We start from the raw sequence: 55,854 nt of genomic DNA, 5'->3' as shown, positions 1-55,854 counted from the left end.
AAAACACATGGATGGATGCGCCCCCTGCCCCCAGTTCGGCAAAGTCGGCCCGCCCTCCTCCGTCTCCTCCCACCTGAGGGGCTTTGGGAGATGGAGATACGAGGTGGGGGGGGGGAGGACCAGAAAGTCCACAAGTCCAAGGACAGACACACAGTTTCCACAGACCAGATATTTAATCAGGTAAACAAAACTATTCTAAACACACTTTTGTTTATAAATACTGACTTACAGTAATCCTAAACATTTTTCTTAGCTCCAAAAACTCCAAAAACTCAGGTGAAATGTGTTTCAGGATTAGCTTGTCATTGTTTTGTTCGAAGGTGGGTTTGTAACTGCTTTCGTCTCTGGGGTCCCATCGCCAGAGCACAGCGGGGACTGTCCCTGGCGCAGGACCAGGGTCCCGGGGACGCCCTGTGATTGGTGACGGTTGAAACGGTGGTGTCCAAAGGAAAAACAAGTGGCCTCTGACTCCCAAACTGCTGATACCAGGAACCTGCTCCCTGGGGGGACCGACCCACCCTTGTGTCCCATGTCCCCAGAACGGCGCCCTTGCAGGTGAAACGCCCGCGGCCCGTGCCTGGGATTCTCCCCAGGGCGTCCGACCACGCTCCCTGGGCCTGCGGGTTCCGTGGGGCCGGCAGGCAGGCACCCCAGCCTCCCAGGCGCTTCAGTGTATGACGCAGTAGCGCCCCCTACCTGCTGACGCCCAGCTGGCCCCGCCTCCGACAGTGAGGACCTTTCACCCATCCTCGTCCTCAGCCGCAGAGCGGGCTCCTTCCTGCTGTCACGTGGCAGAGACAGGGTGTTTGGCCTGGACGCTGGCTTCCTGCACTTGGGGACCTCGGACAACCCCCTCGCTTCCGAGGCTCCCTGGAGTCTGTCTGTCCCCGACCCAGAGGAATGCGGGCTCCGCCCCCTCTCATGGTCGGAGCCCCGCTGAGCTGCAGGCCAGCCCCTTCCCTTGGCTCCCGGGGAACGTGGGGCTTCGTTCCTCCTGTCCCCACGGTTCACCTGAGGTTCCACGCACACTGGGGACAGCGGCCTGGACTCCGGTCCCCACACTGCCTGTCCCTCAGGGCAGAGGGTTGGAGAATCTGCAGTCCCTGTCCCCGCAGGACCCGGGCTGCGTCTCAGGAGCCCATCTCTTCTGGGCTGGGGGGCCGGGCGTCTGTGGCAGACCCCCTGCACCCCTTCAGTGCTCGGAGCTCCCGATGCCAGGCCGCCCTCCCCTCCTCTCTCTCACCTTCCCCATCCTCCCCACACCTCCTCGTTCCCATCAGCCTTCATCCCACACCTGTCCCCTAGAATAACAGCGTCTCAGGTCCCGGGACACAAGGAGGAGACACCCGCCTACACTCTCAGGTGAGCCCGCCGGGGCCTGGCACCACTGCGTCCATGGGCAGTGCTGGGCATGTGAACCCACGGCACCTCCCCAGGGGAGGCCCTGCGTCCTGAGTCCCCACATGGAAACGGGACAAAGCCTCATCTTACAAGCGTGAAAACCACTTCAGGGAGACACAGGGACCCCAGAACACCTAGCCCAGCAGTGGCGGCGGCAGCGTGGGTGCGAACCCGGAACTCAGCCCAGCAGAGCCCACCCTGCCCCCGGGAATCCCGCATAAACCTGAAACGAGCACATAGCAGGCACACGGGTGTCTCAGCAGTCGGGCACACAGTAGGCGCTCAGACATGCTGGTCCCTGCCGTACCCTCTCGTAGCCACCTCGCCCTCAGTCCCTTCCAGCAGGGCGGGGGCCCCGGGGGCGGTGTATCCTGGGCCCGTCCAGACACACGTCTCCAGCGTGCAGGAACACGCTGGGTGGGAAAATACCCCGCGGGTCCTCAGAAGGGGCTGAGACCTCTGGCTGCACCCGCCCCCCTCCGGTCGCCCCTCCCCCACTCCCCGGGCCGACTGCAAACGCCAGTTAGTTCCGCCGGCCGCTCAGACCACACTGCAGGCCCTCCCTCCAACAATGTTGGCAGCTGGTGGCCCTGGTCCGGGTCCTGAGCCCCACCTCCCGGTAGTCACCAAGCATCTCAATAGCTGAGCAGGGGCAGAGCCCGCCTCCCCAGTGAGGTTTCCGGGGTAAGCCCACCGGTGGGGTGGCCCTTCCAAAGCCGAGGACCTAAGTGGAGGCAAGTGCAGAGCAAGAACTTCAAGTGCCTCTTTAAGTGCTTCCCACTGCTGCCACCTAGTGTCCAAAGTGCTGAACTGCAGCCTCCCCAGGCCGGGGAGAAGGCCTCGCTGGGTGTTGTGGGGTTTCCAGGCCTCTGGGTCACACCAGCCCCCGGCCCTGGTACGGGGGGCCCAGCACAGGGACCTGTCAGGTGCCAATCTCAGTCAAAGAAGCCGAGGTGGGCAACAGTCCTAAACGTGGTCCTGTCAAAACCAGGAGGCACAGGAAGGTTTCTAAGTGGACAACTGGCCAAATGCCCCCCCGGCCCCCACCACGGTGCGTGCAGTCCCTCAGGGAGGCGTCAGCAGTGTACACAGGCCTGGGTTTCGTGGGGACAGTGCGGTTTCACCTGCACCACAGGCAGGTGTCCTCAAAAACGCCTCTCAGACGCTCCAGAACGTGTGTGATTGGCCCCACTCCTCCTCCCATGCACCTGCTGCTGCCTCCCTCCCTCTCCCCGCCTCCCAGCCAGAACTGGCAACTCTGAGTTCCCAGTTATGCAAACGTGGTTCTCGCTGCCAAACACCCTCCCAGGCTTGGCTCGGACCGCCACCTCCGTGGAGCCACCCCTCTCACCGCGCCCCCAGCTGGAGGCGGCCCCCTCCCCCGCAGCCCACAGTCCTGTGTGTCCTCGGTACTCGACCTGGCCATTCACAGCATCGGTGTCCCCGGTCTCCCCTGAATGGAGTGGAGACACGTCCGGTCATGGCTCACAGGCCGGCCTGGCGCTCTGCACGGCGCAGGCGCAGGGGCTGACGGGCGAGTGAGTGGACGGACCTCAGCGGGAGGAAGGGAGACAGTGAGTCCTCGGGCAGGTGCGGCCCTTCTAGATAAGCTCGGATCTGATCTAGTGAGTCCCAGCCCGTCTGGGCCACACCTGTGGGGACCTGGGGTCTCAGGACCCTTCGAGAATTCAGCCCAGCCTGGCCCGGGGGACGCCCTCTCCCTCCCTGGGCTCCCAGCCCCCTGGCCGCCCTCAGGAAGGCCTCCCTGGTGCCCTGGGTCACTCCCACCTGCAGGCGGAGGCCTCCCCCGGCCCCACCCCACACGGGCCAGCTGAGCGGGAATAGGGTCCCTCCGTGACCTACACAGGTGCTGGGGACACGCACACAGAGACAGTGTGCAACGCCCCCGACGGAGCAGCCCCTGCCAGGGAAGCCACCTCTGCCCCTCCCCCCCCCCCCCCCCCCCCCGGAGCCTACCCAGCGCCTGGCGCCTGGCTGGCCCCGAGACGTCAGGGAGCCTGACCACTGTGAAGGTGGCAAGCCCCCAGGTCTCAGACAAGGTCTTTGCACACTGCAGACCCGGGCCCGGCCAGCCGCTGTGCTTACTCGGCAAAAAAGCCGCCGCCTCTCCGGACGTGCATGCCACGCTAGGGAGCAGCTGCCGGGCACACACAGCCGGTGCCCTCTGCTGACCAGCCTGGGCCTCTGGGGCCGGGCAGGTGCTCCCTGGGCTCACTCGGTTGCCCAGGCCGTGAGGCCAGTGCAGGCGGTTTCCCCGCGTCACCTGGCCAGCGGCCCAGGCCCCACCCACTGCCGTCCCGGCTCCGAGGGCAGGGGGCAGAGGTCTAAGCCCTCGAATGCACTCCACCTGCGAGGGGGCGTCTCTTCCTACACGGTTGCGTGCTGGAGGGCGGCGTCTGAACAGACCAGCCGGGCAGTCCGCGCAGCTGGGCCCGTGGCTGCTAAACACACCTTAGAAGCCACACTCGGAAGCCGTGCAATGTTGGTCTGCGGGTCCCCACCCCCCACCCCGATCTCTACCTGACAAAGGACGCCAAAGGTCGCAGTCGAAAATGCCCTTGGAGACCATTCAATCTGATGCCCCGCTCCCACGTCCCATCTTCCCGCCCAGAGAGGCGACAGGAAGGCCCAGGTGACCGGCAGTAAGAAGGGGCGGAGCCGGCCGGGAGCACAGGTGGTGGCTCCAGGCCCAGCAGGGCTGCTATTCTGCCTTCTCTCCTGTCAATCACGCATCACGTGGATGAGGTTTTCTGAGGAAAAGGGGGCTCCTCTGTAAGACAACGGTGTCTCCACCTTCCACCTCCTGGCCGGCTGGGACCGCAGCCGTGTCCAGGTGTGATAAGTCCGTGGCGTGTCCTAGCCAAATACCTTTTCTTCTTTAAATTCTGGAAAGGAAGCGCCTGGTACCTGCTCCTTCCTCCCGTCTTTGATAGTGGTTTCTCCCTTCTTTTGAAAGAGCCAAGAATCAGTGAGTGGGGAGGAGCCTGTGACTGCCCGGGACCACCAGCAGGTGGCTCCACCGAGGCGAGGTCACAACCAGCGCTGAGGTGTGGGAACTGGACGCGGGGGTCTCTCCGGCTGGGTTCTCCTCTAGGGACCCCGCAGAAGCCCGGGTGCCCTGGGAAGGGCCCGCCTCCCGAGCTTCTGTCCCCGGGTCAGTGCGTGGGCGTCCGGATGCAGGCCGAGACCGAGAGAACAGGACCCACCTGGTGCTTCCTCCCCACTCCCAGCCCGGTCTCCAGCCCCCCTCCACGCCCCACCGCCCAGAAAGGCACGGCCACACCTCCGTCTGCTTTTCCTTGTGCTTTTGCTGCTTTTGGTCCCATCATGGGGTCTGCAGGAAGCTCACGTGGGGGCTCCCACTGACCCCAAAGTCTCTGGCCATGGACACCGTTCTCCTGTTTTCAGGCGCCTGCCTGTGCTCCCGGGCCCCGGCTCGGTGGGTCGGCCACGGGCGTCCGTCTCGGGGGACAGGCCACCTCAAGGCCCTCACTTCTGTTTCGAGGTGAGAATGTTCCCTTCCTCGATGCTCTGCAGCTGGTGCCGCTGACTCACGGGCACTCGGCTGCCCTGGCGGCCCCCGAAGCCGGCCCCGGGGACAGTCCTGGCCACCAGCAAGACCCCGGGCAGAGCCTCCTCTCCGAACAGGTTGACCTTGGCTTCGGCCTCTATGGCTTTGGCCAGGCTGTCTGCGTAGCTGTCCAGGGACTTGTGCACGTCGGCTTTCACGTGGAGGACGGGGTTCCGGGCGGCTTCTAGGGAGGAGCAGGGGAGAGGGTGAGCGGGGGACCGGCGGCATGTGCGTGCCCGCCCTGGGACCAGCCCGCTGCCGCCTCCCTGCCCAGGAGGGGAGGCGGGCCCAGCGGAGGGGCGAGGGCTTGGGAGTCCGAGCTCCTCGGCCAGCATCCTTGACTGCCCTCCTCACTGCCCGCGAGATCTCAGCGGGACTGCACCCGGCCTCAGTTTCTCCGCTGGGAGGTGGCCCCAGCGCACACCCCTCCCTGCCCAGGTTCCCCGTGACCATCAGACCGTTCCCCCCAAGGGGCCCAGGTCTGGCTCACGGCGAAGGGCAGGAGACACCCGCTACCGACGACACCCAAACGCTGCGTCTTGGGGGGAGTTCTCTGGTGCTCGGGCTCCCTGCCCCGGCCACAAACTGCCTCAGGCCCCGGGGCTCTCTGTCCACTCAGCAACGGCTCAGGCCCCCAAGGTCCCGGACGGCCTCAGGGTCGGAAGTAACTGAAGGCTCGGGTGGGCCCCCCACCCCCGCCTCACGCCCAGGACAAGGGTCAGACGACCACCCCGACAAGAAGACGGGAGGGGCGTGGCCTGTCCCCGCCCTGCCACTCACTCTGGGGCGGATGGAGCCGGTCTGAGGACACGTGTGCCTGCGTGGAGTCCGGAGGCCCCGGCCCGCCCCGTCTGGCGGCTGCCTGGTCGGTCGGCTGGGAGGCCGAGGACTCGAGGGAGGAAGACCCTGCGGGTGGGCGGAGGCGCGGCCCTGGTGTGCTGGGGCCGGACGGGGAGCAGCCAGGGATCGGGCTGAGACCCTTCCCTTCCCCCCACCCAGACTGACCTTTGATCTGCTCCACTTCGTCCTCGAAGGTCACGGAGCTCCTCCTCTTGGGGGGGCACGAGCAGTGGGCGGGGGGCTGGTCCTCAGACACGCAGTCCTCCAGCAGCATCACGTCCGTCCCTGGAGCCAAGGTCGGCGTGGGCACGGAGGGCCAGCGGCCGTGTCCTCGCACCCACCCGGGACCGCGCTCTCCCACGGGTGCCCGCCCACGGCCAAGTGCACCGAGCTGCCCGCAGCAGGTGCCCGGGAAACCAACACTGTGTCGTCGTCCTCCGAGGAGGGTGCAGCCAGCGTCGGGGCTGCTTCAGACACGCAAAGAGGCGGCCGTGTTGTTAGGCACGCAGAGGGGTGGGCTCTGAGCCACCAAGGGCATCCGCGGAGTGTCCGGTGGGCCAGACCTGGACCGGGGGAGGGGAGGAGGGCTGCGTGGAGGAGGGGGCCCAGAGAAAGAGCTGTGCGTTTTGAGGGATTCCTCTTACAGTTTAAATTTCTGTCATGGTGGTGAAAATGCGTGGCACTGAGTAAACACTAAACATTTTTTTCCATTACAGTTGACATTCAATAAAATGTATCAGTTTGTCGTGTACAGCATCGTGGTTACACGCATGTGGACCTCACGGAGTGGTCCCCCGGTAAGTCTGGTGCCCACCTGACATCGCACGGCTGTTACAACATTACCGACTGTACTCCCCACGCTGCCCGCCGCGGCCCCTCGATGGTAACCGCCGGTTTGTGCTGCTCAATCCCTTCCCTGTTTTCACCCAGCCCAGCCCCGTGCCCCGTCCGGCGGCCTCCAGTGTGACCTCCGTCTGCGTGAGTCTGTGTGTGTGTGTGTGTGTGTGTGTGCGGTGTTTTAGATTCCACACACAGACGGAATCCAATGGTACGTGTCCTCCTCTGTCTGACCCTATTCCACTTAGCATAACGCCCTCCGGGTCCGTGCGTGTCGTTGCAAACAGTACGATTTCACTCTTTTTTGTGGCTGAGTCACATGCGTGGCACAGACGTACCACACGTTTCCCCGATCGGCCGTGGGGGGGCACTCGAGCTGCTTCCACGCCCTGGCCGTCGTACACGCCGCCGCAGGGAGCATGGGGGTGCAGGTATCTTGTCCAGTCAGTGTTTCTGTTTTGGCGTTTGTCTGCGTGTGTTTTGGAGACATACCCAGAAGTGGGATCGCTGGGTCATACGGCGGCTCCACCTTTAACTTCCGAGAACTCTCCACACTGGTTTTCCACGGCGGCTGCACCAACTTATAGCCCCACCAACGTGCACAAGCCTTCCCTTTCCTCCACGTCCTCACCAGCACTTGTTGTTTGTTGGTTTACTGACGGCCATTCTGACAGGTGCGGGGGGTTAGCTCCTCGTGGTTTGGTTTGCATCCCACTGATTAGTGATGCCGAACGTCTTTTCGCGTGTCTGTGGGCCAGCCGCAGCTCCTCTTCGGAGAAGCGTCTACTCAGGTCCTCTGCCCATTTTTCAATTAAATTTTTTTTGTGGGGGGTGTTTTTGGTTATATAAGTTCCTCACATACTTTGCATAGTAACCCTCCGCCATGTGTATTAGGGGTGAATATCTTCTTCCATGTGCCCGGTTGTCTTTTCATTGTGTGAATAGTTCCCTTTGCTGTGCAAGCACTTCTTAGTTTAACATAGTCCCGTTTGTTTACTTTTTCTTTTGTTTCCCTTGCTCGAGGAGATAGATCCAGAAAATATTATTATGCGCATATCACAGCATTTGCTGCCTATTTTTTTTTTCTTCTAGGAGTTTTTTGGTTTCAGGCCTTACATTGAGACTTTAATCCGCCCTGGCTGGCGTAGCTCAGTGGATTGAGCGTGGGCTGCGAACCAAAGTGTCACAGGTTCAATTCCCAGTCAGGGCACATGCTTGGGTTGCAGGCCACGGCCCCCAGCAACCACACATTGATGTTTCTCTCTCTCTCTCTCTAAAAGTGAATAAATAAAAAAAATTTATCCTAAAAAAAAAGACTTTAATCCATTTTGCGTTTGTTACTGTATGTGGTGTAATCCATTTACATTTAAAGTAATTATTGATAACTAATGTAATTATTGCCAGTTTATTATTCATATTTTATTTTTTTAAATTTTCATCTATTTTTAGAGAGAGGGGAAGGGAGGGAGCAAGAGAGGGAGAGAAACATCAATATTTAGTTGTCTCTCATGCGCCCCCTACTGGGACCTGGCCTGAAATGCAGGTGTGTGCCCTGACGGGGAATCAAACCTTTTGGTTCGCAGACCAGTGTTCAATCCACTGAGCCACACCAGCCAGGGCTTATTATTCATATTTTAGATATGTTTTTTTCTTTTTTTGCTTAGAGGGGTCCCTTTAACATGTCTTTTAATATTGGTTTGATGGTGATGAAATAAATCCTTTAGCCTTTTCTTGTCTGGGAAGGTCTTTATCTGCCCTTCCATTCCAAACGACAGCTTCGCTGGGTGGAGCAGCCTTGGTGGTAGGTCCCTGCTTTTCATCACTGTGAGTATTTCTCACACCAGTCCCTCTGGCCGGAAACGTTTCCGCTGAGAAACCAGCTGGAGGTGTTCAGGGAGCTCCCTTGGAGGTAACTGACTGCTTTTCTCTCACTGCTTTCACGATTCCTTGTTTTCAGCCTTGGCCATTTTAACTATGATGTGTCCCGGGTGGGTCTCTGTGGCTGCATCTTGTCTGGGACTCTCAGCTCGTCCTGGCATGTCTGTCTGCCGCACGAGGCTGGGAGCCTTTCCAGTCCTCACGTCATCAGACAGATTCCGGCCCCTGACCTCTGCTTCCAGCACACCTGTGATGCAAATGCCGTGACACCTGGTGGTGTCCCAGAGGCCCCTTCCACTGTCCTCGCCTGTTCAAGCTCCTTTTCCTTTCCGCTGCTCTGAGTAGGTGCTTTCCGCTGCTCTGAGTAGGTGCTTTCCACTGCCTACCTTCTAAAGCACTGATCCGACCCTCTGCTTCATCGCGTCCCCTGCTGACTCCCTCAGGTGCACTCTTCATTTCGGAGACCGTGTTCTTCGTCTCCGACCGGCTCCTTTGTGTGGTCTCTGTCTCCGGGCAGGTTCCCGCCGAGTCCGCCTGTCCTCTCCCTAAGTTTCTGAGCATCTTTACATCCAGCGTCTCGGCCTCTGCACCTGCCGGATCAGTGGCCTCCATTTCACCTGGTTCCTCCTCCGAAGTTTCCTCTTGTTCTTTCATGTGGGACATAATTATTCGTCTCCCCGTTCTGGCTGACTCCCTGCGCTTGTTTCTATGTATTAGGTAGAGCGGCTTCCTCTCCCGGTCTTCACAGGGGCCCTAATTTAGGAGGTGTCCTGTGAGGCCCAGTGGTGCAGCGCCCTGGTCACCAGAGCCAGGTGCTCCGTGGGTGTCCCGTGTGTGTGCTGTGTGCGCCCTCCTGTGGCAGTTGAGCCTGACTGCTGCAGGCAGTCGGTGGGTGGTGGGGTCCTCAGGCTGGTTGGCCGTGACCACAGTGGATGAGCAGCATGGTGTGCAGAGCGGACCCCATGAGCGGGACTCCTCACTGGAGTGGGCCCCAGGCCCCAGCTGAGTCCACCCGCTGGGTGTGCTGTCTGTGGAGCCGCCTAGGGGTGCTCTGGTGTGGTCAGAAGCCGACCACTGGGTGTGCTGGCTTTGGCGCCTCTTCTTGGGAGGGAGGACTTCAGAGCAGGCCAAGGTCAGGGGCTGCCTGTGCCTGGGCCTGGCCTGGGGCACAGGTGGCTCACTCTGGGGCCACCTGGCAGGAGCCGCGCAATGGTCTGCAGTGGGACGTTGCCTGTGCTGGAGTGGAGGCACCAGGGGCGGCTCTGCTGTGACCTGAGGCTGGCGGCCACGCCTGCTGGGCTGGGGGCTGTTTAGCAAGAGAGAGGTACAGGCCACATGCAGGCCAGATGCTGCTTTGGGCGGGGGGTTGTGGACCTTGGGGAGATTTTAGACAAGCCTGTAGCATGGGCAGAGGCTGGCCACTGAAGGAGGTTCAGCTGGTGCACATGATGGTGGGGGATGGGGGCCTCCGGGAGTCGCCCGGGTGGGGTAAGAGGTGCCGGCCAGGTGGATGGAGACGCCGACTCGGTGCCCGTGCCTGTAGGCTGGGTGCGGGGAGGGGGCCCCACAGTGGAGCAATGGCAGCTGCCAGCACTTCTGTCCCAGGGAGAGCCGCCCCTCCGGCCCTCACCCTGAAGCCAGACAGTTCAGTTCCTCCCGGTATGTCCCTGGTGCTTTTTGGGCTGCTGTCCCTTGGCAGGGTGGAGCTCAGGGTGAGGGCTGGGAGGAAACTGAGGGCTGGGAGGAAACTGAGGCACAGAAGGAACGCCGGGGCCCTCCCAACTCCAGCCCCCACGCTCCTTCCACGCGGCACGGCAGGGGCCCGCCACCTGCGCCTGCCCCCGCGCCGGGGACACCGGACGGGGCAGACGCACCTGCCCAAGGCTCACCTGAGTCCTGAGAGCAGCTGAAGCCGGTGTCTCCCGTGCTGCTGCTGTTCCCCAGGGGCTGGCCGCCGGCCATCAGTGCCGTGAGGTGTGGGGACAGGCCCAGGTCTGAAAGGCAAAGTCAGCGCTGACCGGACTCGCCACGCGGCCACCCCACGGGGCCGGGCCCTCCCATCGGCCTCACCTCGCGCCCCTGTCCCCTGCCCTCCCTGCCGGAAGCGCGCTCAACCCATCGACGGGCAGGGCGCCCCCGGCGGCCGCCTTCCCCACTGCTGTGCTCCCGCCCCGGGCCCAGGGCAGTCTGCATTGTGACGCGGTGGACGTCTGTGACACAGTGGATGGGCCCCCCGGGGGGGGCTGTCCCATGACAACGCCACACCAGCGAGGCCGGCTGGAGAGACAACAGGTGAACGGTCCCGGGCGAATCCCCAGTTCCCCGTGGAACGTGGGTGGCCGCGGGGACCTCCTGAATCCCGCTCGAGTGCCAACAGGGAGCGTCTTACAGGAGGTTTGACCCCCGAGTGGGAGAGAAGGGCGCGGTGGTGGGGGGGTGGGGGAGAGCTGGCAGGGCGGTGGGGGTCTGGGGAGGCCGGTCCTCGCCCTGGGCCCCAAAGCTCAGGCAGGAGGGGCCGCAGTCTATGGGGGCAGATGGGGCTGGACAGCAAGTCTTCGTAGGGAGCAGCGGGTCCCTTGTGTCGGGGGGAGAGTGGAGGGAAGGGAACAGGAGGCCTGGCCTCGGGGACAGGGGACCCAGTCCCCGTGGACGCTGAAGCTGGACACCCTCCAGCCAACGGGCCGCCTGCCCGGGGCCTCGTTATGTAGGACAAAGGGACAGCCCAGACCACCAGGCGCGTGAGGAAAGGCGCCGGCTTGAAAGACAGAGGAATAGAAAAGGAGGAAAAGAAAACGGACCTCAGAGGGGTCTGTGCGGGGCGTCCGCGGGACGCTGAGAGAACAGTGAGCCGGAGAGGCCGTGCAGAGCGAGGGGGGACCCCAAGGGCGCCCCTGGAAGGAGGAGTCTGGGATCGGAAGTCTGAGTGCCCTCTCCCGAGGGGGACCTGTGTCCCGGCAGCTGACCCCGCGGAGCACTCACGGGTTGGGGGGGGGCACACTGGCCTGTACTTTCACACCGATGTTCCCGAGGGACCAGTGACGGCCCTACCCTCTCCCCTGTCCCCTGGAGCCAAGGAGGGGGGGCCACCACAGTGGCGGAGGGAAGGGCGGGCCCCTCGACACCTTCCCCTTCACGACGCTTGGGAACCGCCCTCTTGCCCGGGGTTGTGGGTGTGGTCGGCTGGGACGGGAGAAGACCCCGCATGACCACCCCTCCAGGGGCTTGGGCCCAGAATGGCCGGTGTCCCAGCAGGGAGCCTGGCCCGGGAAGGAGCCGGCGGGGACCATGCCCCGCCAGCTGGGCGGGCTGAGGCCGCAGTGGGTTTGGACACCGACTCTGAGGCCGGGTCTGCACCAGCGGGAGGGAGCGTGGCGGCCAGCCCAGTGTGGCTCGGCCGGGCGGTCCCAGACCACACGGCCAGGTGGCCTCGCCGCTCCGTGTCTGCCGTCACTTACCGCTGGAGTGGGCGCAGCCACCCTGCGGCTTTTCACCCGAGATAACCTATCCAACCCCTGGTACAAAGGGTTTTGGTTTCTTTTTTTAAGGCACAAAGCAACAGGCCAGGCCCGGCCGCAGGGATCCGAGCCTGGGGCGGCTAGAAGGGTCCCCAGGAGCGCTGGAGGCTAGAAGATTAGGGGCCTCATTCCATCCAGGGCGGGCGACCTCCCGGGGCCCCAGGGAAGGGACTGGGGGGAGCAAGGCGGGAAAGTCCAAAGGCCCCAGCCCCAGGCCCCTCACAGCTGGCCCAGGGGCACAGCACGGCCCCAAGTAAATGCGAGTCAGGGTCCCTGCCCCCGGGGACAAAGGCTCCACCCCGTTCTGGGAGCTTCCAACGTCAGGCGAGCGGCTTTCACAGAGGCTGCCCTCCCCCGGTGTCTGGGCCACGTTCCAGGTCCCCAGGGGGGCCCATGGGAGTCTGCTGACCAGACCGCACAAGCCGGAGGGACTTCGGTGGCCCGGGGACAGCTGGCACCCCGGGGAAACCTAACCTTCAGCACTTCTCTGGGGGCTGACGGAACGAGGAAACCCAAATCCCCTGATTGTGGCTGAAACCTGCGTCCGAACCGAACAGGACAGTGTGTGTGTAAGACTCCTGGCCTCCTGGGGTCAGCGGGGGAGCTCCAGGCGTTTCTGGAATTCCCCTCTGCCTCGGCGCCCAGGCCCCGTCTGGAAAGACGGTCCCTCCATGTCCTGATTCCTTGGGCCACGGCTTTGCAGGTGCCCATGCAGGTGGAGAGGCTCAAAGGCAAGGCAGGGCCTCCCGGTCCTTTCTTGCTGGCTTTGGAATGGATCTTACCGCCCTTCCGGGCCCTGGACGACCACCAGAGGGTGTGCACTCTCCAGGGTTGGGGGGGTGGGGTGGCCCAGGGCAGGCTTGGGACAGGGGTGGAGGAGTCTCCTGCACTTCTAAGCCATGCCTACAGAGGGCGCTAGACCAGGGTCTGCCCCACTTTGGCTGGGCCAGAGGGACCGGAGGGGGGAGTGGAGGCCAGGCTGCACAGCTGGTGGGGGCTGCATGCTGCTGTCCCCCGTCCTGAGAACCCCCAGGGAAGAGACAGCAGGGCCCCCATTCCTGCAGAAGGCCAGCCGCTTCCCCCCACACACTCTCCAACCCCACATCAGCCCACAAGCCGGCTTTCCGCTCAGTGAGTCGGAGACCGCCCGCTGCCGTGACCTTGCCAACCCAGCCGCAGGTGGTGGGCTCTCCGCCCGCCCCAAAGCCTCACGGACCGCTCCAGGGTGAGCCCGGCCGCTGGCGTGGGAGGGCGCTCCTGGCCCGAAAAGCAGGCGTGTCTTTGTGTTCCGTCTACCCGTGTCCCCTCACTCTCCCTGAGCGCGGGTGACGGTCAGGGTTACTCCTGCTCTGCACTCTCCTGAGAGGGGAGGGGCCGCCCTCTCTTTCCCGAAGAGGAAACGTCAGCTCGAGGGCCCGAGGGGAGACCTGCGGCCGAACGGGCTCCTCCCGGAACTCTCCGATAAGCGCCCTTAACACGGCTCTCCCGACAGCGCGTGCAGGTGATGGCCCCCTCTGACGTGACCCTGGGAACCCCGCTGCTGCTCCCCTGGGTCCCCACGGCAGTAACCCCCCGCGGCAAGACCCGGCGTGCGCGCCACGAACAGCGGGTGGCGGCTGAAAGAGAAACGGGATGTTCCAGAACAGCCTAGAAGCGGCTGCTCTGTCGCCCTGAGTACCTGCAACCGGAGCAACAGTGACCGGAGCAACCGTGACCCGGCCATGGGGAAGCCTGGCAGACCTGACTCAACTGTGCGGACCCCGTGTGCCTCCCACCCCAACCACCCGTGCGGCGGCATCTGGAGCTGGGGACTGTGGGAGGGGAGCGGAGGAGGTCAGGAGGGCGGGTTCTCGTACGAAGATGGCAGGGAGCTCGCTCTGTCCCATCCCCGCCCCCACGTGAGGACACAGCAAGGGGACGGGCAGGGAGAGACGCTGGCCAGCACCCTCCTGCCCAGCACGCGGATCTTTGACTCCCAGCCTCCCAATCGGCAGGAAAACCGACGTCCATTGTCTAAGACGCTCAGAGCACGAGAGGCGTGCTCCAGTGGACGCCGGGCGGACCGCGAGGGAGGGGAGTGTCACAGGTGCACACGGCGGTGACATTTCCACATGGGGCAGTGGGGGAAGGCTGAAGCTTGGCTCTGACGTGTCCTGAGTTACGAGGGACAATCAAGGACACCAGTGACCCGGGACGAAGGGCCCAAGGACGAGCATGTGCAGGGGTGAGCCCTGAGGTGGGGGCAGGGTGGGGGGCTCTGCTCTGAGAACGTCAGGGGGACAGGGCTGGCCGGCAAAGGCGGCTGGTCCGATGCCTGGGTTCTGTTCTCCCAGACGGAAGGGACTAGGGCCTGGAGCCGGCCACGGACGGGGCCAGAGAAAACCGACGTCTGGGCGCTGGCATCCCCTGCCTCCAGCCGCTCGGGGAAGCCATGGGAACCATGGGGGACCCCTCCAGGGCACCCCCAAAGGGAACCCATGTGCTGCGCCTGGAGGCCGCAGTCGGTGTGAGACCACCGCCCTCACCCTGCACACACGGCCGAGGGGACCGAGGGCTACCCCTGGCCGTGGGGGGGGGGGGGCGTCCCTCCCCCCCACCCCCCGACGGGCGCCCACGCTACCTGTGATCCTGTTGGAGATGCTGAACAGCCGGGACGTCCTCTGCCGCTGGACGAAGGGCTCCCGGTAGTAGCGGTCCCCGAAGCACAGGCCCAGCAGCTCCTTGCGCACGGTCTTGTTCCAGAGCCCGTAGATGAGCGGGTGGCAGACGGCGCTGGTGAAGCTCAGCCACGTGGCCCAGGTCTCCAGGCTCGGGGAGACGCAGTGCTCCCCGCACAGGGCCTCCGAGGTGATGACGCCCAGGTAGGGGCCCCAGGTGGCCATGAAGGCCCCGATGACCACCAGGATGGTGACAAGGGCTTTGCACTGGTTGGCCGAGTACACGACGCCCTGGAGGGCGGTCCGGCGGCTGCCCGAGGAGGAGGTGGAGGTGCTGGAGTTCTTCCGCCCGGGCCGCTGGGCGTCGCCCTCCGCCACCACCACGGCGCCGCAGTGCACCTTGCGGGCCTTGACCCTGGCCACGCGGAAGATGAAGCCGTAGCACACGAGCATGACCAGGAAGGGGAACAGGGCGCACCAGATCTGCCAGAAGGCCGTGTAGCCCGGCTCCCGGTGCCAGGCGGCCACGCACATCCACTTGAACTCGTCAAACTCCACCGACGACCAGCCGAACAGGGGCGGCAGGCAGCCGACCAGCGAGTGAAGCCAGATGTACACGAGCGCCAGGACGGCGCGGTTCCCCGTGATCTTCGTGGGGTACACCATGGGGTACAGGACGGCGTAGTAGCTGGAGCAGGACAGAGGGGGGCGTCGGCCCAGGGAAACACAACCAGGAGGGGCGCCCCTCCGCCCAGACAGCCCACCCAGGGGGAAGGTGGGCAACCAAGAGGGCTTCCCCCTCAAGGGGTGTGACCTGCCGTCTGTGGGCGGCGGGACCTGAGGGAGCCGCTGTGCCTGCTCTGGGCCCTGTTCCTCCGTCTGGGACACGCGGCCCCAAGGCCTCTGCCACGGGTGGGCCCCGAGGGCGGTCGGTCCAGCGAGGGGCAGGCCCGCCCTGCGCCGCCCTGCACACGGCCACGGAGTGCGAGGCATGTGCTTTTCCAGGCCACCCTCCGCCCCCTTCCTCCTTGAGGACGGGACCCTCTCTTGTCTGTGCTCCTGCAAAACCGCCGTGACCTCGGGGGACACCGGCCTGTCTGAGGCCTGGGGGACGAATCAGGCCATGCTGCTGGTCACCTTGCCAGGTGACCGGTGAAGACACTGGCCTGTGTGACAGCATCCCGACCAATGAAACATGAGGGATGCTGGTGGGGGCACGTCTGGGAAGGCGTCCCTGACTTCCAAGGAGAACCAAGGCTGCTGTCCACTCCCTCTGCCCGGGGCCAGGAGGGGCGGGCGCCTGGCCTCAGGCGCCTCAGGGGGCAGCACGGTGGGGTGGGAAGACCAGGCCGGCCCGCTCCAGCTGACCCTTTCTCCTGGGACCAGCCCTGCCCGGCGGTCGTGAAGGAATGACGCTGGATAAGCTGTCCGCTGCCACGCGGCCTCTGGCTCGTCTCAAGACCCCGTGACCACCGCCGTTTTATGGCGAGGCTGCTTTACTGTAACGGATGGTGTTTATGCCACCGGCTGACAAGCGTTCTGGGGTGCGCCAGCCCAGCGGACTTGACAGTGACGTCTCCCAGCTGCGTCCGGGTCCCGGGGCCCACCCGCCCGAGGGAGCCCGCCGGGCAGGCCAGAGTGTGGCCCGTCCTGGCCCACACCCGGGGGGGGGGGGGGCACCCTGGTCTTAGAGGGACGTGGGGGGTAGGACGCACGCCCGCTGAAGTGCACAGACCCACACTTCCATCACGGTAGAAAGAAAGCATTTCCTCACCTGCCCACACAAAGTGTGGACTTCACGGATTCGAAACTTCAGGCTTTACATTTCAGCCTCACGCAGGCCTCGCTGCGGATTCTCTCTGCCCCGCAGGGGAACGGGGGGCCGAAATCAAGGGGGTCCCTTGGCTTCCTGCCCCAACTGTCCCCTGAAGGTCTCCGTGTGCTCTCCAGCAGCTCCCTTTTAGACAGGCCCCGAGCACGACCCTCGGTCCCCAAAGGGGCTCTCCTGATGTCAGGCGCACCCAAAAAGCCGTCGCGAATGCAGGGCTGCCCCCGATTCACTCGGTCGCCCACACCCGTGGTGCCGACTTTGGTTTTCACGGGAGGGCTCGCCGGCAGAGAGCCAGCCTCCACCCATGGCAGCCACCCCAGGGAGCACAGCGACACACGGAACCCGGGTCCTCCTCTCTGTAACTAACCAGCCCTGGGTCCAAGCTCCAGAGTTCCACCCGCCCCGCCTGGCCATGACTCATGGTGCCCTCTGCTCTGCGGACAGCCGGCAGGGGTGTGGCCTTGGGCCCTGGGTGGACAGTCCAGCTAAAACCCCAGTGGTCCCAAGAGAACCTAGGGATTTGGGTCCTTCAGTGACAATATCACTGGCTCATCTCCTCTGCGTCTCCCTGCCCGTGTCCCCCCCACCCCCGATTCTGCAAGTGGCGCTGAACCCGGATCTCCCCTCCCCACCCCCAGGGAGCCCACCCTCGCCCGGCTGAACGAGTGACCGTCAGCACAAGGCCGACCAGTGAGCTGAAGCTGCGGGGCGGGGCTGCACCGCCAGAGCCGCGAGGCCTGCAGAGCCCACTCGACGGCCCGAGCAACGCGGGAGCCCGGGGCCCCTGCCGGGGGCGGCCGAGGGGCCCCAGCAGCGCCCCTGCGGACCGGCTGCATCCCATGCTGTTACACGCACACGCCGTCTCTCCCGGTGCCACCGTCTCCATTCCCCGGGTCGTCTCCCTCCCCTGCTCCCCCCCCCTTCCTGGACCGAGCTGACCCTTGAGGTCCCTGTGCTGTGGACAGGGGACAGCGTTTCCTCTTTGTGTCCCCCCCACCCCCCATCAGCCCAGCTCTGGCCCAGGTCAGGGCAACAGAGAGCAGACAGCAGACTAATCCCCACCCCCACACACACACTGTCTTCCTCAGCCTGGTCCTCACCTACAAGCTGCAAATCCAAGGTCCCTAGAACTTTCTTTAAGCCACGGAACCTCTTTTGAAACACACAACTACACAGAGAATTACATGTAAACACATACAAACATCACAGATTATAGACACATGGGCTTTGGGCTTGAATGCCCACTTCCGGCCTCTCTCCGGGCTGCAGCCCACCCCACCCCCCACCCCCCGCCCCGCGCTCTCTCTCTCCCTCTCCCTCTCTTCCTCTCCCTCTCTGCCTGGGGAGGGCTCCGGGCTGCATTCCATGGCACCGAACAGAAGGTGGTGGCAAAGAAATGTGTAATAAAAACACAAATAAAACTTCATGCGAGACAGATGAGCCACAGCCGAGGGCCTCTGGCTAGGGGCACGGAAGCGAAGGCAGGGGTCTTCTGGGGCGTCCTGTCTACCCGCAGAGCCAACACCCTCCCAAGAAATGAGACAGTCCCAGGGGCCAGCCCCCCACCCCAGGGGGCCCCCTTGCACACCACCCTTGATTCCTCCGCCCCCGGCCACCGCGCGGCCAGCTCACCGGTCGATGGCGATGACCCCGAGGGTCAGCATGCTGGCCGAGCTGATGAGCAGGTACAGCAGGGCGGAGAAGTTGCACCACACCACCCCGAAGACCCATCGCCGCCGGACGGAGCTGGTCACCACGAAGGGCAGCACCAGCAGGGACAGCAGGAAGTTGGACAGGGTCAGGCTGAAGACGAACTTGTTGCTGAGGGTGAGGAGGTAGGACTTCTTGTACAGGGTCACCACGACGACCAGGTTGCCCAGGCAGACGAAGATGGTGATGGCGACGATGGCGATGAACTCAGCGACCACGATGCCCCCGCCGCCGGCCGCCACCGCCTCTGTGAGGTTGCTCAGCTCCTTCCGGTGGCCCAGCGAGGAGTTGAGGCTCATGGTCAGCGCGCCTGGGTGTGGGGCGGGCGCAGCATGCTGGGCGTCTGGAAGGACAGCGAGGAGCAGGGGGCAGGAGCAGGGTCGTCGGGTGCGGTCATGTCACCTGGACAGGAGAGCAGCGAGGTCCCCAGGCCGCCCGGCTCGCCCAGGGCCCCTCTGCCGTCCTCCCCACCGAGCTGGACACAGGCGGCTACGTGTACACCTCCCCCCGGCCCTTGAACGAGGCGCCCCTCCGTTCTAAACGACCCTGACAGTTCCCCCAGGGCCGGCGGCTCGGACCTCGAGCGTACCGGAGAATCACCCGCCGCCGTGCCAGCTCCAAGGGCTGGCGCTCGGGCCCTGCTCACGGCCCGATGCTGGTCTCTGAGGTCAGAGGCCTGGCCTAGGAACCTGCATTCGAAGCAGGCAGGCTGGGGCGGTGGCTCCATCCCGAGTGGTTCATGGGCCGCACCCTGGGGCTGCTGCTCTCAGACCCGGGCCACTCCGGGGGGGTCTCTGACGGCCGCTGCCTCGCCGCCCCCCCCCCGCAACCCCGCCCCCTGCTCACTGGCCCGGCAGCACCTCGGGTGCCCTCTGGTGGGCAGAACCAGCCTCTGCGTGGTTCCAACTCATGCGCCCACTAGAGTCTGACAGTGGGACCCCTGTGGGGGCTATTGGGAGGTCCCCGTGCTAATCACCCAGGGGGAGCCGAGGGCGAGCCGCAGGTCCGGGCCCACAGAGCCCGACCCCCCAAGGTGCGGCCCCCCCACGCTCAGCATGCTGCTCGGCGCCTCGGCTGGAGCCCTCCCCCCGCCCCCCGGGATGGGTGTTAACGTGGAAGGTGGCAGATGGATGTTTCTCCAAAACTGTTGCCGCTTTAATCAGCCAAAGAAGCCCACCTGCTCGTGCTCCTTGCGCCCGGAAGACGCCGGAAGGAAGGCAGAGGCTGCTCCTGCACGAGCCAGGCAAGGAGAACCCGGCGCCGAAAACGCCGCCCACCGGCGCAGCCTCCCGCCGGCTGCCCCGATGCCGCTGCTCTCCAGAACCTTCCCCCCAAACCCAACACGTGCACCGGAACTCCTGGGGCCGCAGGGAGCTGGCGGGTTGCGGAGCAGCCCTGGCCCTCGCCTGTGGCACTAATTAGTAACAGCGTCCCCTCCAGAGGCAGCCTGGCCCCTGGGGCCCAGGCCGGCTCCCTGGGGCAAGACCAGACACGCCTTACCTCTCCTCCCCCCCCCCCGCCCCCCCCCCCCGCCCCCGTGGTCTTGAAACGCGCCGCGAGTGACCCGCTGTCCCTTCTCCAGATAAAACCTCCCAGCGCCCGAGATGCCTTCCGAGCCAGCCACTAGCTCGGACTCTCTGGAACGCACGTTCTATCAGGCAGTGGAGCGCCCTGCCGGGCTTACGGACAGTGCAAGTGTGCGGTCAACGAGAACCCGAAGTTTACACACGCGTGACCTTCTGCACAGGCAGGCGCCCCCGGTCTCGAACTTACGAGATGAATGTGTGAAGCCTAAACACAGAACGTTATTTCTCCTAAACCTGGTATCCGGGGCATGTGGGCCCGTACTCCCCAGGCTGCTAAAATATTCTGAATTTTGATTCGGTTATGCAACACGCTCGGCGCCTCCAGCTCTGTGCCGTGAGTACGCTTTACAGATGAGCCTTGCATGCCTGCGCCTTCAGGTCGCTGGGGGTTTCGTCTTTGTTTCCTGGGTCCTGGATTTTGTGAACGCCTGACAGGAAACCGTTCGCCGGGGCCTCGACCCACGGTCCTGTGCGAGCCGGCTCCTCGGACCGCATGAGGGAGGCCAGCGCGGCTGCCCACGGACACGGGACTTGAGCGTTTGGACCAAATGGCAACATGAGGGAGAATGCTCACAACTAACACGACAGAAAAAGGCCTAAGCGCTCTGATTTGTAAAGAATTCCTAATGAAGCCCTGGCTGGCGTAGCTCAGTGGATTGAGCGCGGGCTGCGAACCAAAGTGTCGCAGGTTCGGTTCCCAGTCAGGGCACATGCCTGGGTTGCAGGCCACGGCCCCCAGCAACCGCACAGTGATGTTTCTCTCTCTCTCTCTTTCTCCCTCCCTTCCCTCTCTAAAAATAAAATATTTTTTAAAAAAGAATTCCTAATGAGACAAGGAAGAGAATGGAAAAAAAGATAGAAAATGGATAAAAGACATGGATTGGGAACCATGGGAGGGGCTGGGGGTTAGCCACACGTTGGGGTAATCGGTTCACCGTACAGAAGACGCGGGAAGACCTCTCGCTCTGAGCCCGGCGGCAGCATTCGAGGGAGGGCACGGCAGACTGTCGGGGCGAGCCTCCCCGGATGCGCACCGGGAACTCCTCCCCGGACGACCGGCCGGCATTCACGAAGGAAACGGAGTCTGGAGAGTACAGGCTGGGGGAGGGGGCCGGACCAAGAAGTGTTAGAAAAGGAAGTGGTACATATTAGTATGAACCTCAGTAAGAACTGGGAAAAAATCTATATAACATGTGAATCGAAAAAGTTACACAGCGACAACAAACGAACGTCACACGCGTCGCGCATCCAGGAGCTTTGGAGGCCGGGTGACATTGAAACACGAGGCCACACGGAAGCTCTCGGAGGTGTGCTGGGGGCGCAGGCGTCCCGAGGCCGTCCTGGGGCAGGGACCTGGGCCCAAGGGCCCGGCACCCAAGCACGCCTTGCTGATGGGTGACTAGCCTTCAAAATGGTGTCCCCGTGAGGTCCAACAGGACTGTTAATGTTATAAAGGTGGCCACTGAAAGAATAGAAATGGGAGGAAACCTTGACTTTAGATAAAGTGCTCCTTGACCTGGTCACTTGTGAGCAGGCCCACGGGCCACCTGTAAAATCGGAGCCCGGGGTTGGCCGGTTGGCTGCAGTCCCTAAGGCCCTCTGGTCCCGCCCCCCAGAGGCAGGGGGCGATGCGGGACAAAGGCCTGCCCACCGGGGAAATCCACAGCCCCAGCCTCTGCCCGGAGCCTGGGGGGCGCAGGGCACCCGCCCCAGCAAACCCCCAGGGGGTGTACCTTTAAAGAGCCAGAGAGGAGGTCTGGAATGCCCCGGCCCGCCAAGGCTTCCGGGCAGGCAGCCAGCTCCCCCAGGGCCTGACAAGCAGGGGCCCATCCAAAGCAGCAAATTCAAGTGTGACTCACATTTCCACTGTCCTGGCCAGTTCTGCTGCCAGACACAAGGTTGTCCCACTCCCACACGCACTGCGTGCGCCCTGCCCAGCCCAGACAAATCCCACCCCCGTGCCCCAGCGTCGAGGAACAGCGCGGCCGCAGCACGGCTGGGGTTTAACTCGCCCGTCGGAGATGGGTCCCAGGGAGGGCCGACCCTCCCTCTGCTCGTCCTCACTGTCCTGCGCCCGTGGGGTCTCCTGGGCCCCACCCAGAGGGAGAGAAGTGTCTGCTGGAGCGAAGGAGCACTGGCAACAGCCTCCAGGCGTTCAAAGCCACCCCTCAAGTTCAAAGCCACCCCTCGAGTTCAAAGCCACACCTCAAGCGGGAGATCAAAATCGTTTGGGGTTGAAACAGCAGGCAACCAGGAGGACGGGGGCATCTGCTGTTCTATAGACCAGTTTGCAGGGTAATCCCCCAGGGGTTGGTGAATTCCGGAAATGCCTTGGTTCGCAAGGACGGAAGACCACACCACCACGCGGGTGGGTCCTCTTTCTCCCGCGTCCTTGGGCCCGCCGGGCGGCCCGCCTCACAGTTCGACCCTTAGAACCCTTAGGTCTTCCTCCACTGAAAGGGGAGGAGTCCCTGTCCTCCCCGGCTGACAGTGCAGCGGCCGGGGAGGCCTGGCGGCTCCGTGTACAGACCTGGAAGCCAAGGGGCTGGGGTTTGAGGCCCAGCTCAAGGGCCCACGGGGAGGCACAGGCGTGGTCGGAAGCAACAGCCCTGCAGGCGGGGACGGTCCTCGGCCCCACTCCTAACGAGCCGGGCGAGGCTGCCGTGACGCTGTGTTGGTCGCAGTCCGGGCGTGGGGGAGCCGCTCTTCACCTCAACCCCTCAGAGCACTTTATACCCATCAGCCCCCAGCTGGCACGGGCGGAGGTGGGGAGAAGGTTCTAGAGCCCACCCTGTTTTGCACGAAGGTGACTGAGGTAAAGAAGAACCCCCACCCCAAACCGGGCCACACAGAAAGGGGCCGCAGGACCCCAGGGTTCGCGTGCTCTGCCCGCCTCCATCCTTCCCTGGCACTCCCCCGAAAGTCCACCCCAGGACGGACGGCCCAGCCATCCAACCCGGAGGCCGGGCCAGCACAGAGGGCTTTGCTCTCGACCCCACTGGGAAGGTCCCGGACCCAAACGGCACGCAGGGCTGAGGGCTCTGTGCCAGAGGAAGGGAAGGGAGCGAGCGGCAGAGCCCAGTGGCCTGTGGCCCTGGTCTGAGCTCTCGGTGGGCCAGTGGGCAGACCGGCTGCGGTCCCCTCCGCACGTGCGTGCTCCCCGTGCGCACCCTGTGGCCCTGCATCCTGAGCAGGAGCCCGAGGTCTGGGGGGCCGGACGTGTGTCTGGATCCTGCCGCCGGCGGCGCTGCTCCCCCAGGACCCCCGCAGCGACTCTGTCACACGACTTTCTGAGACGAGCCCGGCTCCCCAGCAGACGCTGCCCAGGGCTCATCCTCGCTCCGCCCCTTTCCCTGTGCCCTTGAGAATCACCCCTGAGAACAGCACCCACTTGCAGAGCGCTGCCTGATTACCACGGACAAATGATTACCAGTGTCTGCAAAACACTGTGCCACATGCAACGTGCCCCACAGACATCATCTCATTTGACCTCGTGAGCAGGGACAGCGGCAGGAATCGCTGCTCTGCACGCTTTACTTCAGGGGGAGCCCGACCTCAGGAACCAAGGGGCCTGGGTTCAAGTCCTGACTCCGCTCCTTCCCGGCTCAGGAGCTGGACACGTGACAGCCTCTCTGGGCACCGGCTTCCACATTTGGGAGCGGGGAGAACGCGCCTGCTCGGAAGGACCTGCCCCGTTCCGCTGGTGGGAGGAATCCGTGAGTCAGTATTTGCACAAGTGTTTGTTAAATAAATAAAGTGGGGACCGGAGGTTCGGAAAGGTTGAGTGCCTGGTTCGAGAGAACAGTCAGTAGTCATTCCACGACTACTCGGTCCTCTGGCTGTGGACGGGCATCCACCTTCGATCCGTCCGTTCCCCGTAGCAGGTGAGGTTCTACGTGCTGCGGCTGCCTCTGCACACCCCTCCCCCTCCAGCCCCTTCCCGGACCTCCTGCTCCAGCCTGCTGTGTTACCTGCACCCGCTTCCAATTTGCTTTGCTCCTGCCTGTCCTCTCCTGGGAATACATTCCAGCGACAGGAATGAAGATGTCCTAAGTCTAAATATTTTATTGATCTCTTGGCCTAATGACTTTATTGAAGGAGAAAAAGAAACCAACAGATGGGGGAGGGGAGACGGAGGCTTAAGAATCACATGCAAAAAAAAAAAACCACAAACAACGTACCAATTCCTGACACTGGACTTGGCAATGAATCCTGGGATGTGACGCCAAAGGCACAAGCAGACAAAACACGGACAAATGCAACTTCACGAAAACTTTAAAATCTTGTGCATCAGAAGACACTAATCGAGAGTAAAAAGGCACCCCCCAGAATGGGAGAAAATATTTCCAAATCATATGCCCAATTAGGAATTAATCTTCAGAACATATCAAGAACTACAATTCAATAAAAACCAAACAACTCATAGCTGATAACCCCATAAAAAGATGCTCAACATCACTCGTCAGGGAAAGCAAACAAGCAAATCAAAACTACAAGATCCCACCTCACACCCATGAGGATGGCGAAGAAAAAAAAAGAAAGAAAAAACCGAACCTGACAAGTGCAGGCGAGAACGTGGAGAAATCGGAACCCTGTGCACTGTCGACGGGCGGGCGTAGAAACCAAAGTGGTCGTCCCTTAAAAAATGAAACAGAATCACCACCTGACCTAGCAATTCCCTCTCCGGTTTATACCCCAAGTAATGAAGCGAGGTCTTGAGGAAAGAGTCGTCGCTCATGCTCCCAGCAGCACCATTCACAACGGCTGCTGCCCACATGGAAGCCAGCTGACGACTGGGTTAGTGGCAATATATGGCGTATGCATGTGAGGGAATATTACTCAGCCCTGAAGAGGGAATTCGGGCACCGCCACAACACAGGCGAACCCTGGAACACGACGCTGAGGGAAGCGAGCCCGGCACAGCAAGGCAAATCCTGGACGATCCCCCTTCCTGGAGGAGGCACTGGAACAGTCAGTACCACTGAGGCAGGAAGCAGAGCGGCTGCCAGGGGCGGGGAGCGAGGGAGCAGGGGGCTACCGTGCACGGGGCACAGAGTTTCGGTTCTGCGGGAGTTCCGGAAACGGAGGGTGCTGGCGATGGCTGCATGGTAGAATGTACTGGAGACCACCGAACTGTGTGTGCCCTTAAATATGGCTGAGATGGCAAGTTTTATGTTGTATGTATTTCACCATAATAAAAAAATTTTGAAAAACATTAAGGCCCAGAGGACCGCCTGCTGTTTCTTCACCATCCCTCCCCCACCGGGTGGGGAGCGTCCTAAGACGACGGCAGGAGCGGTCGCCATGGCTCCGAGTCCGCTGACAGAGATGAGCCACAGCATGGACCAGGAGCCACCGCGGCTACCACGGGCAAGGCCACGTGGGCTGTGCTGGGCACGCGGCATCCCCGCCAGGGACCGGTCCGAGGCCAAGCCCCTGAACACAGCCCCCGAGGCAGCCTCGCCCTCCCAGGGTCGCGTGGGGCACCCAGCCCAGCTTCCTGCTCACCCCCTCCTCTGCCCAGGTCCGTCCTGAGCGTGGGGGAGGGGGACGATGGGGACACTTGGTCCTGAGAAGCCAAGCGGGCCTCGATGCCGCGGGCGGGCGGTCAGTCAGCTGACCGTCTTCAAAGGGCAGCCGGCCCCTCTCCCAGGCCTCCCCCCGTGATGCTGAAAACCGCATCCTCGCCCTCGGGTTTCCCGGTCCGCACGGACAGGGAGGGTCGTGCAGGGCTCCCAGAAAGTCCACAAACAACCGGCAGAAGTCACGGCGAAGACCCTGCCCTCTGGGGAGAGAGAGTCTTGGGTCACGAGAGGGAGAGAGAGAGAGAGAGAGAGGGAGAGAGAGAGAGAGAAAGAGGGAGAGGGAAAGGGAGAGAGAGAGAGAGAGAGAAAGCTTTAGGAGAAGAGGATGACAGCGGCGGCAGACTGGCCACACCTCACGGGAGGCTTTGGCCGTCGGAAGGAGAGCAAGGCCTGAGTCCAGAAGGCCAGCCCCGCCTGGCCCGGCCGTTTCCCGGGCGGGAGCAGAGCCGGACGCCGGCTTTTCCGGGGCAGCTCGGGGAAGCCTCCAGACGCTGGCCCCGGCCGCCTGCCCGGACCCGGGACCCCAGCGAACCCAGCAGGCAGGGCTGGGTCAGGCCAGGTCGGAGCTGCCCGGGCCCTTCCACGTCCACCTGCGGCCGCTGCCAGGGCCGCTGCGGTGAGTCACCAGGCGGCTGCACCTCGGGTGTGGCCAGGGACCCACGCCGCTCTGGGAGCTCCCGGCGGCCCGTCCGACCGCTACTCCGCACGGCACTTGGGTGTCCCTGGCTCGCAAGCCAGACGCGTCCAAAGCCAAACTTCACGCCTCTCACCCCTCGCACCTCCACCCACACTCCCTTCAGCTCCTGCCAGCCCCCCACCCCCGTCCTTCCTGTTGCTCCGACCCTAAATGTTGGGGTTCCTGCCCCCTCACTGCCTCTCCCACCGCCTGTCTGGTCCATGAGCAAATCTGCTGGTTCTCCTGGTGACGCGCCTCTCGGGTTCGACTGGGCCTCCCCACCTCCCCCAGCACCGCTCCGGCCCAGGCTGCGTGTCCACCTGGCTTCCTCCCTGTTCCCTTTATGCGTGTGGGGGGCCCCCAGCACCTTCCCCAGCTGAAGTGACCCCGCGGGGCAGGTGCGGTCATGCAGCCTGGGGAAAGTCGGGGGTCGCCAGCGTCAGCCATCCCTGTCGCTGCTTTATCTTGGTGACAGCTAGTTCAAGGTCCCCCTTAAGAGCAAAATTCTGAAGACGCCTTTCTGGAACTTTCCATGCCCACGACGACTCTTACCGGCACTTCCTGTTGACAGTCTCCCTTTTCCATGTTAGTTGTCCTTTTGGACATGCGTGTCCTCGCATGTTTTTATTTAGGGGAGGATGCTTCCCTGCAGGTGGCTGCGGAAGCCTTCCTCAGTTTCCCCTCTGATCTCCCAGAAGCACGTGGTATGTGGGAGGAGATACTTTATACCCCCCCCCCCCCCCATTCGTGAGTATCTACCTGATCTGACAGACAATAGAAGAAAACTTTTTGGCAGGGGAATGTGTGAAGTGCCCAGGTTCATCACTCTCCAGCATCTGGGACCGAAGACAGGCCTGAGAAGCAGCTCCTTCTTGTCTCGCTGTTTTTCAGACGCAACCGAGGCCCGAGAGGGAGGCGGGTGACGCCCCCCACACGCCTGCCTAGTCGCTGACAAAGCCGGGGTTTCCTGGTTCGGCCATCACTGCAGCGCGGCCCCTACCTGGCCGTCCCCAGGGCTGGCCGGCTGGCCGGCCGGCAAGTAGGACAGTGACTGCTCTAGCAGGGAGTCTCAGCGAGTCCACGGCAGATGGTCTCCGCCTTGGGCAAGGTCGCTAACAGCCCTGAACCCTGTGCGCCTATGAACCTCTGCTGCCCCAGGCACCCCGGCTGCTTCCGTTTCTGCCTCAGACGCCCTGTTCCCTTGGCTCCCTGGCCCTGTCCCCTCCTGCATCTCCCTCCGTCGTTCCTTCCCAGTCCCCTGTCCCCGGTCTCCGGTACCTACCGTCATGCTGCCCTGTGTCACTGTCCCCGGGATGCCATCAGGCGCTCCTTCCTTTCCCAGCTGCAAAGGGAAGCAACCAGCTGCTGCCTCCACATCCCCGGCCCCTGCACCGGCAGGCGCCCCTGAACTGCTCCTGGGTCACCCTTCCACAGTCTGAGTTCACAGAGGCGACACACGACGTACGCCAATCACCTCCCAACACCCTCCGCCCAATCAGCTTCCGACACAGAAGGGGGCTGTGGCTGGGGCCACTGGGGGAAAGAGAGCTCCCGCTCCCTGCGGGTCTGGATGGAGTGCAGCTCCCCCACCCACGACAAGGGGGCGGCCGGGGACACGAGGAGGGGGGGAAAGGAGATGAAATGGTTTCACTGCTGGGCCCACGCCTGCGGCCAAACACACTCCTGAGCTATTTCTGCAGTGCCGGGAGCCAGTAACTGTCCCTTTCGCTTAAGTCCATTTCAGCTGGATTTTGTGCCCCTTGCAAAAAAAAGAGAGTCCTATTTCCACTTTGTAAGGTACGTGATTACCTAACCACTAGGCTGCACACCTGAGATAAACACAAGATAACATTAAATGTAAGCTGTAACTGAAAAATAAAAAGAGTCCTATCTGGCATCTCCTCCCTCCCCTGAAGCCCCCTCTGTGTACCCGCGTAAACAACGACGATTCCAAAATCCGCACCTGGAGCCTAGAGCACTCCTTGGAGCTCCGGGTCCGTGGCCACCCACCCAAGGATGTGTTGTCCGTGTGTCACACTGGGAACCTCAGATATAACCGGTACAAAGCGGAATCCGTCATCTCTGCCCCGCCGGCTCCATACGCTATTCCCTGTGCTTTCTCTGCCCAAGAAAAAACCGCCACCGCGCACCCCATCTCTCGGGTCGCAACTCTGGACGCCCTAGACGACTCTCGCCAGGAAACCCGGACAGAGCGAGGCCCTGGGTCGGAGTTCGCACAAATCTGAGCCCGGGATTCCCATCCTGACGTTCTCCATGAGGTCACGCACGCAAAGCAGCCCGGGTTGACAGGTTCCAGTCCCCCCGCCCACGAGTCTCGCTCAGAACCTCGTCCTCACCGCCACCATCCCAGCCCAGAGCCTCGCCGTCTTCCCCTGACAACTACCAGACCTTTCCACCTCACCTTTGTGTCTCCGATCTGCCCCCCACTCCAACCTGCTGCCAGGCTGATGGTCCCCTAGGCGAGCCCGATCACGCCGTGCCACCCTCTGGCACCCGCAGAATGCAACCGTGAGCGGCACCCTCCACTCCGGCTGCCCCGGGTCACACTCCCGCTGTTCTCCCGTTCATGGCTCTGCACCTGACAACGGCCCATGTCCAGCTGTCCTTTCGGCCTCCTCTCCCACCCGCAGAGGAGCTCATCCCTGTGATGTGGACAATCACACCAGCGTGAGCACCAGGTGAGGATTTTCTTCGTACTGCACCCCTCCCCCAGGCCTGATCATTACTTCTGTGAACAGAAGTTTCTTTCTGCAGATTTCCTTTGCTCCCCAGGGAAATCCATCTTTCCTCGGTTTAGTTGTTCATGTAACAGACGACACTGCTGTTTCTTTAAACATTACATGGAAGGAAGGATGCAAAAGTAAAAATAGCAAAAAAAACACGTGGTGAAAAGTCACTATGAAAACGAAAGAAATTATCGCCGCCACGCTGTCCTAAAGGGGCCAGCTGACCGACTCAAGCCTGGCCTCCCCGGTGCCCGAGAGGAGAGAAACTAAAAAAAGGTAGAGAAGGAGTAATTTAAAATATTCTTGAATAATAAGTAGCAGAGAGAATGGAGAAGAAAGAAAAAGTTTAGGAAATTTTCATCTTAAGATGTCGAAGACTTTCTAAGCAACAAGCCTGGAAGTCACAGAGAAAATCAATATAGATATAATAACCACATAAAAATTAAACACTCGTGCACAAAGGTACACGATACTCAAAGACGGAGAAGACGTACAAGACAAGATATCTGACTTGCTAACGAGAAAAGGATTCAAGCCCAGAATTCACAAAGAGCCTCACAAACTGATGAAACCACAAACACTTCAATGAAAAATTGGGGGGGGGGGGAATTTCATGGTTCGACTGAGTCCCAGAGTCAGCCTTTCCTCTAAACTCCAGGTCCCGTGAACAGCCATCCCCAGTTCTGTCCACTTCTTTCTCTTTTTTTCCGGTTGCTGTTGTCAAAGAAAAACCTGGAGGAGACGCCGCTTCTCCCTCCGGGCATGGCTGACTGCCTCTCACGAGGACAGCAGGCGCGTCCTGAGGGCTGCTAACGCCGTGGGCAGCCCGCAGGCCACACCCCGCCTGCACATTCTGAAAAATGTTCTCCGTTAGTTGCCAACTTCCAAAATACAGAGCTGCTTTCCCCATAGAAATGGACAGGTCTCCCCCCTGGACCCCTCCTCCTTCAGATTCAGGTCAGGCAGCACGCACTGGGGCCAGGTTGCACCTGCTCCTGCCTCTTTGCAGGAGGGAGGCCTGCCCTTGGGGCGGACCCCACCCGGCCCTCCTGCCGCTGGCCTCCCCCCTGCAGGCAGGCACAGACAGAGTTTACACCACACAAGGGAACCTCCTGTGGCTGACATTTAGGTCAGTTTCGGTTCAGCCCGTTCTGCCTTCCACCCACCCAAACAAAGAGCTCAGCCTAGGACCACTGGTACCCCCCCCACCCCCCGCTCCTTGGTCTCACCGATTCCGACCCCACGGGGCTACAACAAAGGGAACGGTTTCAGGGTTTGAGTGCCGGAGACCTTGGATTTAGCTCTAAAACGCCCAGCGGGCCCCTGGATGACAGGCCCCTAATCTCCCTGCGGGGCGTTGAAGCAGCGAGGTGTGGACAAGTCCTCGGAGTTCAGGGCTCCACGCCTGATGGAGCCACGTCACCAGATGCGGGAAAGAGGCATCAGACATCAGTTGCCTCCCGTAAGCACCCGGACTGGGAACCGCAGGCGCCCAGCCCAGGGATTGAACCCACCACCTAGGCATGTGCCCTGACCTGGAATTAAACCTGCAACAAACCTTCGGTTACAGGACGACGCGGCCACCACTGAGCCACCCAGCTGGGGCAGAGCCCCTCCCCACACCTTGAGTGTACAGCCCTGTACAGAGGGCCGTTACTCAATAAAACAAAAAAAGCAGGTGAAAGTGCGTCAAGCATCTCACAAGTATAAAATAAGGGGGGTGTGGCCTAGGACAGGAGGAAAGGGGTGCTCTGGAGGAAGCTACCCCAACCGGGTGTCCCAAATCCAAATCCGTTAAACCAAGTTGAACTAACCCGCGCCTGGGTTGTGAGGTGTAAGGTCCTCCACCCTCTCTCCGCTCTTGGGGCCTCCCAAAGGCCTCGCCCCACCTGTCTCACCAAGTGGCCGCAGCGCGATGATTCTAAGGGAAAGCCACCTATTCTGGATGCGGTGGCTCTTCGGAGGACCGTCCGGGTGCAGGTCGGAGGGGAAGAGGCCGGGGTGCCGACACAGGCTGGCTCCGTGTTACCTCCGTCGTCCCCGTTGGACACATCCAGCAGCCAAGGCCTTTCCCTCCAAAACCTCACCGCCTCCCGACTCCAAACGACCTGCTCTCGAAAGCACTTCGCAGAAACCGATCAAAGATTCAACACGGCACAAAAATACCCTCAACGGTGTGACCTACAGGGAGGCCAGTGCCTGGCCGCGCGGTTGCTGGAGCGCAGACCTCTCGGAAGCGCGCCCAGACGCCACGGTCATCCCGCAGGCCTTTATCAAAGGTTCCGTGGGGTTACGGTCTGACCCAGGAGGCGCCGAAGGCTGGCCGCTCCCCCCACCCAAAGCTAACCAGACCTCCCTCTCGCAGATCGAGCGGCAGAGGCGCCACGGCTGGCCAGCGACTTCCAGGCGCGCCCCCCCTCCCGGTGTGGCGAGACAGCGCCCTGAACCCCACCAGAGGAAGGATGCTGCTGCTCACCTGGTGCTCACGGGTTCCAGCCCAGAGGCGAGGTCTCTCCGCCCCACACAACTGTCCCCGAGCCCACCTGAAGCCCCTCAGTCTGTGGGCCCGCGACCCCCATCAGGCAGTCCCCAGCACGCACCGCGTCCTCCTTTCCCGGGGGTCTTGGCAGGGGCTTCAGCGGCGCCCGAGAAACTGGGCGAGGCTGCGGGCAGGGCCGCTCGGAAACCCCTGGCCGCCGGGGAAGGGCGCGCCCCCAAGATACACCACAAAGAGCTCCAGCTCCAAAAGCCAGGCTGGGTGCGGCTGAGGGTACTTCCGAGGGGGCGGTGAGGCGCGGAGACCCCCGGCGCAGGCCCCGCCCCCGCCCTGCACCCCCAGCTTGGCCGCGCTCCATCCCCGTCCGCGTCCCCCAGCCCGCGCCCCTTCTGCTCACCCAGGGGCCGCCGCGCGGCAGCGCAGGGCCCGACCGGCCACCGCCCGCCTGGCCGCCGCCGCTTCCTTCCTCGGGCCGCGCGCGGACCGGAGGTTTCGGGTTTCAGCCCCGAGCCCGCTCGCTCCTCCCGCCCGGCCGCCAGCACGCGGACCGCCGGGCGCAGGCCGGGAACTTCGCGCCGCCCGCGCCTCCGCCCCCCGCGCCCCGCCCTGCGCTGCCCCCCTCGGTCCTCACGCCCCTTCCTGCGCGGCGTCCCCCCCCCCCCCCACCCCAAGCCCCGCCGCCCCTGTTCCATTTCTTCCCACGATCGGCCTCCGCGGCGGCTGCCTCTTTGTCTCGCTCTTACCCTCTCGGCTCGCCCCACTCGGCTCCCGCAAACCCCTGCGGCCCCGGCCCGGGCCTTCCAGGTCCCGTCCCTCCATCCCACTGCCAGCCGCTGGGACGTCCCCTCTCCATTTCTCTCGGCATCACACTCATACTTTCGAATTCCTCCCGGAGGCCGCGCCCAGACGCATCTCCTCCTCGGGGCTCGCCTGGACTCCGGGCGTCGTCTTCTCCGCTCACCTTCCATTCATCCGGCCCACGCGTGAGCGTCCGCGGGCTGCCAGGCGCTGTCCCGGGCCCCGGGGTCACGGGGCAGCCCCCGCGAAGGCGGCCTGGGAGGACCCCGGGGCCCGTGGGGGTGGCGGGGTGGATCTAAACAGACTCTCCCCAGGCCGCGGTTCCCTCCCTCTCAACCGAAAGGCCGGGAGCGGTCAGCGCCAGCACACTCAGACCCGCGCTGCGAGTCCGCAGGGCAGAGCGGAGCCTGCTCCTGAGGTTTCCTTCCCGTCTCCTGCGTTTTCTGGGCAGCCAAGCTACCCAGGGGACGAAAAGTTGCAGCAAACGGTAAAACTAATTTAAAAAGGCAGGGAGGGAGGGAGAGAGAAAGAAACAGCAGGAAATAATCGGGGAGAAGTTAAGTTCACCCAACTCCAGCAAAAATCTGGATCCCGTCCCCGGAGCGTGGTTCAAACCCCCCAGGAGCCCATCTGCCTTGGTACATGCACCGATTATTCCCTTGTCTACAGACTGGCACTGTGGGAACGGCTTTCATATTATTACTGGGCCGCGGAGGCAGCATTTAGAACCATAATTGACTGTCTAGCACCTGCCAAACACCCAACTTGTCCTCAGGGACACGGGGTAACGGGGAGAAAAAGAGTAAAAGGATGGCTTCGTACTCCGTCCGACAGGTGTTCAACACAGCCAGAACCTGGCGGCTGAAGCTCCTCCCAGTCTGGGTCCCCCGCGGGCGGGGGGCTGAGGGGGCCTAGAGCCGTCTGTTCTCCAGAGTGGTTTATGCTTTTACTCCGAAATCCCTAGTTGTTTATGTAATTTTTACAATTTGAATGGGCTCCGACACTGGCTAAGCTTTGTGACCCTGGGGGAGTTATTTCGACTTTCTGAACCCCGGCTTCGTCATGTGTAACGTAGGTGGACTCGTAGCTGCCTCTGTGCAGAGTTAAGAAGGTGCAATGAGGTAAGGCGAGTAAATCACCTAGTGCCACAGACCCTGAGCACCAGGGCCCTTTGAAAGCCGGTATTCCAGAAAGTTCTGAAAGCATACGCCCCCAAGTGGCAGACTGGCCAGGCAAGAATGAGAACCCACAACGTGGCTCTCTGGGCCCCACAACGCCCCCAACTCGGAAACAGCCCGTCCTCGCTTCCCTCTAGTCCACGGTGAGCTCTTCTTCCGAACACATTTGTTTCTCCTGCCGCTCATTATCACATACATTATTTATCACAAAGATTGTTCTTCCCGCCGCTCGTGAGTTCGGCACTGGCTGTGCATTCAGGACAGGAGCTGCGGCCAGGAGATGCATTCTTTTCATTGACCTTAAGCCTGGGTTTTCTTCCCCCCAGAGCTAATACTGACCTGCGAACAGTGTTCAGTCAAATGGAGAGAAAACAGGAAAATTGTTCAAGTAGTGATTTCACTGTACATTGCTGTACCATTGTGTGGAAAACAAGAATAATTTCAGTAAGAACTATTTCTGTGTCAGAAGACTAGAAGAAAGATGTATAATAATTCTCCTTTCCCAGATCTATTTCATAGGCCATTCTCCTTGGGGTTCCTCCCCGCAAAGACTTCCCAACTAACATAACGAGAGACCTGGTCCACGTGGACCCTAAATGCTGATTGAGGAATCAACAGATGACGAGACATCTTTGGTGTAAAATATCTTTTCAGTCCAGCAGTCCACATAAAACCAGTCGAAGCCAAATGGTAAAGTTTGCCTGTCTCTTCCGGACGGAATATTATCCCTTACTACTCATAGGCTGCATCCTCCCTGCCCTTCACCTCCGAGCAGAAGGTGAATGTCACCTTGGACAGAAGTCTTTCCTGACCAGTCCAAAAGAGATTCTCTAAGTTCTGCTACCCAAGTGATGATGTATGTCTGTTTCTCCTATTCATCTGTGTTTACTGTGCCTCCAGCGATACCCATCAGCTCCCCAAGGACAGGACCCCTGACTGTTTTATTCACCACTATAGGACGAGGGCCTGACCCAATAAAACTTTTTTTAAAAAGATTTTCTTTATTGTTAGACAGAGGGGAAGGGAGGGAGAAAGAGAGGGAGAAACATCAATGTGTGGTTGCCGCACGCCCCCTACTGGGGACCTGGCCTGCAACTCAGGCCTGTGCCCTGACTGGGAATTGAACCAGCAACCCTTCGGTTCACAGGCCCGTGCTCAACCCACTGAGCCATACCAGCCAGGGCAACTTTTTAAATAAATTAAACAACAAATAATAATAGATAAAAGTATACCTTCAAAGACTTCAAACTTTGGGATATATAAGGATCTCTTGGAATTTCTTAGACACAACAATAAAAGCACAATTGATTAAAGAGAAGTTTGATGTGTAGGTTTTTATTAAAATTAAAGGCTTTCCAGACTCCCAGGACACCATGAAGATTATGAAAAGACAACTCACAAAATGGGATAAAATGTTTGTGAATCACGTATCTGATGAAGGACCGGCATCCGGAATTTACAAAGAACACCTCCAATGAAAAGATGAACAACCCACTTCAAATATGGGCAAAGGATCTGAACACACATTTCTCCAAAGAAGATACATGAGTGAGTGTAACAGGGTGCAGCCAAGAGGGGAGCCCCAAATAGGGATTTGTAATAAGGTCCAGAAGAGCTTGGAGATAATTGGCTCCACACCACAGGGCCACCACACCTGCCCAGAATTGCGGGCAGCTGTGGCCAATTGTGGGAGGAGCCGGAAACGGGGCTGCAGAGGAAGATCAACGCTGGGATTAAACAGAGGCACAGCAGCTAGCCATTGGGCGTCTCTCTTTTTGGGACCACGCGTCTGTTTAGGACCACGCAGCTTTGGTGTCTTGGTTGGGACCATGAGGCTTGGGTGAGAGTCAGGACCATGAGGCTTTGGAAGTGCTCCCTTTTGCCACGTGGAGGGTGCTGGGAGGACTGTGTGCATTTGTGGGGAACTTTAGTTTGTACTGTTTCAAATAAATAATAAATTCCTTTCCTTTTCACTGATCTCTGGTATTAAGAGACATCTTTCCTCAGGGGGCGGGCAAAATGAACCCAGTAGGTGGGAAGGAACCCCTGGAGAAAAAGGGGGGTCTTTTTTTTATCATTCAGCACCCCCCCCCACTCTGTTCTGTAACATGAGCACAGGACAGGCCATAGGACACCACAATAAAGAGCGTCACAAGGAGTGTGATGGAAGGTGTGGAGAATTTAGAACCCTTGTTGGGCTTTAAATTATGTCTCCATAAAAGCTGTTTTACACTTCAGAGAATCTCTTGGGAAGTTTGCTAGAATGCTGAGGTTCAGGGCCCATTCCCAGAGTTCCTGAGGACAGAAATTGTGTTCGGCCACTGCTGGCTGTTCAGGCTCCATGCCCTCTCCTAGGGGGAGCGTGCCTTCACATTCCCTTTGGGAAGAACCTTGCTTCTTCCCAAAGCGCCGAGTCTCCCCAGCTCCAGGCGTGGGCTCTGAGGGTTGGCGTTGCCCATCCTCGGCAGCCGCACGGTTGGCTCCGGGACGGAGACGGCTCAGAGTGGAGGCTCAAGGACATTGTGCTGAGAATACTGGGGGAAGCCAAAATTTAGGAAATAGAGAAATTAGGTGCTGGCTAACCTGTGTGATCCTGGATGATGCCTTCCCGGAAGTTGTGCCCCAGGCCGGGTATGTTACAGGAGCCAATACATATCTGTCTGTTAAGTGCAGGTGGGTTTATGTCTGTTATTTGGGACAGAAAGACTCTATCTGTTTCTCAACATGACATTTTGGAAATCTGAGGGTGCTTTGGGGTTGTCATAGTGATTAGAGGACACTTCTGACACTTTGTGGGTGGGGACCCCGGGTACCAAACAATGCACAGTGCATGGGACAGTCCGAGACAAAACACAATTCCGCTCACATGTGACTTTTGAAGGACCCCAAACAGCTGAAACTCTCTTGCGTGGTTCTGTCGTGCACCAATTTGTCCAGGAACGGTGTTCCCATGTAAACTGAGGGAAAAGTGTACTGGGATTTGTCCGAACCTCACCAAGCATTGTTCATCATTTTGGGAAAAAACCTCATCACTGTGACCAGTGCCACTCATGGTGTCGGATTGACCAAGTGAGGGGACTCCGTCACATTCTCCTGGAAATGTAAGCAACCAGTCTGGAATTCCTGGTCCACCCCCAGGAAGGCGACCTGTCACATGGGCCCTCTCCATCCACCACGGAAAGAAGAGGGGACCTGAACAATACAGTCTCTCCCTGTCCTCCTCCCCCAAAGATGTCCTGGCCCCCAAGCAATCCTTTCTTTTCTTTGTCAGTAGCTCTCTAGACCACGCCTCTTGCTATGACAATCTTCTGTTGTGGACACCCCCTCGGAGCACCTTCTGGGAGCTCCCTGGCTCATGAGTCACTTAATAAAGCCAGTTACTTAGATCTTCATAGTTACTTAGTTGAATTTTGTTTTTTAACTGTAATTATCGGGATTAGATGACATAATACTTTTCAAATGCCTAGAACTTAGCCAGCTGTAGTTAACGTTAGTTATTATCATCAATTTTTATTATTATTACTATTATTAGAATCTGTCTTCAACTGTAGTGCACTGAATAGGAATAGAAGCATTTATGGTCATTTCACCATTATTACGACTCTTCTGAGAAAATAGCATAACCCACAGCAATAGAATTTGTGCCCAGGTGGTGATTTAAGAGTCTGCGTAAAAGGCAAATCCCAAGTATGTCAGAGATCTAAATGAAGATTAATTCCTTTATAACCTGGAAGCGGGGAAAACTTCCTTAACTAGACACCATAGCCAGAAGTAAGGATAATAGAAAAGATAAATTTGATTACACAATTAAACATAATTTCATGAAAATCACCCTGAGAAAAGTGCAAAAAAAATTAGTAGACCGAAGGAAAATATTTGCAACATGGTGCAAAGAAATACGTGGCAATTTGGATCCTGGCAGGAACCCAGTTCACACCCAAAGGGTCCCCAATAAAGAGATTGTCCAGGAATGGACATGCACAGATGAACCCAGCTATGGGCAGGGGTAAGGGGACAACCGGGGCTGTGACTCGCAGACACGAGTGGCATTAGAATGCCCGCAGCTCCCCGAGCGCGGAGGAGACGGGAGGACCTAACGTTACCGCGCTGGGCGCTGGGCGTTGATCGGGAATCAAACTCCCTGAGAGTTTTATTAGGGAGACGCTGGGAGGGTTTAGTCCTCTTAAAATGTGGGAACCACTGTTTTCCGTTGGGAGCATCTTTTCTTTATTTCTTATTATTTCCTCTCGGTTTGCCTGGGGGTCGTCTTTTGAAAATACCCAAGAGAATTAACGGTATTTCTGTTAACGTTGGATAAGGGAAAAAGACTTGTTCTCTCCTCTTAGGCCTGGAGAGCAGAGGGCCCCTAGTGGCCAGTGTTGGAACTGCAGCAGTGCTTGTGCTCGACTCGGTGGGCCTGGGAGGCGGTCCTGGTGCGCTAGAGGCCGGGGAAGGAAGGGGCGGTGGGCAGAGGAGAGAAGGAGGAAGAATGGAGCGGGGGGGGTGGGGGGGGGAGGAAGGGGGGGTTGGAGACTAAAAGAGAGAGGGAAAGGGAGATTGGGAGAGAGGGAGGCGCGCATAGGAAAGACAAGAATGCAGAAATGCGAACACAGGGCTCTACAACATACAGTGTTTTCAATGGTCACTTTTCACAAATAAATACTCCTCAGAATTTTATCCAGTACAATGCAATAATTTCTCTACCCAGAAAGATTAGAACATTCAGGTATTTTTGGTGGATATAAAGGGTAGACTTTTTACGGGAAAATAATATTGATGGAAGAACTGTTGCAATCACTGTTTGAATGCAGCCATATGTTATACGTAAGCTATGGGCTTAATCGGATTTAAACTGTTCCATCACAGATGGCAATGTTCTACCACGTAACTGTGCTAGCGACAAAAATGTGTTGAACGATAAATATTACCAGTGGGGTGGACAGGTAAAGAGACATGAACTTCAAGTTGAACTATTAATACTTTCTTTTTGCAGTCTGGTTAGGATGTCTCTGTTGCTCATAATGGTATTTGGGGATAACGTGGAAAGTTTAAATTTGAGGCCATTTGCAGAAGGGAGTTCTGTCAAATGTCTTTCCTGATCTCTGCCCCTTAGTCTGCCCTTGTGGTAAGCCCTGCAGGAAGGTGGGCCTGTGGCTCCCAAGTCTTACTTTCTATTAAATTACACAGAGAACTGAAAAAATTCAGATTCCTGGGTGCTTCCCAACACCTACTTATCGGATGTTCCTGGAGGTGGGTTGTCCTCACACTGGCGTTTGGGACCAGGGCCCTGAACTCTCACCCCCTGCTGGTAAAAAGTATACAGAGGGTGGGGCAAAGTAAGTTTATAGCTGTGAGCATGAGGAACAGGGTTTGTTCTTGTTATTATTTATTCATTATTGTATTATTTTCCATACAAACAACTGGAGACCTCATTTTGCCCCACGTTATGCTTATATAACTACTTGAAAAAGCAATCTGACAATATCTATTAAGATAAATCTGTGCCCTTTGACACCAGGAATCCTACTTCTGGGAATCCATCCCATGGAAATAAAAGCACCAACATAAAATACACATATACAAGAAAGTTTATTGCAATATCATTATTTGTTATGGCAAAAAGTATAAATAAAGTAAACCCCCATCCACAAGGGAAAGGTAGAATAAACTAGAATAGCCATACTATGGATTACGTTATTAAATAAAAAAGAGTTAAAGTGATATCAGTTGACCAGGAAGTATTTTTCACCATGCATATTGTTAAGAAAATATACCAGTGGGAACAAATTTTTTTGGAAGTATATAAAATTGTATCTTGTAAAAAGTATATTTGTTCAAGTCAGCTCAATATTTCTCTGAAGGTCTCTGAGCGTTTACAATGACTGGCTTTTATTTCTCCTTTCCTAATGGATTGCTTTTATTTCCAAGTTATGCCACAAGTTCAGAGTAGGCAATGCTTCTTTTTTAAAAATAAACTTGGAAAAACAACTTGGAGGCAATCAACTCTGCTCTTCTCTCATCTCCTCAAATCCTCTGGGTCTTCTACACCCCCTCTCCTTACAGCATTACGCTGCTGAAATATTGCTGCTGAAATATTTAGATTCTCATCTCTGGCATGCCCCTCCCCGCCTATGAAATTCCCCGCAGTCTGAATTCTCTTGTCCTCTCTCTTCCTCCCTTTCACAGCACCTGGCCTCCCTTCTATCTTTAATGTGCACATTTGGGGCATCAAGGGTTGTGGACAGGGCAGCTCAAGGAGATGTTGCAAATAGCTCCTTGTTGCCACTGAGCTCTTTGGTTAGATGGAACAGAGACTCTCCAAAGTTTTTTTCTTTTTATTTATTTAGTGACTGATTTATTGATTTGAGGGAGAGAGGAAGGCAGGGGAGAGAGAGAGAAACATAGATTTGTTGTTCCACTGATTGATGCATTCATTGGTTAATTCTTGTATGTGCTCTGACTGGGGATAGAACGCACAACCTTAGCATGGGAATGATGCTCTAACCAATTGAACTACCTGGCCAGGCCTGGTGCCTGCCCCCCACCCCAGGTTTTGGGTGGTGTGGGCGCGCTGGGGGCGGGGGGGGGCGCTTGCTCTAACCTCACGCATGAGATAAAGGAAAGAGCACTCCCAGCGCAGGAATTGTTTCTCCGTGACTGAGCCTTTTGAGTAATGGACCCCGCTTTCCTTCCTCTATGCCTGATGCTTTGACATTATCTACCGCCTACCGCGGTAATTTTCTGGGGCTGCGGTTCTGCCTCCTCTCCTACGGCTGTTCAACCGGAGTGCTGCTCTTCTCGGTCCTCAGATCGGTGGCTGCATCTTCCGCCAGGATAGCTCCTTCCCTCCCTTCAGGGTGTGCTTCCCCAGCTGGACAGGAGCGTCTCTGCTTGCCTGCTGTGCGAGTCCTCCTGCGGGCTCCACTGTGTCTCTGGGCTCCCGCCCACCAACCACCTCTGGGGTCCAGCCCAACCCCTGCCTTGCTCCCCGCCCCTTTTTTAACCTTATTTATTGGTGTGTGAGTGGGGAGGGGGGGCGAGACAGATCAGTTTGTTGTTCCACTTAATGATGCAATCATTGGTTGATTATTTTATGTGCCCTGACCGGGGATCCAACCCACAGTCTTGGTGTATCCCGAGGGCACTTGGTGTATCCTGGCTGGGCTAGCTGGTCAGGTAGCGTCTGGCCTTTCATACCGTGGACAGAGCCCTAGATCACCTGTCCTGTAAAATCGCCCAGGTGACGTCACCCAATGAGATCCGGGAGGCTGAGGCCTTGACCACGCCCCTTGCTGCCGAGCCCAGCCCCTCACTTGTTTCTGTTTCCCCTCTTCCCTTTTTCCGGTGCGTCATGACGTAAGACACGGGTCACGCAACGTTGGCAACTGGTCCCGGAAGCAAAAGGCGAAGGGGCGGAGAAGGAGGCGGAAAGGAGGGCGGGCGTCCGGGTGGGCGGCAGGGGCGGGGCGGGGCATGGTAACGGCTCCGCAGCCGACCGGGCCGGGCCGCAGCGAGGCGGTGGAACCGGTGTCCGCTGCCGCCGCCGCTCCAGCCCGTCCCGCGCTGCCCACGCGGGCCCCGCCTCGGCCATGATGATCCACGGCTTCCAGAGCAGCCACCGGGACTTCTCCTTCGGGCCCTGGAAGCTGACGGCCGTCAAGACCCACATCATGAAGTCGGCGGACGTGGAGAAGTGAGGCTGCGGGCCGGGCCGGGGCGCGGGCCGGGAGCTGGGCCCGGGCTGGGGGCAGGGCGGCTCCGCGCCGCCCCCACCCTCCCTGGGGCGGGGGCGGGACCCCGAGGCGGGGCCCTTGAATGACAGTCTCGGTGAAGACACCTATCGCCCCTCCCGTCCCCCGCTGGGGGTTCGCCGGGCGCCGCCTGCGTGAAGCTGTCACTCAGTCGGGGTTTGAGTAGCGCATGGCTGTTGGGGAGGACTCTCCACCTGCCCCTACCTGCCCCAGCCCGCGCCGCCTTTGCGCCGTGGGTAGCTCTGGGCGGCTGTGGCCCGTTTTCCTGGCGTTGGTAACGGGGATGAGACGTACGCTTGGTTCCTAGCGCGTCAGGTGTGCCCCGCACAGGAGATAGGGCAGGGGAAGACGGCCTCCGCGTCCAGGCGTTCACGGTCAGGTGACGGAGACGATTATAATGCAGTGTGAATAACCGATTCGGAGAGGTGTCTCCGCGGGGTTGCGTGAGGTCCTCGAGGGGGACAAGGCACCCAGGAGGCTGGGGCGCCTGAACTGAATCTTGATCTAGTTGGTGAGCTGGGGTGGGGGCGGGGGCTCGTGTAAAGCCGGGGGCCAGAGAGAGCGACAGCCTTGATGCATTTGTGATGCTTGAACTAACCGAATCATTAAATTTTTTTTCACTAAACTGAATTTATTGGGGTTACATTAGCTAATAAAACTATATAGGATTAAGTACAGTTCTATTAATACATCATCTGTATATTGTGGTGTCTTGGCCACGCGGTGGGGCGGGTAGTGCAGGGGTCAGGGAGAGGGCGGGCCCTGATTGGTCGGAAGGACCGCGTCCGTGGGGTGGGAGCCTGGGAGCCGGAGGGGTGGGACTGAGAAGTGAGAGGCAGCCGGATGGAGTGGAGAAATTAGAGGGAGTTTTTATGCCCCAGGCTAAGGAGTTTTGCGTGTCATCTGACTGCTACACCCCGTGCGATTTTGTACAAAGTAGTGACATCATCAGATGTACACTCCGAAACAGCGACTTCAGAGTGCCGCAAGAACTTTTAAAATCTTCCTACCCGACTAAAATGTAGTCAGGGACACTGACCTCTTTTCCCTTACATTGTCAGAAAACTGGCAGCAGCCAGCACAATAGACATCCGTTGTGAATGAATCAAAATTATGCCCATTTTTGCCAGATTGGCATAAAACTGTTTTTGGTGCGCTGCAGAATTTTAGTCACTAGTTTCTGTGTGCTGTGAGACGACCAAGGGTGAGAATCGCTGCTCGGAAAGATTTCTCTGGGGTGAAGTGGAGGACGGGTTGGAGACCAGTTAGAGGGGAGAGGGCAGGAGAGGCTTTAGGAGGTCAGGCCCCTGCACTTGATGTCCGGTGGCAGGAGGAGGGAGGGGAAAGAGGAACCTGCGGGATGTGGCAAGACTGCTGGTGGGAGCGGTTGGGTGGCAGTCATTGCTGCCGAACGGCCGGGAGGCTGGAGCGGGTGGGCGTGTCAGGCGGAGGGCAAGTGAGTTGGCTGAGATGTGAGTTGTGCGGGGTCGAAGCAGGTATTTGGATGCACAGGGTCCGGCAGGAGTGAGGCCTGTGTGAGTGTGGGGGTAGGGCAATAAGGCGGGTGTGACCATTTATAGTTTCAAGTTGAACATCTCACCTAAAATGTCATGTGGTGTGCGTGGGTATGATATTGCTGTGTTAGAGGACTACATGCTAATGATCTGGTCATAAACCAGGGGTGTTACTTGTGCCGGACCCCGTATTTATGTTGGAGCTTAAGAAGGACTTGTCCGAGGGTTCCAGTTCGGGGATTATCCCCTTAGTGCCGGTGCCTCGGACCTGGGGGGCCAGTGAGAGTCACCTAAAGCCTTCTAGAAGAGGAGGAAGGGGTCAGGCCCAGAGAGGTGAGCAGGGAAGACAGGAGAGGCATGAAAGGGTGTTTGCTGCCTGGTTAAAAATAAATAAATAGAAAAGGAACACTTTTGCAGCTCCACTAGGGAAAAAAATTCCCTTCACCCCCACAGACTGGCTGCCCGGGTTTCCCTCTCCGCCCTTTCTCTCTGTTACATAGTGGCACCGGGCACCGCGTACATGGGCGGCTCGCACAGCAGTCGGGTCCAGCTGTGTTTACGGCAGTTTACTTACAGACTGAGAGGTGCGTGCGTGGTGAGTTGTACAGGGAGTCAGATTCCAGGTCTTTACTCTCTCTGTTCTGTCTGAAATAGACCTGGCAGAGTACCTTTAGTCCGTCTCCCTATGGCAAGAGAGAGGCTTGCCCTCACCCACCCTGAAGTCTCAGTGACACTGTGCCCAGGGCGTGCGAGCCGGAAGGGTGCCCCATAAATGGATTGGGGAGCTGCCAGGTTAAGGAGGCGGCCTCTAGAGAATTCTGATTCCGCAGAGGCTCCCTGTCTTTCTGCGTCCTGAATGGCAACACCTACTGACACTTGGCATTAGGAATGGTGTTAAGATACTCTGTGTTTGGCTAGTGTTTAAGATAGTCTGAACTGGGAACATCTGAATTGTGTATGTTAGTGACAGTGATTCTTTTACATATCACCGGGCTACCTCACAGGGCCGCCGGGGGTGCACCAGGCTACCTCACCAGGCCACTGGGGGTGCACCAGGCTACTTCACCAGGCTGCCGGGGTTGCACCGGGCTACCTCATAGGGCTGCCGGGGGTGCACGCATGTAGTCGAACTGGACGTGTTGCCTTATAGGACTGTTCCATGGGAGGATCTCAGACAACCAAGAACAAGTTAAATAATATTTTATGTTTTCTGTTTAAGAACACAGAAAAATCTGTAATCCATTTTGAAAAATTTTCAAAATCAATAAAATACATTTGGTACGTAAGGTAACTAGAAAATTCTCTTACATGGAACCTCTGCTTGCAGGTTGCAGGGACCAGAGACCCAGGTCACTGTGGGTGATGGAGATTTGATAGTTCGTGAGGAAATGACTAGGTGCCGGGGACCGTCTCAGCAGACGGGCAGCGGTTCCAGCCGCAGCCATGTGCCAGCCCCTCCTCTCGGTCCGGTCATTTCTCCGTGTCCGTGTCCGCTTTGCCCCTGCTGATTCCTGGCGCCCTCACTCTCCCGCCGCGCCTCCTCGTGGCTCCTCCCCTGCCGCCTCTTGTGGCCGGGCGGCCCTCGGCTGTCACTCCTATTTGGGAGGAGAGCTCGGAGGTGCTCCCTGGGCCCTTTTCCGATCCAGCCCGAGTGTGCTGGGCAGAGCTCTCTGGCCGGAACGTAGGGCCCCTGCCAGCCCGTAGGTACCTGCCTTTGGTTGAGAAGCGGAACTTTCATCCCGAAATTGGAAGTCCTGGTTTTGACTGAGGCCATGGGTCACGGGCACGGTCATTTACACACACAGCTCCTGTTTTCAGAAGCAGGTGACTATTCCACCGAAACACTTTCTAACAGGGATTACCCGCTCAGCTTTCCAAAGGACCCAGTGACAGGGGCCACCCCTACTCAGCTCAGCCCGTCGGGGTGCCATACGCATTGCCAGGCCTTGCACTGTCGTCCACAACAGAGGGGCCAGAAGGCCAGATTTTTCAAAAGTCTCTCGTTTTGTTGGCAACTATCTCTCAGGAATTGTTGGCATCCGTTTCAAATGTTGTTCAGGCTAATCAGAACACATCTGTGGACCAGTCATTTGTGGCCCTGCTTTCCAGGGGGTCGACTACAGCTCTTCTCTAACGAGGCCGCTGGGCCCAGGTGTTCGCACAGCCAGCCGGCTGGCGGGTGGAGAGGCCTGGTGGCCCCGCCCACCGGCTGCGTGATCGTTGGTCTCCCAGACTCTCCGGGCACTGCCTGGCTCTTGGTGTAGTTCTGAGGCTCAAATTCCACTTCTCAGAAGCGACTTCTGACCGCCTACCTCAAGTAGGCCCCCCATTGCCTCGCTTTATTTTTTGCATAGCCTACCACTAGCTGGTACTGTGGCATGTATATGTGTCTTTTTGTTTATTGCCTGTCTCACTAGCCCACTCGCTAGCCCAGTGTCCTAACAAAATGCATAGAGAGAGTGGATGATGGGAACATGTGCAGATTTTAAACACGCCACGTTAACGAATGGACTCCTTCGGCGATGCGGGGTGAAACGGAGAGCCGAGCGCCTGCAGCGGTAGGAACGGTTCTCCCCGACTTCCGGTTGCAGGTTAGCTGATGAGCTGCACATGCCATCCCTCCCCGAGATGATGTTCGGAGACAACGTCTTAAGAATCCAGCACTGCTCGGGCTTCGGGATCGAGTTCAACGCCACGGACGCGCTAAGGTGCGTCAACAACTACCAGGGGATGCTGCAAGTGGCGTGCGCGGAGGAGTGGCAGGAGAGCCGGTGAGTGCGGGCGGCGGCGGGCGGGCGGGAGCGCGGGCTGGAGGGAACAGCCCTGACGTGTGTGCTTCATTAGAACCAAGGGCGAGTGTTAGTCCTAAACGTGGTAGTTGGATTACTCTGAAATCAGTTTTTCTCGTCTACAAAACGGAGACCAGTGACCCTCCGCTTGAGCACCCGTGGAGTTCCGTTGAGTCGCACTGGAGCCGAGCTTTGGGGGGCACTTTCGTGAGCTCTCACTGCTGTTGAGCTAAGGGGTAGCTTCCCCTGTAGTCCAATGGCCCTGTTTTTGAAGGAAAATGTTTCTGATCAGACTGAAAAATTGAGGACCTTTGAAATTAAGAAAAGTGTATTTTCCGTGGTAGCCAAGCTGGTAGTTCCCCCCTTCGAGCCTGATGCGCACTCAGGCCCTGGAAGGTGCGGCGGGAGCGGTGCAGCCGCCGCGCCCCAGGCGGTGCGCATGCGCAGACCGCCTGGGGAGGCTGCGTCGGCGCACGTGGAGCTGGACACTGGACGTGCGGGGCGGGGGGCAGGGGTTGCGTCAGTGCGCTGTGGCCGGGGGGTGTGCGCGTAGTGGGGGGCTCTACTCACCTGTCGAATGAAGTTGATTCGGTGTGACATGTGAGTGCAGAGGGTCGTATTCCGCGTTGCTAAGTCTGAGCCCTCTCGTTCTGGTGTTCGAGGACGGAGGGCGAGCACTCCAAGGAGGTGGTGAAGCCGTACGACTGGACCTACACGACCGACTACAAGGGAACGTTGCTTGGAGAGTCACTCAAGTTAAAGGTAAAGCCTGTTTTCTGCATTTATGAGCCATCCGTTGTGATGGGCAGTCTTGGCATCAGAACTTTCTAGTAATGGCTTCTTTGTTGCTACTATTTTCATCTACTTATTTCTGTTGTGGGAGGCTTCAGAACCCAATGTGAGGGGGTTTTGCTTATTGATCATCATCAGGAAGCAAAAGAAGGCCATGGTAAATGGAGCAGTTTTTACCGAAAACGTGGTTGGGGCAGGAACTGACTTCATGCTGTCACTGTCGAGGAGCGTGAGGGCATGTATCTGTCCTTTTGGGGTGCCAGGTGGCTTGGACAGAACCTGCTAGCTAGTGGCCCCCAGTTTTACAGCTGAACAGAGGGTGGGCAGATAGGACCCGTCCTGCCTGTGCTGTGTGTGAACCTGGGGCGACTTCAGCTCCTTGTCCGAGTCTCAGCTTCACCGGTCACTCGGTGAGCGGAAACCGCTGCCTGCCCGCAGGGCTTTGACGGGAGAGGGGCCGTGGGAAAGCTCGGTGGCTCTCACGCCCTGCCCTGCGTGCCTGGGGCGGCGCCTGTCCTCGGCCCACCCTGCGGAAGGAGGGCTGCTTCCTGGTAGTGGCTGTAGGAGGGTGGAGTCAGGGGTCTTCTGTTGGGGGCTTGGTTGTACTTTGAGAAATGATAGTGTGGCTGACGGGAGGGAAACTTGGCTTAGATTGCAGCCTCTCGACGCCACGTCCTATTGCAGAGAACAGCACTGTCTCCCTGTCATTCCTGCAGTGGAAGTCCTTACTGGAGACCCTGTGTCACGGGTTGGCGCTCGGGCAAAATGTCAGGGAGGACGGCCCGTCGGTGGGCCCCTTGTCTCTGCCGGGACTCTTAGGATCTGGGGGAGCCGGGGGTCGCAGTGGGACTTAGTTCTTGCCTTCAGCTGCTGCCACTCCTGTATTCCAAGCTTTTTCTGTGCTGCTTCCAAGACAAAAAAACACACAGTTTTTCAGAGGACAGTCATTCGTTCGCTCTGGAGCTCTGGCTGTGTGCCAGCGGCTCCTGGGAGCCCACGGCCTTCCTCCCGGCCGGGTGGGGAGGAAGGCCCCTCGGGCCCTGGAGGGCGGTGTGACTCTGAGGCCATTTGACACATCGTTGCCAGAGTGAGGATGTCGGGACTTGTTTGATTGTTCTTTAAAAGTTTTATTTGTGTATTTTTAGACAGGGGGGAAGGGAGGGAGGAAGAGAAGTATTGGTGTGAGAGAGAAACATCAGTTTCCTCTCGTATGTGACCCCACCCGGCACCGAACCTGCAGCCGCACCTGCAGCCCAGGCATGTGTCCTGACCGGAAATCGAACCGATGACCTTTCCGGTTGGCAGGACGAGATGCCGCCGGCTGAGGCAGCCCGGTCCGGTCCGTCAGGGTCTGTTTTACCTCGATGCCGCGGTCACGGTGCCGACTTCCGGCTCCCGGAGACTCGTTCACGTGCCCTTTCTCCCGTGTTCCCTTCAGGTCGTGCCCACGACAGATCACATAGACACAGAGAAACTGAAAGCCAGAGAACAGATTAAGTTTTTTGAAGAAGTTCTCCTGTTTGAAGATGAGCTTCATGATCATGGAGTTTCAAGTCTAAGTGTGAAAATTGTGAGTATTGTGATTTTTGTTCAAAATTTCTTTCTGTCTTCTCTCCTAACATTGGTCAGAAATGTAAGGCTCACTCTGAATCATACGGTCTTTACATGACGTCATGTGAAGTTTCGCTGGGGTCTCAAGTACATCTCACTGATCGCCATTATCAAATTCAGTCTTAGTCCATTGTGAAGAATTTAGCAAAGCATTTTTTTTAAAGAGAGGGGCTATCTCTTCTTGTCTCCCTCTTTTTTTTTAAACTTTATTTATTTATTTTTAGAGAGGGAAGGGAGGGAGAAAGAGAGAGAGAGAGAGAGAGAGAGAGAGAGAGAGAGCACAGAGCCAGAGCGCACTCCTGTTAGAACCTGGCCGTAGGGCTGTCAGGCTGGCCTGCGGGCTCCGCACACCCGCCGCTGCCCACGAAGGAGGGGCCGTGGGTCGCCCAGTGACTTGCCCTAAGTTCCCGCTTCTCCACCTCATCAGACCCATCGCTCCGTCTTGTGTTGTCAGCACACACTTTAGGTAGCCCTCCTCCCTCGTATTGCCCTGAAATGAACCGCACAGATAACGCGCTGCCCTCCGGTACGTGCCCATAACGCCCTCACTGTACAGGCAGGTGACTTGGGGTGAAGGGAGGCGCGGTTCGGCGTGAGCGCCCTGCAGCTGCACTGGGGGGCCCGGGGAGGGAGCCAGGCGCCGGCGTTCACGCACCGAGTCGCTGTGCCTGTGGCAGGGACAGACGGGGGTTGACAGATGCCGGCTACCAGGCGGTGACTCGGGTAACACAGCCTGGCGCTGCCTTGGGTAATGAATGTTTCAAAGTGATGAAATCAGTAAAATTCCAAGTCGCACAAAGTGTACTGTCTCCTTGATTTACGAGGTCATTGTCCTTCTGGATAATACAGAGTTCTGTATTAATCTGTAAAGCAGAATTAGTTCTCCTGTCAGAGAACTACAGATGGTTGTGTTCCCTGCGGGGACGCGGGCGAGACCTTTGGACGTTCCGAGGGAGGCAGGGTGGGACTTTGCCCCCCGTGGGTCGTCCTGCGTGTGCGCTGCAGGACAGCGAGCGCTCTGGCTGTGAATGCGGTTGCCCGTCCGTGCTGCTCACCGCACACGTCCAGACGCCCCGAGGAGAGAACCGCCGTCTGATGCGTAGAACCCACCTGTTCACGCTCCACCCACTCGGCCCTTCCCTGGTTACACTTGGGGAGCAGGGGTGCATGGGTGCACCCCGGACGGAGGAGGTTAGGGGCGTGCTCTAACGGCCCGGTGCACCAGCGCCCGACCGGCTGCACTGGCCTGGAGCCTCCGCCCGAGGCCTCCCGTCTGTTCCACGCGAAGTGAACGGAAGATGCGCAGCAACGAAGAGCTGGGTGGCTCTTTCATTTGGCGTCACTGGTGGCGACGTTGACGACAAGCACTGCCTTTTCTAAAGCGAACGTTATATAGTTTTCCCATTACTTAGGGATATGCTAAGAAGTCTTTTTAACAGCAGTGCCTTTTGACCTAGGAGAAATACATTTCTGTTGTAGGAAACTGGAACCGGGATGCTGCGTATTATAAACAAGGTTTTGAGCCTTAGTTGGCCCTGAAACAAAGAACCGCTGGTTCAGAGGTGTCTGTGTGGTGCTCATTCAGGACTTTGATGCTTTTAAAAATTTCATTCAGCACAGGGACAATGTGTGGTCTTCATTACAGTACTGACGTCCGTTGTTCCTTCCAGAGAGTGATGCCCTCCAGCTTCTTCCTGCTCTTGCGGTTTTTCTTGCGCATCGACGGGGTGCTCATCAGAATGAACGACACGAGGCTGTACCACGAGGTACCGTCCCCGCTCGGCAGACGCGCTCGCGCCGACCGGGTCTGTCTGTGCCGTCTCCCCGTGTGGGAGCCGAAGCTAGATCTGCCGTGTGCCGTGTGGCCCGTGTCAGTGCCCTGGGGACCGCAGCTACCGAGACGGCACGGCTGCTCTCCGAAGTTCTCGTGGCCGGAAACGTGTTCCACAGGACGCTCCTTGCTGTGGGAAGGGGGTTACGGTGCTTGTTAAAAGGTCTCGTATGTACTGAATCTGTGCTCAAGAGAACTGTCCCTCGTGGGGTCTCCCTCTCGGAGCACACCCGTGCCTTCCTGCCCCCCCCCCCAGGGGCGTGACCTCTGCCCCTCCTTCTCCAAGCCGCCTGGGCCCTTCCTCCGCTCCTGTGCAGCCCAGCTGCCTGTGCTTTAAATACTTTTTTTTTTTTTACAGTGAGCACTAATCTGTCTTTATAGATAAAAAGATTAAAACCTTAAGGAGTTTAATCTTGTGGTTTTCTTGTATTAGAAAGTACCCCCCCAAATAAAAATTATCAATTACTGTTTTAAAACCTAAAGAAAAATTAAATGGGAAAAATTGAAGTACAAAAAAAATGATTTTATATAAGCCATTTGGCAGGACTTTTGTGGAAATGGGAGAGAGTGACATTTTTAATTCTTTTTGGAACACAGAAGTAGCCACTGTTACGTAGGTAGGTGATGGCATTGATAGCTTATGGAAAAGCTGCGGTTCTGAACTTGAAGGGAGACCCTTTGCTCGTGTCCCCCTGACATGGAAATCATGAAATCCATTCTCGCGGTTGTGTCTGACGTCACTGTGCCTTGCGGGGGTGGGAATGCACAGCTCAGGGTTCTTGGTGAGAGGCAGCTGGCTGTTCCCTCACTGGGGAACGAGGTGGTCTCGCCGGAGTGCGCGCCACTTTCACACCTGCACGCGATGTAAGCAGTTCCGTGTAGCAGCAGGGACTGTAAAATCAATACAAGTAAACTTGTTGCAATGTTTTTTATTTTTCAACACAGGCCGACAAGACCTACATGTTGCGGGAATATACATCACGAGAGAGCAAAGTTGCTAATTTAACGGTACAGTATTTAAATACCGACTTTTTAGATGTTGGATTTGTATGTTTCCCTTTAAATACGGCATCCCCCATTACCCCGTCTGTCCACCCAGACCCACCTGTATCCCTGCAACCATGCACACCTCAGGGCTCGATAAGGTAAATCCTGCCCGACGTAACCTTGAACTAACCGCCAATACAAGACCAGTGAGAGCTGTGAGGCGTGGTAGCCGCCATCCAATCTGATTTCCACGTTTTATTCTGGAAGAGCGAAGACCTGGAGGTGTGGACTACCCTGAGGCGCACCCCGGGTTGGTTGGCACCAACTGGATGTGCTTTCCACTCGCTACCCCGTGATTTCGTTCGCTTGGTCCCCGCCTTTCCCCAGGCGTGGTGGTTCCGCACCACAGCGTGCTGGTCTGGGCGCAGCTTCTCTCTAGTCCTCGCTCCCCTGGGGCTTGTGTAGGGCCTCCTTGGAACTTCCGGTTCTGTGTAGGTTGTTTAAAAAGTGATACCTTCCTGCAGACTTGACATTCTTGCGACCCGTGGCGCTCACTGCTGCCGGGGCACGGAGCGCACGGGGGTCGGAAGGGCGGCCGCACACGGGCTCTGGGCGAAGACCGGTGCTGTCGGGGGCTGGGAGCCGCAGGGAGAGGGGTGTTGGACTGAGAGGCGTTCAGTTCAAACAGAAGGGATTTCAGTGAAAAAAGAGAGAGATTGATTAAATTCTTAGGACATTTAGGGCGCATCGTGAGTGCCGTGCCCACGTGGTGTTTGAGTCCATTCTGCAGCAGGGCTGGTCTGCGGCCACGCCATCCCGAACGCGCCCGATCCCATCTGATCCCGGCCGCCGGGCAGGGTCCCGCCGGGTTAGTACTTGGGTGGGAGTAGCCGGCCGAAGAGTCGGTAGTAACGACGGTGCCTGGTATTACCGGGGGCACTTAGTGATGCTCCTTGTCCGCCCGTGTCACGCTTCGTCCTGAAGTCAGTGGGCTTTACACCCAGCGCTCCTGGCAGGGTCGGGGCAGCCCCTGGGCCTGTGCTGACGGGGTCTCTGTGTTCCCAGCACGTTCCACCGGCCGTGTTCACCGAGCCCAACGAGGTAGCGCCGTACCTGCCCATCAAGGAGGCCGTCTGCGAGAAGCTCGTATTTCCGGAAAGAATTGATCACAACCCCACGGGCTCACAAGAAAATGCTCCTGTGGAATAGGACGGAGCCTACCACATGCTCGCCGTGGGATCTGACGGAGACCTGGGCTACGTGGACGGGGGTATTTTCATTAGGAGAATCAATTGCCTTGTCTATGTGCAGATTTTCAGTAGCCTGAAAGGAAAAAAATATAAAAGATTATTGTAGGCAGGTTCCTGTTTGTACTATCTGTCCTCAAATTCATATTCCAGATTTATGTTTCCTGGAATTAAACTCAGATTTCTAAGTTGTCACAACGTGGGCTGTCACTAGGAGTGACGTGTGTATGTCTCAGGAGCAGGGGGCATGATCTGTACCCTTCACGAAACACTGTTTTCCCCCGGGAGGAGGTCGGCGTAAATCCCTGGGTTGCAGCCCTACGACTCTGGCGGGCGTGCCGAGCCTGCGCGCTGCTGTGCTGGCCTCGCACCCTGGGCTGGTGGCGGTGCTTCGTCCTTCCGGGGAGTTGTGATTCGCCTCTTAGGAAACTGACCTCATGTTTTAATAACCTTCACCCACAAATTTAAAAAAGATATATTTCCCCCTAAATTTAAATTGGCTCTTTCAGACGTAGAACCAGATAACCTAGTTTTCCCCAAACGTAAGCTGTTCTGTCCACGAAGCACGCAAACGTGGTTGGGCCCCGCTGCCCGGCGCGTGGAGCGGCCAGTCCTCCGGCCTAGGTGCTATTTCTGACCTGCTTCTCCTCGTCCTGCCATTTTTCACTTCCTCCACGCGGCCTCGGAGGGAGTGAACGCCCTGAGCATTAAGTTGGTATTGGCCCTAAAAAGTTTGAAGAGTTCATACGGATTGTTTTTAGCACACAGTACAAATATCACATCAACCCCTAAATAACCACATTAATTTTCAGCTTAACATAGTTGAGAGGTAGCCATGGAGGTGAGGGGGCTTATTTTTAAATATAAAAGCCAGTTTTTTCTATTTTAACATTCATGTTGTTAACATTACAGGGACTCCAGTAAGATGTCATTAGTATGAGGCCTAGGTAGACCAGAGTGAATTTAAAATCAGTTTGGTTCTTTTGATGACAACCCTTTAAACATTTTTTATTCTTTTCTGCCTTTCTGAATGATCTTTGTGATGTGGAAAGTGACTGTTAAGCACCAAGGAAGGAATCACTTGAAATGGATTTTTAAAACTAATTATCCCCTGTCTTGGTTTAAAATAACTATTGTACATATTTCCACTTGATGGATAAATCATTAAATAAGAATATTTAAAAAGAAGTATTAGTAAAGCTCTTCAGGTGTTACCCTGATGAAATGTTTTAGTGAAACAATGTAATTGGACAGCCATTTATCGCTCAGGCTCGGGCGGGCTGCTATGTGTGTGCTTATTGAGCTAACTGTCTCAGCTGGGTTTGGTCACAGGTGACATTCGTCTGTCATCTGTTGCATCACCTGTAAGGCATAGGAAATCAGGATTCCGTTGACTTTACAAAAACACATGGCATGTTCACTGTATATGAAATATACCTCCTGTATTTAATGATTTCTCTTAGGATAGGAAAGTATACATACTGTACTCAGTTTTCTGTTTTATTTTACTTGCCATGCAGATTTAAACAGAATGGATATCTTATTCATACAAATTATAAATGAAAAACTTGTGAGAATATTCATTAGTTGAAGTTTCTGAGCAACATCATATATATATTTTTAAACTTGATTCAGATGTCTTAGTCCTTGAGTCAGCCTTAGATTGCTTATTTTGCTCCTTTGTTAAAAACTGTAGGGGATTAAAAGAATTGACTTTTTTTTAATGGAAGGTGGGTGGTGCATAGGAGAATGTACTTCTGAAAATGTTATGATTTTATTCCTGCAGAAAATACCAAGAAAACCTGTTTGCCCATTGCTAAATAAGTTACATACCATTTTATATTTATTTGTCCCAACTGTCTTTTGTAAGAGGAGAATAAACAATAAAGAATTATTGATGTTTTGCTATTTCATTTACTTCACTTTTTCTTGAAACTTAATTAAAATGGTTCGGAATACCTTTCTTGTTTGTGATTTATGTTTTGAATTTGGTCAACGCTGTGGCCCGAATCCCCAGACAGATTGTAAATGAAAATCTAACAGATGGTTCTGAATATATTCCCGGTTTAGCCTTTAGAGGGGCTCTTCTTCCTCTCCTGTTCTCCAGCAGTCTGTGGGTGTTGCAACTGGCCGGTTCTTCCTGTGTTGGGTTAATGTTTTCTGTTTCTGAAAATGTAAATACCTGCTATATGTATCAATCCACTTAGCTCTGAGTACTGGGTCCCCTGCGTGCTGCAGGGATCACAGTAATGAAGAGTTGTATGTAGTTCGTGTCTTCATGGGGTTAAAGTCCACCAGAGGAGGCAAAGTAAAAATAATGACAAATTTTAGTAAGTGCAATGGTGGAAACACCACTGATTTAAGAGAGTAACAAAATCACCTTTAGTAGAGGTTCTGCTTCTGAAGAGAATGTGGAAAGCCTCAAGAGAATGTCACTCCTAATTTAACCAGGAGAAAAGCCTGGGTAATCTACAGAATTATAGCTTGCTTGCTTGCTTTTCTTTTTTCGAGTGTATCAGAGAGTGAAGTTTGGGAGACAGAACTGAACCCTAAAGAGTGACGAGCCTTTGGACAAGAGATAAGACGTACCAATTGCTTCGTCTCAGAAAGAATTCGAGACAGGTGGCTACTCTACGCGCAAGTGAGAAAAAATCCAGCTAAAATTTTAATGCTTTTAAAAGGCTGAGTGTGAGCTGGCACATTAGTGTGGAGGAGCTGAGCATCTCAAATAAGAGGACTTAAACGCAAGGCCTCGACACCAGATGCTCTAAGATGTGCTGGGGCGGGACAGGGCAGCCGGCTCAGGCAGAAGGGACCGAGGAGGCAGAGGTGTGCAACCCGGCCTGCTTCCCCCAGACCCTTCCCTTGAAGGATGCAAAAGTCTTAGGCTGCTGAGGGGAGGAGCAACAAATCACATCAGCCAGGCCCAGGCCAGACCCTTGATTTCTCCGGGAGGGATAAAGGCGAAACCCGCTGCCTGGCAGGGGAGGGGGTGGTGGTCTGAAAAGCTCTGCATTGGACACAAACAAACAGCGGTTACTGCGAGGGGAGTCCAAGCAAATACCCCTGACCTGGGGGCTGGGGCAGAAAGTCCTGGGCCCAGGGCCCTGCAGGGGTAACTGAACAGGCATGCTCCGTCCCGGGGGCCCGGCAAACGTGGATTCTGCCGCCAAAGGGAACTGAGGCAGGAATTTACCCGAGTGTAACAAGCGTGTAAGGGGCGTTTGCTTTTCAAGTTCAGGGGTGTAAACGAAAATTACGAAGCAAAGCATGTTTGAATACCCATGGAGATGAAATCACGTAGGGGTGTAATTATTACACAACCATTTGACTGATTTGAATAGGGTCCTGTGCAAACTTTGCTGGGTGGATGTGTAATAATTTCTAACAGGCCTAAGTTCTTGGTGTGGACATCGACAAGGAATCTATGTACCAGTAACGACTCCTGGTGATTAACGGCACAGATTCATAACCAGAGCCACAAAGCCGTTGCCACTCTCAGGAAACAGGTACTAGAGCTCCTGCCACCTGAACCCACCTTTATAAAGGAATTCCGGGGATCGTCTTTCAACCAATAGGCCGAGACCTGCCCTGTCCAATCGAAACTGTGGAGCTCTAGCTTCATTTGCATTTCTACTGACCAATTAGAGCAGCTGCAGCTCCATAACTAGCCAATCAAATTGCAAATTTGGATCCCTCATTTGCATAAAAACGGACCAATCAGGGATGAGGGCGGGAACTTTATAAAAGCAGGCCTCCCCTTTGTGTACTGTGGAGCAAACTTTGGATTTCCACTCGAGTCCGTGTCTTCTCTTGGGTTAGCAAACTTGACGTGCATAGTAATCAGTCTCTTTTACCCCACCTCGGACTGGGGGCTCCCCTTGGCATTGGATTGGGGGCAGCGACCTTTTGTTGACATTGGTAACCTAACCTATAAATTATGCCCATTGGGTGTCCGTGTGTGAGGGAGGCGGCGGGGGTGGGGGTGGGGGGAGACGCGCGGA

General features: G+C 57.9%; 2 protein-coding genes across 3 annotated transcripts; one reads left to right on the top strand and one right to left on the bottom strand.

The window, feature by feature from the left end:
- Nucleotides 1–3,805: 3,805 nt before the first annotated feature.
- Nucleotides 3,806–31,913, bottom strand: GPR161 (G protein-coupled receptor 161). Of its 2 annotated transcripts, XM_036015165.1 has the most exons (7): nt 31,750–31,913; nt 18,184–18,604; nt 14,684–15,408; nt 10,438–10,542; nt 5,999–6,118; nt 5,774–5,899; nt 3,806–5,177 (listed from the first exon to the last, which is right to left on the bottom strand). In XM_036015165.1, the coding sequence occupies exons 2-7, from the start codon at nt 18,558–18,560 to the stop codon at nt 4,912–4,914; spliced, it is 1,719 nt and encodes a 572-aa protein (XP_035871058.1). In that variant the 5' UTR covers nt 18,561–18,604; nt 31,750–31,913; the 3' UTR covers nt 3,806–4,911. The 2 variants fall into 2 exon arrangements, with proteins under 2 accessions (XP_035871058.1, XP_028386521.1); XM_028530720.2 differs by lacking the exon at nt 5,774–5,899 and having other exon boundaries at nt 31,750–31,911.
- Nucleotides 31,914–40,767: 8,854 nt separating this feature from the next.
- Nucleotides 40,768–53,808, top strand: TIPRL (TOR signaling pathway regulator). The gene is made up of 7 exons (XM_028530670.2): nt 40,768–41,021; nt 45,185–45,364; nt 46,045–46,144; nt 47,613–47,744; nt 49,456–49,551; nt 50,562–50,624; nt 51,669–53,808. Exons 1-7 carry the CDS (start codon nt 40,918–40,920, stop codon nt 51,810–51,812), a joined length of 819 nt encoding a protein of 272 aa, XP_028386471.1. The 5' UTR covers nt 40,768–40,917; the 3' UTR covers nt 51,813–53,808.
- The last annotated feature ends 2,046 nt before the right edge of the window (nt 53,809–55,854 follow it).

Source organism: Phyllostomus discolor, chromosome 14 (genome assembly GCF_004126475.2).
Source record: "Phyllostomus discolor isolate MPI-MPIP mPhyDis1 chromosome 14, mPhyDis1.pri.v3, whole genome shotgun sequence".
Taxonomy (NCBI): domain Eukaryota; kingdom Metazoa; phylum Chordata; class Mammalia; order Chiroptera; family Phyllostomidae; genus Phyllostomus; species Phyllostomus discolor.
Note: the sequence above shows the minus strand (reverse complement) of the source record. Positions and strands in the feature narration are given on the sequence as shown.

Bases quoted from the DNA above. Each gene is read 5' to 3' on its own strand.
- GPR161 (XM_036015165.1), bottom strand. From the start codon at position 18,560: ATGAGCCTCAACTCCTCGCTGGGCCACCGGAAGGAGCTGAGCAACCTC. The intron at 10,543-14,683 runs GTAGCGTGGGCG...TTTGCCTTTCAG, and splicing joins CATCTCCAACAGGATCACAG to ACCTGGGCCTGTCCCCACAC. The intron at 5,900-5,998 runs GTCAGTCTGGGT...GCCCACCCGCAG, and splicing joins CGAAGTGGAGCAGATCAAAG to GGTCTTCCTCCCTCGAGTCC.
- TIPRL (XM_028530670.2), top strand. From the start codon at position 40,918: ATGATGATCCACGGCTTCCAGAGCAGCCACCGGGACTTCTCCTTCGGG. The intron at 41,022-45,184 runs GTGAGGCTGCGG...TTCCGGTTGCAG, and splicing joins AAGTCGGCGGACGTGGAGAA to GTTAGCTGATGAGCTGCACA. The intron at 47,745-49,455 runs GTGAGTATTGTG...TGTTCCTTCCAG, and splicing joins CAAGTCTAAGTGTGAAAATT to AGAGTGATGCCCTCCAGCTT.